Source organism: Amphiura filiformis, unplaced genomic scaffold (genome assembly GCF_039555335.1).
Source record: "Amphiura filiformis unplaced genomic scaffold, Afil_fr2py scaffold_32, whole genome shotgun sequence".
Taxonomy (NCBI): Eukaryota; Metazoa; Echinodermata; class Ophiuroidea; order Amphilepidida; family Amphiuridae; genus Amphiura; species Amphiura filiformis.
The window spans coordinates 1,007,655-1,079,743 of NW_027305496.1; the positions used below are offsets into that span (position 1 = coordinate 1,007,655).

At 37.0% G+C, this 72,089-nt stretch overlaps 3 protein-coding genes across 3 annotated transcripts; 2 read left to right on the forward strand and 1 right to left on the reverse strand.

The window, feature by feature from the left end:
* The first annotated feature begins 4,092 nt into the window (after window positions 1-4,092).
* LOC140143900 (bone morphogenetic protein 1-like) lies at window positions 4,093-20,150 on the forward strand. Its single transcript, XM_072165728.1, has 12 exons — window positions 4,093-4,213; window positions 5,365-5,534; window positions 5,949-6,123; window positions 7,798-7,926; window positions 8,888-9,078; window positions 9,345-9,507; window positions 10,688-10,810; window positions 15,303-15,668; window positions 16,121-16,243; window positions 17,100-17,459; window positions 18,608-18,745; window positions 19,673-20,150. Exons 1-12 carry the CDS (start codon window positions 4,150-4,152, stop codon window positions 19,981-19,983), a joined length of 2,313 nt encoding a protein of 770 aa, XP_072021829.1. The 5' UTR covers window positions 4,093-4,149; the 3' UTR covers window positions 19,984-20,150.
* A 2,983-nt stretch (window positions 20,151-23,133) lies between these two features.
* LOC140143897 (uncharacterized) lies at window positions 23,134-35,950 on the forward strand. The gene is made up of 11 exons (XM_072165726.1): window positions 23,134-24,211; window positions 25,085-25,299; window positions 25,738-25,851; window positions 26,227-26,337; window positions 26,753-26,879; window positions 28,761-28,829; window positions 29,668-29,748; window positions 31,722-31,793; window positions 32,440-32,511; window positions 33,198-33,284; window positions 34,328-35,950. The coding sequence occupies exons 3-11, from the start codon at window positions 25,830-25,832 to the stop codon at window positions 35,646-35,648; spliced, it is 1,962 nt and encodes a 653-aa protein (XP_072021827.1). The 5' UTR covers window positions 23,134-24,211; window positions 25,085-25,299; window positions 25,738-25,829; the 3' UTR covers window positions 35,649-35,950.
* A 2,366-nt stretch (window positions 35,951-38,316) lies between these two features.
* Window positions 38,317-46,928, reverse strand: LOC140143931 (uncharacterized). Its single transcript, XM_072165772.1, has 5 exons — window positions 46,776-46,928; window positions 46,070-46,187; window positions 44,353-44,553; window positions 40,444-40,611; window positions 38,317-39,914 (listed from the first exon to the last, which is right to left on the reverse strand). Exons 1-5 carry the CDS (start codon window positions 46,926-46,928, stop codon window positions 38,317-38,319), a joined length of 2,238 nt encoding a protein of 745 aa, XP_072021873.1.
* Between the last annotated feature and the right edge of the window lie 25,161 nt (window positions 46,929-72,089).

Sequence of the window (72,089 nt, forward strand, 5' to 3'; positions counted from 1 at the left end):
TCATCATCATGATCATCGTGATTCCCAGGCGATAAGGATTCAGAAAAATAGTATACTTTGACAATATATCTTTGACGTATGGGAATTATACGAAATCATGGACAAATGAGTAACATTGTTATACGTTATAGGTCTACTGTTGGCCTCGCACTCTGACTTTGATGATACTCAAATTATGCATTGTTGCAAGAAATCAGAAAAAGAATACATGTAGTTTTAACTACCTAGGGTGATTTGATATAACAACAACTATCAACGTCAAAAGGGCTTATAGTAGAACTCTATAGGTGTTGTCCTTCTTGACGTGTTTCCAAGCTAACCAATCATCATAATTATATATTCTATTACTATTCTTTTTCTGATCTATCATGGAAAGACAAATAAGTTGAGACGATTTTTAACAAAATCGGAGCAATTTTCATCCTCTGTATAGAGGCAAAGTGACGTTACAATATTACCTCTTTACGTGTAGCGCCATAACCGTTTATCGTATAGGTCAAACTATACCTTTTTATTAAGCCTTATGGAACACATAAGTATATTATGTTTAACCAAGTCAGAGAAGTTTTGAACTTCACCCATGTCTAAAAAGGTTCAACGACCTTATCACACCAAATAAGGACGCGGTTGAAAGTGCTATAACCTAAATGATCATAAGGTACACCTGCCAAACACAACACATTTAACATGCTTTGCACTATCACTATGTGAACGAATGTACCTACTCCCTATTCCAGAAAAATACAGCACTATTTTTTTGGGATAAAAAAAATATTATCCTCTTTTCCCAAATGAAAGATAAGTAAATCCTAATACTTTAGTTAGTCCTAACTGGCAATAAAAGTAAAATTTTAATATTTGGCCAACGTTTGGAAATAAGGGCCAAAACATGCGTTTTTAGGGTGTTTTTCGTATGCTATGACAATCAAGCTCAAAGACTTGTACTAAGGCTAATTTCAGTTTATGCATTCTAGTTTTTGGAAAAGACATGTTTCATTTTTATAACCCATTATTTAATTATAGTAACACAAAAAAGTGGAAATTAGAGCAAAATTGCGGCATCTACTCAAGATTTTGAATGCTTAGACTTGTTCCAAGTCTTTGATTTTTGTGATCCAAGTCTTTGATTTTTGCCAGTTAGGACTAACTAAAGGATTGGGATTTAGCTATGTTTTGTTTTGCAAAACTTAATCCTATTGTTTAATCCCCCAAAATAGTGCTGTATTCATCTGGAATGGGGAGAAGTGTTGTCTTATACACCACCAATCAAGTTCATTTTAGATAGTATTTGTGACCCAAATTAGTCAACATAAAGCATAAATCTCACTCAGAATCATGTCCAGAGTTATAAAAAAAATAACACGAAAAAAAAAACCCCAGTATCTGTAAATGAAGACCTGAGCGCAAGCAGACCGTAAGTCCACTTTGCCCCTCAACATGTATATACTCAAGTTGTGTATAGTTTCGTATATTTTGGTTATGTTTTATACATGTTCGGGGGCCAAAACAAATCTTTCGCAACCTTTCATGATTTTTTCACCCTGGAACATGTATTAAACATTATAACAGCATAAGAAACTATACGAAACTTTAGTGTATACATGTTGGGGGCCAAGTGGACTTACGGTCTTTTTGCACTCAGGTCTTCAAATGTAGCAGACGTATAGCCACATACCCGTATGAATTTTGTTTGCAGAATAAAGTAGAGTCAAATATGCCGCATTATGAACAGCTTATTTCACAATTACAAGGCGTTGCTTTTAAGCCAAGCCCAAGCTATGAATACCAATTAAAAATTAATAGTGCGTAGAGAATGTTTCCAATCCATGTGAAAATTATTGCGAAATTTCCAGCAGGAATTGAGTGATTTTGTTTTCATATTTAATATGAATTATGAATTAATTTGACGATATTTGATATTCCTTAACGCAGTGTTATTTAAAACTACTCACGATATCATAAAATACAATACTATTTTTTTATTGTCTACATGTAGTTGGAACTGACTGACATACTCAAACGTCAAATTTCAACACGAGCTCATACATTTTGATTTGTTTGTTAATCAATTAGTTACGATTCGTTAACTTTTCCTGGAAGTATGACATGGGAGTTATATCAATTAAATATGTTGACTCTAGGCGTGCATGGTTGTTTGAAATATGATGAAAAAGTGTGGAATGGTGTCAGCTGGTTTATATTCTATTATGTGCCAATTTTCATGCACTGTGCCTTTAGATATATTTCCGTTTAAACCGAAAGGGAATGTTTAAAAATAAGTTCTTATGATTATGAAAAGAAGTTTTAGGCTGAAATCTGTTTCTAATAGGATTTCAAATAATGATATTTATCTCGAAAAGTTGTCCAAACGGATTTATTATATATTTTATGTTATGTAGCACGTGTGATGTGCCCTTAGTTAATTATTTTCTTTGTTTACAAAAGTAGAGTTATTTCATGAGTGATGTCATTTTTGGGAAGTACCCTCTCATTCATCAAGTGATCGAAAACAAATTGAATCATTTCTACTTTTGGGAATCCTCTGTTCAGTGTGTTTCACAATAAAATGGATATGATGACATCATATGGAAATCCCCTCAAGAAGTGATGTCATGTGAAAGGTTAATGTTATAATTTAGACTTGGGAATTTCCAAGATTACACCATGTGTTGTAAAATAGCAATTAGCTATTAAAATAATGGGATTTTCCATTACTTGGTATAAAAGAATATGTAAACATAACTCTTCACAGTTTGTAGTGTTTTCCAGGGCTAGCTAATGTGCTACAGTCCATTTCCTTCAAAGAAAGGAAATTTGGAACCAGAAATATTTTATGTAGTCAATGTACTACTACCTGCCAGTAATGCAGGAGAAATTCTAGTCTACGTCAAAGTGCGTATCTATTCCAAGAAAGGAATATATATTCTTCTGTCGACTTGTTGAAGTCTGGTTTATGAAACAACACATCTGTCAATGTAAGTGGAAACAATGGGACTGTATGTGACACAGGCCTATTTCCCGAAGAATTTGTGTGCAAGGTGAAAGTAACACCTGTTTGGAGATAGAGAACGGCCCAAGGAGTTATAAACTGCGCAACGAGTTAAATGTGGAGAAACCAGCACCATTTCTGAGCGATGATTTTATACGCAAAGGATTTTACACATCGGATTATAAATGCAAGTGTACAATGGACTTCGCTGTGCAGTGTTTTTCGCAGGACACTGAATCGGGATATATAAACGAGCCTTCCAGAACATTGCAAAAATAATACTGCTGGTTAAGTACTGAGTAGTTAAAATTGTGATTGTGTGATTTTTTTTTGTATGCGCATTTGTTGTCATATATTTTACCAATCATATTTTACTTTCAACAAAAGACTTAGATATTGTTAACTTAATTAATCGGTGTGTTTTGTTGTGACGTGATTTAAGGGGGTACTACACCCGTGCCCAATTTTGTGCCTATTTTTGCATTTTTCTCAAAAATTATAGCACATCGGGGACAAGTAAGATATGTATATTATAGGGGCAAGGACTACAACTCCTGCACTGGAAATTTTGTTTCAGCGCAGACAATAGTTGTGGAGTTACAGTCAAAAATGAGGGAAAACCAATATTTGATCAATAAATCAATAACTACTTACTTTGAGTTGCTGAATTTTCAGTAAAGTAGTTGTAGTCCTTGCTCCTATAATATACATATCTTACTTTTCACCAATGTGCTATAATTTTTGAGAAAAATGCAAAAATAGGCACAAAATTGACCAGGGGTGTAGTACCCCCTTAAGAAACCAAAATAATAATAATAGAAAAAAACCAGAGAAAAAAGTGCTCTTATAAATGGATGGTGGGGGGGCGTCAAACTGAAGGAACAAAGAACATTTTAACGGTGTTGTTTTGTTAAGAAAGTCATTTCAGCTATCAGTGTTTAATAATCTCCGGCAATTTCGACTGCAAAAAAGCGGGCGTATTATGTAGGATAGGCCTATATTACATACTATATATTTGAAGTTACGTAGCACCTAGGCTCATAATAAAATATTCTTCTAGACTACATTGTGCTAGGTAATATTTTGCTTTGTTTTGTATTTCAGGAATTTAGCTTTATGCTGCGTTTGCAATCCGAAAGAGTTTAAAACAATACATCGTGATGGTGAATTTTGTTTTGTTTGGTCTTGCGATGATCGTAACCAGCGTAAACGGCCAGTGTCAAGGTACGTATAAGCATTTACCGTAAATCATTAGGAGTGTTCTTTAGGGGCCAGCTGAATCATCCATTGGGGGACTTCAACATGAACTGGATATAGGTTTAAGGCTGACACTTCAATGTATGGGCAAAATGTAAAAAATAAAATCAGGAATGTGCCCTTAAAGGTAAAAGCATGATTTTTGGCATTCGATGAGAGGAAAAGGAAAGTGTTAAAAATATGGGGGTCATTGGGTGAGAGATGGAGCTTTTGGGTATAATTTTGGGAGTAATATTTAAAGTTGCTGTTCAAATTGAAAAATAAGGGCCTTTGGATGACAGATCAGATGAACAAATAAGAGGCATTTGAGTCACATAGCAAGTGTTCGAAACAATACAGGGTCGTAGCATGACAGTGATGCTGAAAAGGGGCCCTCCAAAGTAGGAGTGCCACCGTGCCCCACCATGTCCACTATCGTTCCATGATACCATTGTAAAGGGTGAGTCTGTGATCAATAAATTGTTTTTCTTCTTCTGCATTCGTTGGCATCTGATCCTTAAAGCAATAATGTGCGATTTGCATAAAGAATAGATTCCTATTTAAATGTTTGTTTTCACTGATCCACACTATCCCCTTTTAATTTCGAACCAAACAAATAAGGTATAACGAAGAAAATTGTTATTCATTTCAACGCCTACAATGTGTGTACTACGCTCGCCGATACTAGTAGTACATGTGCACGGAGCATCGCACTCGACGTGTGTACATACAAGCTGACATCCACGGTGTATGTTACTAACATTGTTAGCAAGTACTCGATCATTGAACTCTGAATAAAACCTGGTCCACCCGGTTTTAATACAAAAAGTTAAATTTAACTGTTATTAAAGAACTTCAGGCTTAGTCTTTTACGTGGTATTTTAGTATACCACTGGGCATTGTAATTATGCAAAAAGTAGAAATCCGAGCCTAGAATTGAGGGCGTCGCTGTGAAAATAATCACACATTATGGCTTTAACTTGACATTGTGTTTGAATCTGCTTGCGCAACTTGTAGCTATCGGTCATTTTGTTTAGTTTTGTGTTAAAAATATGTGCAAGAAATTGCAACAGTTTGTTCATTAAGTATAATGCGTGTGAAGTCAGTACAAAGTGTACTATGTTTTCTTGTATTACTAGCTGTACTGGAAGTAGCACTGGATGAGATTCCGACTGTAAACATATCCAGTCCGAATTATCCTCGTCATTATGATCATAACCTGGATTGCTATTGGCATTTCACCTACCCACGAGGTCAAGGGGTCACGGTGAAGTTCATCGACTTTGGTACTGAACTAAACTACGACAAAGTGAGTCTATTTCGTTAATCATTAATGGAATCTCAATCATGGATTATAAATATGGGAACGTGTTAAATTTATGTAAAACTGTTTTAGAAAATAATACATCCAGGATTTAAATATTCTACAATTTAATAGAGCATCACGTGATTAAGAGACTCGTATTGACTTTAAAAAGTTGTCTGGTGCAATGACGTCATCATTATTTGCGCTCAACTGTTGTCAGGCTCCATTGTTTTACTAGGACGTCATCAGACAATCTCGGCGCCCGGGAATTTTGAATATAGCGTCTTGAGACACGTCTGTTTTTCATTCGTATTTAAAATCAGTTTAAAATAAACATGCTTGATAATAATTTCCCTTACGTATAAGACATAATGTTGTGATAGCCAGAGACTTCCTTCCACCCTACAATTTCTTTAGTTGTTTCTAGCGCCAACTCAAGGTAATGAGACAATTGAATACCACGGTGCTCGTGAAGATCTGCAACCAAGCATTCCCCGAACCATTTATCTTCGATGGAGGGAGTTGTGGGTTCGGTTTCAGAGCGATGGAGGTGGTAGCAAACCGGGATTTTTCATTCAGATAACTGCTGGGCGTGAGTACCACACTTCTGTGCATCCTACTGGATTCCATTTGCCCTCTGAACCCTATGTATTAGACTGAGTTCATTGTAAACATTACTCAAAATATAGCAATACATACACACACACAAAACTACGGGGTCAAAATTTGACCCCAAAAGGGTCATTTTTGATCCCGCTTTCAAAGTCAACTATGTATCGACTTAAATTTGACCCTGGTGATCTAGTGAAAAATGTGACCCAAATCGTGGTTAAAAATGACCCTTAATATAGTCAGTTGAAAAATAACCCTATTAGTGTCAAAAAATGACTATATTCAGGGGTCACAATTATAAAATAACCCTTACGTGGTTGAAATGATTTCATTCAGGAGTCCCGCTTAGAAAATGACCCCCGGGAACGTGGGTTGAAAAATGATTATATTTGGGGTCATTTAAATATGACCCTTTTAAGGGTCAATTTAAAATGATGCCAAACAACAGAAAATGACCCGACCGTAGTTGATTTTAACCACGAATAGGATTAAATAAAACTGACCACGTAAAAGGGTTGATATTTTGACCCCGTAGTTTTTTGTGTGTAATTTCTTTTTCAATTTTGAATTGGCTCGGTTCAAATCTCTTGTTTTTATTAATGAGCGAACTTGTATAAAACAAAGCACATGTATAAGATGGTGATGCGTCTTATCAATGCTCCTTAACTTCGGGGCTCATGCATTAGACGCATCTACATCTCAGTAAGTGTACACTTTCAATCCCGACACGTGATATTCGTATTAACCTATCAATGGTATGCACGCACTCATAGAAATGACTTGTTCGCCTTGTTGGCGCAATTCAAAAGGAGTAAGTTTGGACAACTCAAAAATAGTGTAAAAGTTACCAAAACAAAATTCATTTTAGTTATCCGAACTTAAAAATGCTGAAAAAGCTCAAAAAGTTCCGTCAACTAATCAACTTTGTTGGCATTACTTAAAAAGTTGATGTCAGTCCTTGCGTCAACTTTTTAAGTAATGCCAACTTCTGAATTCAAGTTCAGGGAACTTAGAAAAATAAACAAGGATCAAAGAACCAATTAGTTGAGTTATTGTAACTCAACATGTAAGTTGATGTAACTCGTTTATATTAAGTTACTGGTACTTATTGTTTTGAGCTATTCCAATTTGGTACTTTGTTACTTAATTCACGTAATTGAATCATTTTCTGCACAATTAGCAGTATTCAAATATTTATTTTTGTAATTAGTGCAAAATTTTGTATACTATAGCACACCTCTAGAAAATCATGCTAACCTAGTTTCATTTTCTGAGTTGCAACAACTCAATAAAGTAAGTGCAAATGAATGCGACCAACATAATGATATCGAGTCAGCGTTACTCAAAATTGTACGCGTTGGCATTACTCGGAAAGTTGACGCAACGGTTTACATCAACTTACTGAGTAATGTCAACGAACAATTTTTGTGAGTGAGTGCGCTCCGCAAACTACCCGCAGTAAATACTACCGAAAATAATCTAAAACGACTCCTTTAAGGAGCCTGATGGTGACAAAACGTATCAATCTTTTTGGGACTTTGTAGAAATAAGTTTCGATTTTTGTTACATTTCCGGTGCTTCGGGTAATTTATATACATTCATCATAGAAATTTCGTTATTTCATTCAGGCAAACCGTGTCTATTTATTCATTAGGAGGTCCAGCGTGTGCTGAAGGCATACCAAGCTGCATCCATCAAGAAACCTATATGATATGCGTGGATGACCATCGCAAATGTGATTCGTTTGTAGACTGTGATGATGGGTCTGATGAAACTGATTGTGGTAAGATAAGGTCGTCATGACGAATACCGTAAAACCTCGTTTACAAGCTCATAGAGTCAGGGATCGAAACAAAGGGATGGGCATCCTAGTATTACGTAACAAACCGGAAGATGTAGCCTAGGTCTAGACAATAGGCGGATTAGCGGCCATTTTGTCTTCTACATGATTTTATTCACGTGTCCTTATACTTTAGTACACAAGTATATAAGTTAACAGGTTTACAATTTTAAAATTATATTTTGTGTATACAATATATTCTGTAGTAAATCGATCAAATGACGGTGATTGTTCAGGTATTATATGCTTGATACAATTTAAAAATTGTATGACCAGCTAGTATTCTTCTCCGCCGTCAGTGTGATTCCAGTCACTCCACGTACCGTGTTGCGAAGGTGGAGGAGACTAAAGCTGTATTGACGAACACACATGCGTTAAAAATGATGTAGCCTTAGTCGAACAATAGCGTGACGTAGTTTCCGGCATTGTTCCTATGCACTTTCACCCTCCTGATAGAGTGTTCAAGCTAAATTAATGCGAAACAACCGTTAATATGCAAATACAATAGTTTCGTCTTACAATAGTACTTTTATCTCGGTAATTTATTTGCTCAAAACTCCATATTTTATCATTTTGTCAATGGATGGCTTTTGAATTAATTCGAAAATGTCTAGCGTAATGACGTCCCAATAATTCAACGATAATAATTCAACGAAGCCTGACGACAAATGAGCACACATAACCATGCCGTCATTGCTCTATAAAGTTTGGCGCGGGTTTGAATACCGCGTGTTGAGATATGGCTGTTTTTATTCGGGTTTTTTTATGGTTAATATGAGGTTGTTTTAAATAAAACCCTGTGATTCGTGCTTGATAATTACTTTTTCTAACATTATAAGACTGTTGTGCTTGCCGCACCTTCTTTAATGTTTATTTATTTTATTGTTTTTATTTTTTATACCAGGTTTGTGTTTTGATGAAGAAGCTAATGTAACCGTCAATGAAGTCCACGTCATTACCTCTCCTGGTTATCCTATTAGGTACCCAGTCGATTTAGACTGCAGTTATCATGTCAGAGCACCAACAGGATTCTACCTTGTGTTTACCATCATCGATTTCTTTACCGAAATGGTTTATGATTATTTGCAAATCCAGGTAGGATTATTTGCACTAAGCAAATAACCTTTAGTTTTAGTTGTTTTAACATTTGTTTTATGTATATGGTGTGCGTTTTAGCTTTATGTACTTGATTGTCCTTGATTGTCCTTAGCTTTATGTCCTTAGCTTTATGTCCTTGATTGTTGCTTTAATTACGATGAGTCTTTGACCACAATGGTCAAAGAAGTCCTGTAAGTGCACTGAGCATTTCGGGTTTATGCCTCTTCGTAGCAAACTATAAATCACTGCGTATTTTTCTATAGTCATCACCAGAAGCAACACACATGGATGCACTTACTTTATTTGGCGTAAGTTCCCCTGATGAAATTTACACCAATAGTGAAGAAATTTGGATGACCTTTGTTAGCGACGCTTGGACATCATACGATGGCTTCAAAATTGAGCTCTCTGTTACAGATGTTACTGGTAAGAAGGGACAGTATCCGAAACAATTTGCTCGTGTATGATGTCAGCCCTGTAACAAACACAGTGCGTAATAAACTGACTTGTACACGCTTAAGGGGGTACTACACCCCTGTCCAATTTTGGGCCTATTTTTGCATTTTTCTCACAATTTAAAGCGTATTGGTGACAAGTAAGATATGTATATTACAGGGCAAGGACTACAACTACTGCACTGGAAAAGTTATTTCAGCACAGACAACAGTTGTGGAGTTACAGCCAAAAATGAGGGAAAACCAATATTTGATTAATAAATCAATAACTACTTGCCTTGAGTTGCTGAATTTTCAGTGCAGTAGTTGTAGTCCTTGCCCCTATAATATACATTTCTTACTTGTCACCAATGCGCTGTAATTTTTGAGAAAAATGCAAAAATAGTCACAAAATTGGCCAGGGGTGTAGTACCCCCTTAAGGGCGCATTATACCAAATCAGTGCGCAAAAGGTGCAATGGTGATGAGTTCCGGTTAAAAGTATATGGCTACTGGAGACAATGTGATGTCCTTAAGTTCCCCAAAATTGAAGCTTAAATGAAATTTCAGTCCTTAAATAATACAGGGATGACGTAAAAAGTGAAAAATATTGTCACGCCTGGTCGAAAACGCCGCTTAAAAAGTTGATTTTTACGTACTTTTCAATGAAGAATTTATTTGATGGTCTACGCCCTGAAAGGCGCAAACCACCGAATAACTTCTCCATTAAAAAGCACACCAAATTAATATCTTTACGCGGCGTTTTCCTCCATCTGTGACAATGTTTTTCATTTTTGTACGTTTATCCCTCTATTAATTAATCACTGAATTTTCAATTAATTTAAGCTTCAGTTTTGGTTAACTTTATAGATTCATTTTTTTATTAAAGAATATTGAAAAGCGACACCGCTATTTCAAAACTAATACTAACATTCAAACTGGTTACTTTCTATTTTTATTTTTATTTTATTTTTATTTTATTTTGCACAATCCAACATAATGACAATGACTAATGACATTTGCTCTATTTTGTCCAGTATTAAGAATATATACCTATGGGTTTGCAAAAGTTAAAAGTATGCATTATAACGATCTGATTGCCGCTCGCATGCATTTATCAAATACGCAAATATTTGTTTGAAATAATCCAACAGAATTTGATTTGTTTTTCAGTCACTAAGTGCAAGGGTATCCACTGGGAATGCTTAAATACGTTTCTAACATGCTTCAATAGGAGATATCTGTGTGATATAGATGAACAATGCCTTAATGGAATCGACCAAGAAAACTGTGCTGGTAAGTACATTATTTGCAGGTTGTGATTTATTTTAGTCGCTGAAATTATGAGACAGTATTAAGCATTAAGGTAGGGGTACGGATATTCACAATGTAGTTAGGTGAAAAAGTTCAATGTGGTGACCACTCTCTGGCTAGTAAGGTTTGACGATTGATTCGACTTCTATGGACCATTTAGAAAATAAAATAGCCTCCATGTCCCTCGCGAAAATCCCGGCGTTTTTCGCTAGAGGCCAAAATCCAAAATGGCCGCCGCCACCATTTTGAAAATTTAAGTTTTGAACCAGAGCACCTATAATCATGCACAAAGACACTTTTTCGGATATGTCGAGTACAAGGATTCCGATTTTGACATTAGTTTGACATTACGGCATCATTTTCACTCAGAAATCCAAGATGGTGGCCAGCACCATCTTGAAAAATTTAGTTTTGAACCAGAGGACCTAAAATCGTGTACAACGACACTTTTTTGGATAAGTCGACCACAAGGATTTCAAATTTGACATTACTTTGACATTACGGCCTCATTTTTACCCAGAAATCCAAGATGGTGGCCGCCGGCGCCATCTTGAAAAAAATAAGTTTTGAACATGCGTACCTAAAATCGTGTACAAAGACACTTTTTCTGGTAAGTCGACCCCAAGAAATCCGAATCTGACATTAATTTGACGTTATAACATAATTTTTGCCCAGAAATCCAAGATGGCCCCCATTTGGTAGAACGTAAATGTGATTTTTGAACGAGAGCAGAAGCATAAGCGTGCCATTTCCGCCTTATCTGGGGTTCATGTCCCTTATATGGGGGTTAAACTGCCTTATCTTGGGTTTGCGTCCCTTATCTAGGGATAAGGCGCCTTATCTGTGGTTTAGACGGCCTTATCCTGGGTTTACCTGTGGCTAAGATGCATTAACCTTAGCATTTCGCAGTTTAAACCCAGATAAGGCATCTAAACCCCAGATAATGCGCCTTAACCCCAGATAAGGGACGTAGACCCCGATAAAGCAGTCCAAACCCCAAAGAAGGCACCTTAACCCTAACTGAGGAACATAAACCCCAGATAAAGCATCTAAACCCCACATAAGGTGCCTTATCTCTAGATAAGGGTCATTAACCCCAGATAAGGGTCGTAAACCTCAGATAAGGCATCTAAACCCAAGATAAGGCGCCTTAACCCCAGATAAGAGACGTAAACTCAGATATGGCAGTCTAAACCCCAGATAAGGCGCCGTGACCCAAGATAAGGGACGTACACCTCAGATAAAGCAGTCCCAACCCCAAATAAGGCGCCTTAACCCTAAATAAGGAACATAAACCTAAGATAAGAAAAGTAAACCCCAGACGGGGCCTTATCTGGGGTTTAGACTGCCATATCTGAGTTTACGTCTCTTATCTGGGGTTAAGGCGCCTTATCTTGGGTTTAGATGCCTTATCTGAGGTTTACGACCCTTATCTGGGGTTAACGACCCTTATCTAGAGTTAAGGCACCTTATGTGGGGTTTAGATGCCTTATCTGGGGTTTATGTTCCTTATTTAGGGTTAAGGCAGCTGTGTACTCTCAGATACGCATGTAGTAAAAGTGCCATAACTTTGTAATTATTCACGCAAGACATGTAAAAGTATACATTTTTATAAAGGCAAGACATCAATGAATCGCAATATAAGTACAGTTTTGGTGTAAAAACAACAATTGTGAAGAAAATCACAAAAAAGTGAATTTTTGGCAATTTTTGATCGGTACATCATAACAAAAATACACTCTTTCCAAAAAATTTTGTTTTCCTTTTTTCTTAATCTTGAGGCACCATTCCAAAAACGGTTTTTTAGTTTTTGATATTGGCCTTATTTTGGAGATATTGACCATATAAGGCATCAAAATGAACTTTTTAAAATTCACAACCGCCTATTTGCACAAAATGACGCCTAAAATTGGAAATAGACCAAAATATAAAAAAATGAGAAAACTGTTTCTTAAGTCAATCATGCTTTTTATGATAAGCATAATTGCTTGCCTATAGATGCTGTATTTATTGAGTTATCGTGTACCTAAATCGTCATTTTACCGAGAAAATGAACATTGAAATAAAGGCCGTTAAAGTTTAAAGTGGTCACATTTTGCACTTTGATCGAAGCTTACAGGAGAATACGGCAGTTCTCGTTTTTCTACCTTACATTACGTGAACATCGGGTAAATCCACAGCCCCTTGAGAAGTTTGAGCGAAATCTATTCATATCTTGATGTTTAAATCGGGGGAAAGAACTTGAAAAAATCACATTTTATCAGCTAAAACGGAGCCATTTGACCGCTAGGTTTTTGTGAAATCAGTGCTTCCGTGGTGTTTCCATAAGATGCGCCACGCATGCAGATAAGCGTTGCATATGCGTAGCGTATCTGTGCGTTACCAAATTGCGCGATACGCAACGCGATGCGTTATTGCGCGCGTGTACCATGCTGGTACAACAAAGATTTTCTTTCCTTTTAAATTTCAAACACGAGTGGAATAGTGAAATAAAATCCTTAAAATATTGCAGTTGGAGTTTATAAATCTGGATTTTCATTCCTTGTATTTATAAAAAACATAACAAAGTACAAACATATAAAAAAACTCAATTTCGCGAAAGAAACAATGTCTAGAGTACACAGCCGCGTTAAGGCGCCTTATTTGGGGTTTGGACTGCTTTATCGGCGGTCTACGTCCCTTATCTGGGGTTACGGCGCATTATCTGGGGTTTAGATGCCTTATCTGGGTTTAGACTGCGATATGCTAAGGTTAATGCATCTTAGCCACAGGTAAGGAACGTAAACCCAGGATAAGGCCGTCTAAACCACAGATAAGGCGCCTTATCCCTAGATAAGGGACGTAAACCCAAGATAAGGCAGTTTAACCCCCATATAAGGGACATGAACTCCAGATAAGGCGGAAATGACACACTTATGCTTCTGCTCTCATTCAAAAATCACATTTACGCTCTACCAAATGGGGCCATCTTGGATTTCTGGGCAAAAATTATGTTATAACGTCAAATTAATGTCAGATTCGGATTTCTTGGGGTCGATTTACCGGAAAAAGTGTCTTTGTACACGATTTTAGGTACTCTGGTTCAAAACTTATTTTTTTCAAGATGGCGCCGGCGGCCACCATCTTGGATTTCTGGGTAAAAATGAGGCCGTAATGTCAAAATAATGTCAAATTTGAAATCCTTGTAGTCTACTTATCCAAAAAAGTGTCGTTGTACACGATTTTAGGTCCTCTGGTTCAAAACTAAATTTTTCAAGATGGTGCTGGCCACCATCTTGGATTTCTGGGTGAAAATGATGCCGTAATGTCAAACTAATGTCAAAATCGGAATCCTTGTACTCGACATATCCGAAAAAGTGTCTTTGTGCATGATTATAGGTGCTCTGGTTCAAAATTTAAATTTTCAAAATGGTGGCGGCGGCTATTTTGGATTTTGGCCTCTAGCGAAAAACGCCGGGATTTTCGCGAGGGACATGGAGGCTATTTTTTTTCTAAATGGTCCATATCAATCGTCAAAGCTTACTAGCCAGAGAGTGGTCACCACATTGAACTTTTTCACCTAACTAATGTGTTTGAGGGTATGTGGTGTATAAATTATTGATCTACCAGCATCATATTACCGGGGGTCTTTTCTGTTTACGTATATATGAGGCATGGGCAGGGGTGATTTTGTATCTATTGTTTTTGTGCTAACGTCTTTTTTACAATTAATGACAAAAGGTCATAACTGTCGCCTTTGCCGACATTTAAATAAGGGGCAGTCTTCAGTGACCGGCCCTTTTCAAAGCCGCCAAAACTTTTACATTAGTAGATAGGCAAGGATCGCTTGCTCTCTGTTGACATGAGAGAGTCTTCACCGAACGACTCTTTTCAGTGCCATCAGTAGGCGAAAAGAAGTCAGAGCTACTCCTGACGAAAGCTTGACTAAACTTGTCCGACGGCGAATCCGCTAAAAACGTACTAACTATCCTAAATTCTATTATAATTAATGTCGCGATATCAAGGTCTGCCCGAAAACCATTTCATTTAACTGTAAGCAGCAAAATAATTAAGGATGTTAAAAAATATAACAAAATATGAAAATAAAATAAAATTATGACATAATGAAATCCTGTACCTTTTATAAGACCTGATTTATTGAAATTGTTTGAGAATGAAACAAACGAAGAGGGGAATGAAATCAAAAGTTGCACGTTACTCTTCTAATCAATGGAAAACACGACGCTTATTCTCTTTATCAAAAAACGCTCTGCAAATCAATACATCCAATGGAGCAATCTGCAACTCTTGAATTTGCATGGCGTTCTTTGGAATATGATTTGAACAAATGAGGTCTTAAATTGGAGCTTAAAGATATTGGCTGGTTCTAATTATGACAAATGTCTTTGGTTAGAGTATGCAGGGGTGGACGTAAATGGTAACATAACTATTTTGCTGCCTGAATAATATTAATCTGTGCATAATAATTATTCAGGATTACCAGGAAGAGGAAATCAAGTAGTACAACTGCCAGCAGGAAACGCAACTATTTTAACCTCCCCATCCTACCCACTCTTTTATCCTGCTGACATCGACATCCAATGGCAACTCTTGAGTCCTCCTGGCACCGTCATCCGACTTGCTTTTATCGATTTCTCGCTTGTCATCAACGAGGACTTTTTGTATATCGTCAGCAATGGGTCCAGGAATTCTGCGGTAACTCTTGGGAGCTTTACAGGTATAGATGGTGAGGGGAAGGTGGTGTTATCTGACGGTAATGAACTGTGGCTTCGGTTTGCTGCTGGAAATTCGATGTCCGTAACAGCTGGAATGGGTTTTGTGATGTCACTTACCGTAGAAGGTATTTCTGACTGAGTAATTATGTTGTGCATGAGTTCCATTTGGAGCTATATTTTTGTATCACTAGGTACTAGGTTAACATACGGTTAAGAAGTACAAAGTTGCAAACTAAATTTTTCAAGATGGTGCCGGCCACCATCTTGGATTTCTGGGTGAAAATGATGCCGTAATGTCAAACTAATGTCAGAATCGGAATCCTTGTTCTCGACATATCCGAAAAAGTGTCTTTGTGCATGATTATAGGTGCTCTGGTTCAAAACTTCAATTTTCAAAATGGTGGCGGTGGCCATTTTGGATTTTGGCCTCTAGCAAAAAATACCGGGATTTTCGCGAGGGACATGGTGGCTATTTTTTTTTCTAAATGGTCGAATCAATCGTACCTTACTAGCCAGAGAGTGGTCACCAAATTGAACTTTTTCACCTAACTAATATCTTGTTATTTATTTCAAACAGAAGGATGTTCGGCTTCCGAATTCGCCTGCAGAGATGGCGGATTGATCACTTGTAAAGATGCACAGGTTCAATGTAATTTCATGCAAGAATGCCCTGACGCTTCTGATGAAGGCCCACAGTGTGGTAGGTGAAACGGTTTTTTTTTCATCATTGCGACACGCATTGAACTTAGCACACGTTCATATACGACCACACATACTAACGTAGGTATCGCATGAGGCTGTACATTCCCAACCAACGATGTTACGCCCGCATATACGACGAACTAAATATTCTGCAGTCGACCTCTTGTGACCCCCATATGCTAAAACCGGACCCACATACCGCTTAACATCAATTGTTTTTAGTGTTTCCCGGATACTATAAACAAGCAAAACTCAAATATTTCGGAAGAAGGATCACTAAATGCATTATTATTCCTTTATTTTCAAAATGATACATTTTCATTGGGTAAATTAGTCGTATCGGATGAACAGCGTGATGCAGTACAAAACTGTGAATTTCAACGTCTTTTGTGCGTTACATGTGGATGTTTTTATCAAAGATGCAAATCGCAATCGCTTTTTATACGGCCGATATCACACACATTTCAATGGACAATCTGCACGTATGAACGAAGTCAATTTGTCACACTTCACTGTTACTCTATTATACTCGTAATAGTTTCTCACAAACAAATTGCATTAAGAATAGCTAATCGACTATATTTCGTAGGTTGTGCAATTTCTACGCGTTCATTTCATGCGTGTGGAATCTTCTATACAGGCCTACTGGCTAAATATGCGATCTTGCCCTAACATGTGGTGTTAACTAGACTGGCGTACAATTACGGTGTTTGGGAATCAGAACCTCTATAATCATGATAATCCATTGGGAACGGCCCGTTAGATTTTAAACTTCAAAAGAGGGTTTTTTTCTGACAAACAGTTTTTGTCTTTACTTGAGTTGTATATTCTACCTGTTGTTTTCCTTCTTCCAGGGTTTTGTTGGAATCCGATATTTAACCTAAACTCAAGGAGCTCCACACTTACCTCATTGTTCTATCCATACCAATACCCACCACACCTAAGATGCTTCGCTCAAATATCTACGCCGTCAACATACGGAATCAAACTTATCGTAACAAATTACATGATCACCAAGCAGGATCAACTATTGCTATCTAACAATTATATCGACGAGACATCTTTCGATGGGTTGAACGAGGATGGGACGTATATCTCGGGCCGTGTGATGTCCGTTTTGAGTTTCCGTAGTGATGTGTGGTTGGGATACGTAATTGGTGCTAATAATGTGACCACAGGTTTCTCGATGGAAATTTCAAGATATCGATTGGGAGGTAAGCATTTGAAAACTTGGGGGAAACGGCGTTGTGGAGCAAAATATAGCTTATATATTTCAGATGTAAAAACCTCAAAATTGATAAACTACCCAAAAGTGCCTGTTCTGAACATGACACGTCACAACTATTTTGACCCCAACAAAAAAAAAAAAAGTTTGCCAACTAATATTTTACATTTACATTCTAGCATCATTAATGAAATGTTGCATTGTTGATTTTTTTTTATATAAAACGTCTTAAAAATGTTTTCCCGAATTTTAAAATTCAACCCGACATTTAAAGGTTTTGATTAAAGCCAAAGCCCGATTATATCGTTTTTTGTGTGTCTCAGATAACATGTTACAAAATCGAAAGTGTTTTTTTTTTTTTTTACCTTTTACATGAAAAATAGTAATATTGCCAGCAGTATTAATTTATTTCTTGAACTGGGGATTTTAAAACCAGTAAAAGTCCAAATATGTAATGCGCACTATGTTAAATAGAACCTGTAAAACATACATATTTCCGCATCACGTTACCTCTGCCTCAAACCAAGTTCCCATTCTTATTTTTTTCTTCTTCTTTTTTTATTTTTTTTTTTTTACCTTTTACATGAAAAATAGTAATATTGCCAGCAGTATTAATTTATTTCTTGAACTAGGGATTTTAAAACCAGTAAAAGTCCAAATATGTAATGCGCACTATGTTTAATAGAACCTGTAAAACATACATATTTCCGCATCACGTTACCTCTGCCTCAAACCAAGTTCCCATTCTTATTTTACCATTTGAGTTACCCCTGACGTGATCAAATGCTTGATTTGATGTAGATAAAGTACATACACGTGGCAGTCAGTACAGATCACTTTATTGGTTCTCTCCATCCAGTCATGAACGAAAGGTTATGACTTCAGAGATGCGATGTCAATTGTTGACGATCTTCAGCGGGAGAATAACGTTCTTGTAGAGGGCGTTATAGAATTACCATAACATGAGCAATTCACCGAGTCCCTGATCTTCCTTACCTCTTTCCTTCTATAGACCTTGCGTGATCATCCTTTCGAAACTATCAGCTTTATGTCTATAGTGGTAATGGCCAAAGTATCTATTAAAAGTTGGTCAACAGTGATAATCTTACTCTTATCTATATTTCCTATTATCCGCAGATGAGTCAGCAATGTCTTGTACCAACGAAGAGTTCGAATGCACCAGTGCGATGCCATCAGCCATAGTCTGCTTCAATTCTAGTGTACGCTGTGATTCCTTTGCTGACTGCCCGGACCAAACCGACGAACAAGGATGCGGTAGGTGCAATTATTATAAGATGGGTTACGATGATTCAACCGTGATGCCTTGCGCAAAATGGTCAGACATATGAGGTTTTGAGTGTTTACTGTCAATCATGTGAAGTTCTAAGTGCTTACTGTTCATGGTCAATCATTAGACACAATGTCCCCGGGTTTTTTTTTTTTTTCATGGGATGCAGACCTGCAATCACGTGATTTGATGATGTGTTGAGCATGTTTGATGATGACGTAATTTATCGTATGTGACTGGTATGAGGTGGTACCCTTGTTACCCACTGAATACCTTTTTTAACCAGTCACTAGTCTTGTTTACTTGACTATGGTTGTTATGTGTAAAGCCAAAGGTAAAGGACGTCAGACTTTACTACTACAAGCTTTCCATAAGTAGCAACAATATATATTCTGATGATGACCAATTCCCTTTGCTTTATGTGTACACGTTGCAATCATCACGTTACTGTGTTAAATGACTTAAAATGGTATTTCGTGATGCATAGCCTCGTCCCGGAACTGAAGCTTGCTTTTAATACCATCAGAGATCTGTAACTACACAATGTGCGTTAACATTGCCTTCTTGCAAATCCAGTCGTTTGACAAAGACGACGTGTGTAATCTCCGACTGTACAATGCGCGAAACTACATCACAGTAACCTATGGGTCACCGTAGTAATATAACTCGGAAAATCAATGTCCGAATCACTGACATCTTAAAAATACCCTCTTTCTTTTTATGGATATCTATAGAATCCTACCCTAAAAGAGGATGTAAAACTCACGCACAATGCCCTTAAACTGTTCCAAGCTGTCGACTTGTGACCTTTTGGACCTCTCTTCGGTAGGCTACTAATCATATATATTCGATAATCTAATTTAAAAATATTCCATGAATACAAATAATAATATATGTCATCCATTTTCTATAAGGCTTCCCAACAGCAAAGATAAGCACAACTCAACAGGTACCGCCAACTTCAACTGAAACTGCTTCCACAACTTCCGAGAAACTCCCAACGACAGTCCAGATTTGGACATCAGAATTGTTCATAACATCGTCAACAGACCAGATGTCGACATCAGAATTATTGACCTCTTCATCAGATCAACCGACAACAGCAGCAGCGATGCCGACAAAGTCACCGACAGCACCATCAGCGCAGCCGACAAAGCCAATAGGTCATGCGACAACATCGTCTGTGCATATTGTAGTAGATATAGATGCAGATAGGATTCCGTGATTTCACTGTACTCTTTCTCAGAGGATGATTTAAGGAAGCCCCGTCATGCATTGTGAAAGTGTTATCACTAGAGTTTCAACTGTCACTTTACTTTTCAAATCCCATTCAACTCTGTGCAAAAGATGTTGTTTTAGAATTGTGCGTGTGTCATTATTACTTGGTCGATTTCGGAACAAAAGTGATGTGTGTTTAAAGGATAATTCACACTTTCTGTAGATACTGTAAAATGTGAAATCGACCGGCTTCTTCACAGCGGTTTTTATGTAAATATAACTGTACAAATTCAATTTAACCATGCTTTTCTATGTAGCATAGCAAAGCAGTGGTATCATGTTAATCACACTGCTCGCCTGCTGCACACTTAACCCATTGGGGTGGTGGGTAGTACTTAAATCATCCTCTGACTCTTTCTGAACACTTTATTCAATTAATAATGTCCTCCCATCTTGCTGTTCACGAAAATGAGTGAAATTACCCATGTATCATGCGATTCTTTGCTTTAAAAGGTGTACTTTATTCATGTAATATCTATAAAATCAACTATGCATAAAGCGCATCAACTATAACAGCTATTCTAAAATCTCAGTCATAACAGTAGACCATTTAGGAAAAAACTCGGAAAGCAATATTTTTCAGTAAGCTAGAGGGTCATTGATTGAGAGAGGTTATAACTTATTCAGCCAATGTCAACATTTTGTCAACAGTTTTCCTGACATAATGAAGTAACACTTGTTTGGCACTTCACAATATAACAATGATGGAAAAAAACTCAAATGTTCATAATTTGTGGCACTTCTAGATTTAGACAAATTGACCCTTGGCAACGTAAGCATCGAACTCTTGTACACAAGACATAACTGTATGACATGGAATAATAAACTGGGTTATTTATAACTAGATTGAATACATGAATATGTATAAGCAACGATTTCCCATGTTTAACTCAATTTGGCCAAAGTATGGACTTGGGTGGGTTTTGTATTCAGGTATTCGTGGCAGTTGTCTTCAGAAAACGTCGATTTGAAAAGGCTTATTACCTTGGTTTGTCAACTGTTTTAAGCGTATAGCATTAAAATGCTATACGCTTGGTTTTGGAATGATGGATGATGGGAAGACATAATTATCTATTGGATCCAAAGAAGATAATCACAGTATCCCATAATACATTGCGGCGAGGATTTTGAACTGGTTGAGCCAACGTGAGAAAATAACACATTGGAAATGTATTGTTGGATGCTGTGAATATATTTTTTGGTTATGGACCATTCAAGTACTTTATTCTTGTTTTTGCTGGGTTAACCAAAATGGTTACACATTGGTGATTTAGAGGAAACAAACAGTAATGATTTACAGTATCATTTAAATTTGATTTTATTGATTTGAAAGTATGCCACGCGAAACAACTATAGGTCTTTGTGCCTACATAATCGTTAATGTTAATTATTGCTCTTTCTGTTAACAGTAATATTTTTATTTTCTAACTCGAGTATAATCCAATCCTCGATTATAAAATATCTGAATAAGTTGCCACTTGACATTATACTAAACATGCACGACATTTATTCAATTACTTAATTAACCAATATTTTATCATTTGTAACATTTTCGTGGTCCCTGTGTCTTTACATGTATTACTTTACTTTACTTTACTTTACTTTACTTTACTTTACTTTACTTTACTTTACTTTACTTTACTTTACTTTACTTTAATTTACTTTACGTTATTTTACTTTACTTTGCCTCTTTACTTAACATTCCTCCTCTATTACATCAGTTACTACACTTATTAAATCTATTGCAATTTCACATTTATTCATCGATTATTAATTGCATTTGATATTTGCTTCTAATTAGTTGCCTTTCTTTCAGCAAGATCTCTTGAATTTATAACACTTAATACCAGCATTTTCTTTCCCCCTATATATCAGCATGAATGAGATCTTCAATAGTTTATCATGCTTGTAGTGCTGTTTATAAATTACTGTATATTTTTATCTTCGTCTTTAAGTCAATGTCAGCTTGTTTATGAACATACTTAACTAGCTACCTTTCTTTATAACACTGTGTATACTTTCAGTCATCTGGGATTTGATCAATTAGTGGATAATTAAATCTGGTCAACCAGAAAAACTCACATTTTGGTCAGATGGAATCACCGACGTTTCGGCCAAAACCTTTGGCCTTCAGCTGGGTGGATGATTTAGGGTCATCCGAGGTCAATCGATGAGGAAGTTGCTTGATGACCCGATCCCAACCATGTGACAGATTCACTCTAACGCCCCCGCTCCTGTTGAGTGACGGTTGTTCGGCTCGTACCCACACTGCTTCTTTGACTCCCCGTTCGTACCAACGGGGTTCACGATCCAAAATGACAACGTCGTCAGTGTCAAAACTGTGACCACTGCCCTTAAGGTGTTTGTAGACAGCTGAATCGTTGCCACTTGAACTGGCGCGTCTATGTTGGGACATGCGACTCTGCAGTGGTTGGCCGGTTTCACCAATGTAATGTTCTTGGCACCCCTGATCTTCAGCGCACTGGACACCATACACAACACCACTTAAACGGCCCTTGGGCTGTTTGTCCTTTGGGTGTACTAGCGACTGCCGCAGGGTATTGGTTGGCTTGAAGTGTGTAGTGATGCCGTGATCGCGGTAGATCCTCTTTAATTTCTCTGAAACATCCCCATGGTAGGGGATGGTGACAAAAGTCTTGGTACCAGAAGACGCGGTGGGTTCGCTGGCTGGTTTAGCGTCTTTCTCACCACGATTTAGGGCCTTGTCAATTGCCCAGTCTTTGTAACCACACGTTTTCAAGGCGTGGCGCAAGTGTTGGTGCTCATTGATCTTATCAGAGTCCTTTGTGATGATGGTATCGGCCCTGTGATAAAGAGTAGTCAAAGAAGCAGTGTGGGTACGAGCCGAACAACCGTCACTCAACAGGAGCGGGGGCGTTAGAGTGAATCTGTCACATGGTTGGGATCGGGTCATCAAGCAACTTCCTCATCGATTGACCTCGGATGACCCTAAATCATCCACCCAGCTGAAGGCCAAAGGTTTTGGCCGAAACGTCGGTGATTCCATCTGACCAAAATGTGAGTTTTTCTGGTTGACCAGATTTAATTATCCACTAATACCTTTCTTTATAATATTTTTCATTAGAAGTCTTTTGGTTTCTCTGCATGTAATTGCAATGCATGCCATATGTAACTGTACTTTGATATCAATACATGGTTTGTAATAAACATAATGAGCAAAATTATAATTTATAATATTCGAAATGTATATTGCATGTGAGATTGTGCCTCTTTGTGATGGGTGTGGTGGTAGATAGAGGTTGGGCTGAGTGTGATGATCTTGTTTTAGTTTAAATGTACGTGTCTTAGCTTAATGTTTATTATACTTCTGCATATTATAGTAAAGTGTGATGTACTTTAATTTTAATACAGCATTTGCAATATGTAATGAGCAAAAGATTCTTTGCTTTAAAAGGTGTACTTTATTCATGTAATATCTATAAAATCAACTATGCATAAAGCGCATCAACTATAACAGCTATTCTAAAATCTCAGTCATAACAGTAGACCATTTAGGAAAAAACTCGGAAAGCAGTGCCCGTGTGCAATATTTTTCAGTAAGCTAGAGGGTCATTGATTGAGAGAGGTTATAACTTATTCAGCATTTGCAATATGTAATGAGCAAAATTAGAAGTGCCCAAATTACTAGTATATGTAGACCAAAATGTGTTTGGTGTGGGTTAATGTCAATAAGGGGTGTGGGTGAGTACGGGTCGAAAGTACTATAATCGGTTGAAGATGTCCAAGCTTTTAAAAGACATGTAAACTTAGTATGAAGTCATAAAGGATTTGAATAATTTTCTATTGGGTGATTGTCAGGGCGATAACCAGTTCTTACCCTACACTTTAATAATCTTACCTTTTTTGTTGTTATTTATTTAATATTCTGACCGTATGACCGGGGTATAGTGGACCCAATATTAGGGGTGAAATGTCTACAATGTCTGTCCCTGGCATTGTCACTGATAATAACCGTGAGAGTTGTATGTCAGTAATGTTTATTCTTTTACAGATACGTGTAGCGTAAACCCTGTGTCGATTAATATTTCGGCGAACCAAGAAATCATATGGTTGCGGTCCCCCGGATACCCAAATATAAAATATGACAATGATAGATTATGTCGATGGAATGTACAAGCCAAGAATACATATAGGTAACAATAAACTTGATAAATGTTATGTCAAAGTACGTGCTGGTGTCTATGTCTCTGTTTGTGAGTCTGTCTGTATATCATGTCGCTTGTCTGTCTCTATACCACGTGGACAATATCACTGTGGATCTTTTATAATAAATCCCATATCCTGTTTTTTGTTTTTGTTTTTTTTTTAATCAAAGGATATTAGTTTGTCTCCTTTACCAAGCGATATCAAATAAGTACCAACATGCTCCACATTTTAGATCAGTATGACGTCATAATGTTGTGAATACCCCCCCACGAATATGGAAAATTTCGGTTATATAACGTCATAATATTATTGATTTTTGGATAAAACAATAACAATGTGATTTGTGTGTTGCTAAATATGACTGCAAATCACAAGCTTGAACTCTAAATCAACTAAAATAATTTTGTAAGAGCTAAAATAATAATTTATGCTGGGCTTCAAACCCCTATCTTCTGGAAGTTTTAACCGACACCTTACTCCCGGGAAAGGTGGTACGTCTTCATTTTCTGGAATTAAGAGCTTCTCAGCACTTCAAACCTTACATCTTCTGCAACACCATGGAGATCAATGGAATTTTACATGAACTCTTCTATATCGATCACCTATACATACCTTACATCTCACGGCAGTGTTTTATAAGAGTTTCTGATATAATTTCTTTGAGTAACCTGTTAATGTTCTTTTAAGTGAAACACTCTTTTTGTACCCGGAGAGTATCGGGATTCCTATTTACAGACGTGCACTCGTAAAACGTTAATACGCATTTCAGATAGATGGCAACTCTTACTCATTAAGTATTTTTTCCCAATCTAGGCCGCATTTAAGTCGTTACTCACAATTTACATAACTTTCACTTATAGCATAATCATTGGTATTCAAGATATAACTCTAGACAGAGGCTTTGATTTTCTAACAATTTACGATTCGACAAACGCGGTGACCGCTGCTCTAACAGGTGGGACGAAGCTGAAGCAGATCATATCAAAAGAAGAGCGCGTCTTGATAGAATTCGTATCAGATAGAACTGTTGTCGATAAAGGATTTAGTATTGAGCTGTCGCAGTTTGATTCTGAAGGTACGTATAAAGCAAAGATAGCAATCAAAACATGTTTTATTACTTTCTTGAATTCATTCTGTAACAGCTGTATCAGGGAACTCATATCCTTTGTACGCCACACGTATAGTGATTTAACGGGCGATTCAACATGAGCACATTTATCTTGGTTACAAAATACTATTCCACCGATTCCTGACGATTGTAGATATTCGCTGGTGAGCCCGTTTAGAACTTGATACATGATGGCGACTAAATTGCTTTATCGTGGCGGTCCATGTTAGAATATTATACTTGTATGCCTGGTTGACTGTAAAATGACATAAATTATGAATCATCTTGTGAGTTAAACAGACAATGTATTTACAAATTCTTCCTCATACTTGCCATCTTCTCCTTCGTTTCATCCATCCATCAATTCGTTCAGTAATTAAGTATAATAACTCTTTCTCTTTCTAGCGCCACTTTGTACCGATAGTACATTCCAATGTGAGAATGGATATTGCGTCGACCAATCAGCACGATGCAATGGTATTGATGATTGTTTAGACATGTCTGACGAGCAGCAATGTGGTAAGGAAAATCCAAAATATGGTATATATAGACTATGGTAGATAGAGACATCGTACATATCGTACCGATAGCACCATGATGGCACATATCGCTGTAGAAGTGACGTAAGCCTACCATAGCAATAGATGAATACAATTACGCGTTACATATGCATTGAACCATATCATGCTGTTCACTCGCACCTGTAAGATTAGTATCTTTGACCAGACATACACAGGTGATAAGAGCAACCTGCTTGTAGTACAGGGCGATATAGTCAAAAATTGTATTAATAATTATATTATTGCTATAGTAGTTAATCCGATTATGACATCACTACTACAGCGAATAGGGCCAAACTATATTATGTGGTTTGTTGCTGTGTATTATTTTTAGAGCAATTTGAATGTACCGAGATGCTTCAATGTGATGATGTTTGCGTTAGGACAGATCAAATATGTGATGGCTTGGATTCATGTACGGATGGAAAAGACGAGGTCACGTGTGGTGGGTACACGTTTTATTATACTTCTTTATTCAACTAATGCATTAATTTATTTTGTTGGGTGGGTGTTCGGTTTTATCATTTTTATTAATATTAATTTATTTGTATTTGTTAATGCTACGCGCAACGGTGTAAGTGTTGCATCCAATTGCGTGAACAACATTCTATCAATTCACGATGTTCCGAATTTTTTGGCCAATTATAAACCGAACAAACTATAGGAATGGTTTATAATAATCTAGTATTCATTAGTATGCTGAAATTCTACATTGTACACTACCGGTACCTTCACTCTATTCTATGAATATCATCACAATTTGTTTTTAAATGAGAAATCACTTAGGTATGTTTAACCAAATAATTGTCTTGTTTGTTTGTTTTGCTTTTCTTTTCTTCCTTTTTCCGCTGTTGATAAAGATGTAAGTAAATGTCCCGTAGATTGCAGTTGCATGTACGATGAGGATGGACTTGATATCGAGTGTAAACGAGGATGGCTACGGTCAATGGAAGGTGTAGCAGACCTGCCAGCAACAACTCATGAGTTGTAAGTGCAGAGGACATACTGCTATCCTGTCTTTGTACTTATACGATGTATTGTTGGTCGAAGCAGTAGAAAAAAGTAGTTCACAGCATCTTGCGAATGGTAGTGAGCTTTAGCAAAAATGCCATTGCTCAATTCATAGCGAGCGTGTAGAAGAATTAAAATATCACAGATATACTTTTGTAGGTCCTGTGGTTCTTGAGTTATGTTGTAAAGAGTGCTGAAACAACAACACTTTTGTAAAACGTACATATAACTCATTAACAACAGTAAATTAAGCAAGGTTACAAAGTATATGATTTGTAGAATGAAGTATTATTTTTCAGATTCAGATCATGAAAATCTTTTTTTTTTTTGCTGCTTCGACCGACAATACCTCGTATACCCTTAAAATAAAAACGATTTCTTAACGACATCTTTTCCCTTTAATTATGAGCACAGCGCATTGAGCGTTAATCTGTCGGCGGATATTGCCCTGAACAGTATACTTTGGTTATATCTATAAATGCGCTTTTATAAATACACACGTGACTCATGGGCACGACATACCAAGGCCACCAAGCGTGACAAAATACCCATGCATTGACCACTATACAGAAAAGGATAGGAACTCGGTAGATAAATATCATCAGATATAAGTATCTATTGAATTGCAAAATCATTACACAAATTGCAACTCCGAATTTGTAATATGTTATCAAAAACAAGTACCGTATTTGACGACGGAAAAAAACTATTCAACTACGGAAACGTTTACTATATAATCACAAAGTTGAACAAAATAGACAATTTTGCTGCACAGTAGTTTCATGTTGTTCCGCCTTTGCATCTAAATGTATAGAAAGACCAACTGCTATGTAGAAGGTCACTTCGATACTTACTGTCTACTAGCTGTTATGACAGCGTGGAGGTGGTCACGTGCGTATTTATAAAAGCGCATTTATAAATATGACCGAAGTACACTGCTGAATTGATATGACTGTGGGAAAAAAAAGTCGCATCGTGCTGATTGAAGTAATCAAGAATATCCATATATCGACTATTTTATTTTTCAATTTTGTTTTGTGTTGTTTGTGTTTTAAGTGTAAATTTACATAATGTGTGGAGTATATTGATCTTACAATTAACATCATTACACAAGCTTGCACAGATATTACACTCGTACACATGTGCCCCATAAATTCCGTGATATGGAAAAAAGCCTAGCTGCACTTTTGATTTTCACTGATGTATGTTAAGTGAGACCTTTAAGGTTAGCAACTATTTTAAGCTGTTGCGATTTGGTAGCATCTTGCGAATAGTAGTGAGCTTTGGCAAAAATTGCATTGGTCATTTCATGGCGAGTTTGCAGTTATACTTTTGTAGATTATGTGGTTCTTGAGTTATGCTGTAAAGAGGGCTGAAACAACAAAACTTTTGTAAAAAAGTATCAACAACAATAAATCAAACAAGTTTTCAAAGTAAATGATTTTTAGAATGAATTAGTGCAAAACTTCAAAGTGTTATTTTTGAATAATATATTGATTTAGATAATGAATATCGATTTTTTTGTGGCTGTTTCGACCTACAATACCTAGTTTACCCTTTACACAAAAAATTGGGAAGGTTGTTTAGGTAAACTCCCGATAAATGCACACGTACAGTGGGACTGGGAAATAGGTTTAATATTTGCATTGTAAATATATTATTAAATTATTTTCCATGATGTTTAAACGGGTGTGTTTCTTTTTGTTATTCACAAAATGGGCATTTCGTTTACGGACATAGGAAATATTGCCCAAATGTATTAAAAGTGTATTTTTTAAGTTTATCAAAGAAAATATCCGTACTTCTTGTTTACCAATTTTATATTTAAACCTCATTACTGTTGTGCTTTATTTGCAGGACAGTTAAAGTTGAAAATGAGTTTCTGAAACCAGGCGTGTTTAAAACCCTGCAAAGACTTAAAAAACTGTAAGACTCACTCTATCTATTTTCCACAAGTTAAAACATGATCATATTCACATAATGTCATATTTTCTATAAGCTGTAAGATGAACGTGTAAGCTTTTAAGTGATACCAGCCAAGTTTGATATAAAAATGGATGGATTGAACATGATACACAAAGATATTGGTCAAGCTGCGAGTTTTAAAAGATATCGTGCGATAAATAGGTGATAGCCGAGCACATCTTTAAAACTCACAGCGAGACTAATATCTTTGTATATCTTGTGAAAGGATATATTCGATTTTATCATTATTATGCTTTGAGAATCTGATTTGTGGTCAAAAATGTGATTTTGGGTCAAAAACGTGATTTTGGGTCAAAAACGTGAAAAACATGGTTTGTGGTCAAAAACGATATTTTGGTCAAAATCTGATTTTGGTCAAAAATTTGATTTTTGGTCAAAATGTGATTTTTGGTTAAAATTTTCTCGATTACATTCTGTAACCGCTTAAAAGTGGGGTCGCTAAACGGTGTTACGATATCTATACGCTTCATGCATGGTGATCGTGGACTGCAAGCTGATGCAGAGATTTCAGTTTGAGGGCAGATATCCAGAATAATTGGTTTTTGAAAATGTGTATTGAGTATAGGATGGAAGGTTCTCAGAGCATAATAATGTTTGAACAGTGGACAATTGGGAAGCGTTGCTTAGATATACAGCAATTAATAACAAAACACTGCTCTGGGATTACCCCGTGGACCATCAGAATTCAGGAAAATCACTTTTTTGTAATAAGTTAATGCTGTTAAGTAATTATCAGGCCAACATGTTTCTTCATAATTTATTTAATGCTTTTGTACAGGAACTTGCTAATTGGTGACCATACGGGTATCACTGAAATACCGTCGATGACGTTTGACAGGCTGGAACAGTTGACATTTTTGTGAGTTTAATAGAATAATTATCAGCAGGCAAATTCGTGATAACATCGCACAGTGTCGACACACAGTATTATAAATATAAACTTAATACTCCGTTGGTGAGCGACGGGCGATTGGTATTTCACCAAACGCAAGAAACGGAGTCCTATCTGATTGGCTAGAAATCGATCGCTAGATCGCTCAGTGGTGGAGTATAAACTCAAAATGGAGAGATAATATATTCAATTCGATTGAAATCAATATTCTATTATTGACGCAGATAAAGAAAGTTGCATAGTGCGTCGATAATGTACATTGTATTATAGACAAAGCACCTGGATCTTACACGTGTTCCTTTATATAATTGTAATTCTCAAACAGTTGAATATATCACAATTTTGATTTAAAAATCGTTACGGATAAAATGCAATAAAATATATCCACAGCAAACAGCAATCCTCGCTAATTATATAGTGTATTGCATTTCGAGTTAGTGTATTGGAAACACAACCTGGGGTTTACCTGACAACAAATCGAATTTTCTTGTAATGGCAACACCATATGGGCTACTGATCATGCGCAAATCGTAGAATAGAAACTCTGCGGCAGGCTATGTCGTAGCTCATATCGTGTAAATGGTATGCTTAGCCTGAGTCGCTCGGCCTATCTCGAACAAAATCGCCATGCGTAACTGTTGAAAAACGAGAGGTTTCGCCGTCTATCACGGCAATATTTGACACGAAGATATAGGGATGATAACGCTGTGCATCGTCATCTTTTGTTATCAAGCAGCAGTGGCAGCATCTCATATACTCTGACAAAAAATGAAAGAGAAAATCAGGAGGGCAAACCAAAAGAAAAGGGGCAAGGAGCACTTTACTCCAAAAATTCAGCCCGGTCATGGGCTAAAATACAAATACGCACGCACATTAAAAAGATAAAAACCCTTTCCATCCTGATAATGGTTGAAAATAGTGTCAAATACCAATTTTTGCGCGTTATACACACGCACATCATCTCAATAACGCCTTTTTTGGAAGCTCGAAGACATACAGTTTGTATGTATTGTATGATGTATCTGTGTTTTTTTTCCGTCTATACCCCAACAATTTTATTTTGCCCCTCCCCCGACCAAAAAAGCTGGCTACGCCCCTGATACTAGTTGTTTAAACGTGACATAAATATGTCATCCTGGGAAGTTGTATTGCCTTCATAATTTTTTTTTTTTAATTATGATCCTAACATAAACTTACCTTAATATACCTCAAATTTTCGGGCAGAACTTGGACCTTCATCAGGACACTGGCAACACAAGACTTTTTTTTGTCATAAGTATGTACTTTTTTATTTTAAAATTACAATCATCAACGATATTGCCGGTGTTGTAAATCTACATCTAGGTACGCCCGTAGTTATAACAAATGAGTATACGATAATATCTAAATTTGAAAAGAAAGAAAGAGCAGTTTATAAACCCCAAGTGACACAATTAAACAAGATAACAAATAAACACAAATCCCAACCGGCACACAACCCAACTTGAAAAAAGCAAGAGAATATGCCGGCATGGGATTCGAACCCACGACATGGCGATTACCAGACGGACGCTCTATCCATCAAGCCACCACCTCCCACTGATAAACGATTGATAAAACTGGAACTAATGTGAGCAGTCGAGGTATACAATACACACAAACAAACATTACACAAGTACACAAGTAAATTTGGGTCAACATGTTTGTACACATAACTACCGTAAAACCCCGTCTACAAGCATATATAGTGTTTTTTTATAAAAACTTAATTAATTCGAAGCAAGCGTTAATATACCAATACAATAGATCGGTCTTAAAATAATACTTGTTTGTATATGCTTGGATCCGTAATTTATTTGCTCAAACTCCATAATGGCGACTGGATTAATATAGCTTTCATCAGAAGCACACTATATGCTTGTAGACGGGATTTTACGGTATTTTACAATTCTTTGTTTCAGGAATGTGACAAATGTCAAGTTTGACATATTACCCGATAATATCTTCGAGGAATTAACTTCATTGAAAGTACTGTAAGTGGTTTAAAATATATCATTAATATTCATGTTTTTCCTAGATTTAGGCCTGCTTAATGTGAATACTATAGTAGTGGACAATATAGGCCTATGAGCAGTGGCGGCGCCAGGATTTTTTTTTCGGGGGCATTAGGGGGCAAAGTGAATTTCGGGGGGGCAAAATCAACAAAGTTTGCGCAAAATTGCCGTAAAAAGTGGAAATTTTCGTAATTTTGGGTTTTTTCTGGGGGCCAACAGGGGTGGGGGTGGGGGAAAGAGTTCTGATTGCCATGCCCCCCCCCCCACCCCCCCGTGGCGCCGCCACTGCCTATGAGTATAGCATATTGCAGTTCTGGAACAGTCCTTCAAGGGACACTGGAGGTTCCGATACGTTACTAAACGATACAAATGAAAAGTCATTTAGGAATGTGTCAGAAAACTCTTTCATACACTACTGTTTATTATCTATTTATAGTTTTTATTTTGATATTGACGGGTTCGGTTCAGCCTTACGTGTAACCCCTGTACTAAGAAACAAACAAACAAATAATACATTGGGGTATTTTATAATGTTCTTTCTGCGCATGTTGTTCAGTACCTGAAAAAGGCTTACATCAATAGGAATTGTATGTCATTTTAAGTCTCTTCTCTTTAATTAATTCAGAATGTTATGGGACAGTAAAAACATTGAATTTGAAGATGGCGTTTTCAATGGTTTACAAAACCTCGACACATTGTAAGTAATAAAACGACAGTCATTTTAACTACTGCACGTTTTGTCCCTGTTGTTGCATTTGACCCTCTTCACTTTCATCCTACATCAGTTTTTATATCTTGTTCAAACCCTCTAAATTAATTGTGTCTTTCTCATTTTTTTGTGGTTTTGTGTGCGTTAATGAGTCGATGTAGCAACGTTTGAACATTGTTTTTGTGGGACATGAGAGCACATCAGACGTACCAAATTGCATTCTGAATACGAGGAATGTCCTGATATCAAATAATTTTTATTTTGGTAAATTCTCGATATAATACAAATGTTATTGTTTATGGCAACTTATTAAAGATTGATAGTTTTGATATTAATGATATGTACAAACTTGAACGGTTTGTAGCTGGGAGGAAAAGTCGTCTATTATTTGAAATATTTGTCCTTTCGTATTAAAGATATAACCCCCCCCCCACACACACAAAGGAATTTTTTGGGGAAATGTATAATCTTCAATTCGAAAGATCAACATCAAAAGTATTTGATATCAGAAGGAAATTCTACGTATTAAGAATGGGATAGTGTTATTATTATTATTATTATTATTATTATTATTATTATTATTATTATTATTATTATTATTATTATTATTATTATTATTATTATTATTATTATTATTTTATTTATGTTTACAACTGTATTTGTTTAAACCACAGGGTTATTGTAAAAGGTGATCCACTAATTGAGCGTAACTCATATCTAAGAAAGAGCCATCTGGATTCACTTCCCAATCTGAATACAATGTGAGTAAGTGGGTTATCCACCTAGGTTTCATTATCATTGAGGTATAGGACTTTTTATTTTTTCGGAGAAGAGCAGGTAGGGCAACTACTTGATTATATTTCTACATGTTCATACTACATACTCTGAAATTTTTTGAAAATTCGCACGTGTCCGTTTTTTAAAATCACATTTGTGTTCCTAAAATGGGAGTTATAGCGCCCTCAACGGGCACTCTCTCCATAGGGCTACATGTAAAGACCAGTTATAGACAAATGGCCCTTAAATAAAACGGACTCTTTCTTTTTTCCTCAAATTTTGCATATGATGTAGATTTAACATCTTGAATGTAATGCAAGTGGTGTCGTTGCTGGTCTTCTAAATTCATTTATAAAATGTCCGTCCTAGACCAAGGTGTATCCCATTTTAATCTCATACACCCCTATGACCTAAGTCTCCAAACACGGAGTGTGAGTTTTAAAAGGGGTATCTTGAATGGGTGACTCCAGTTGCAATCTACACCCCCGGTAGATTCTTCCATATGAGGTTTATGGATTTCAACTGGAATACCCCAATAGCACTGTGCTTCATATTCCAAGTGTTAAGTACTGAAGTACCTTGAGTATTTAGAAAACAGTTTTATTTACAAGTGATTTTTGACAAATAAGAAAAGAACAGAAACAAAGTATCATCATTAAATGCGACTAAATTATAAGATTATCAAATCAGATTATGTGTCTACGAACTAGACCACTCCCACGGACTAGGAAAGCAACTTGTTGGTTGCTCCGTTTTGTAGGAACAACATGTGTGTGACGCAAAAGTCTGCAATAATCAAGTTGAGACAAAATAACAAGCACACACAAAAAAAAAAAAAAAAAAAAAGTAACAATTATAAAGTGACATAAAAAAGCTCACTTATAAAAGTGACATAAAAACAGCTCATAAGTTTTCGACCATGTATGAGATCGATTTTGGGATTTCAACATAAGTTAATAAGTAGTTTGTAATAACGTAATTCTCAAAATTATCATAATATGCTTCTTTCATTACATTTTTTCATCAGCTACGTGGATGATCCAATGATGTGCTGCGACGTCGAAAAGCCTGTCGCATGTATAAACCTAAAAGCCACGTACTCCATCTCAGAATGCGGACATTTACTGGGAACCACAACTTTTAAATCAATCACATTCTTGCTTGGATTATCTGCTATAATCGAAAACATCATGGTCATCGCCCTCTACGTCTTCTTCAGGTACTTTAGCAGTGCTAATATACCGCAAGTGCAAAGCTTTCTCCTTACAAACCTGGCGACTGCGAACTTTTTGACGGGTCTGTACTTAATCATTATCGCTGGGAAAGATGCTGCCGTTGGTGATGCCTACCAAACGATCTCCAGAACTTGGCAATCTAGTTCTACTTGTCGAGCTGCCGGTTTTCTCGCTTTTCTTTCTTCTCAAGCATCCTTGATTTTGTTACTGCTATTAGGCATCGATCGCATCATGAGCCTTTTCGCGCCACTTCAGAAAAGACGTCTAAATACGAGATCAGCACACGGAAGTTCGGTCTTTGTTTGGTGTTTCTGTACAATATTAAGTATTATATTCATAAGTTTAGCAGGTCCAGAAGACAATAATGATTTTGGCTTGTCTGATGTCTGTTTTAGCCTTCCATACTTTGTCGAACCATTTGGATACTCTGTATCCATAGCCAATCAAACGGAAACTTCGATGGAGTTTTATCTTCCGGTTTTTAACCCTTACCATACTCCCAGTTGGAACTTCATTGCCACTTTCTTCTTCGGTTTAAATTTTATCTGCACCATCATTGTAGTCGTTATTTGGATTGGGATTACATACGGTGCCATCAAAAAGTATCGTGACAATTTAGTCAAGTATTCGGATGAAATGAAATTGTGCATCAGATTGGCGCCAATGACAATCATTAATGTCGTCTGCTGGCTAGTCGTGATACTCATCGGAATGTGGTCGCATAATACGGGGAACTTAGTCTCCAATAACATGCATTCGTGGTCGGTACTTTTTATAATGCCACTCAGCGCTAGCCTTAATCCAATCCTTTACGCTGTAACAATCTATTTTACTGGACTGGAGACTAAGGATGCCGCCAATCCGCATGTAGACGAACAGTTCACAAGCGAGCATGGTTTGGTGAACACACCGCAAACGAATCTTGTCCCGGACGACGTAAATATAGAGCTAAACATGCAAAATGAGAGAGAGGCTTCGTATGTCCAAGATGGCGCCTGCAGCCAGCCGGAAGCCATTTACGCGGTAGTGGTTAGGAAATCACAACATGAAAACGGCTTTGATAATTTAAAAGAAGGATCTGCGTGTGGAGGCAAAGAAAACATTTACACCTAAATTTCAGATAAAAATCAAGGATGACATTTCTTTATGCTTTATTATGACCAAGTAGTTGATGATCGCGCGGTATCCAACAGCTAACCTCCATAGCAAATGTTACCTTATGCGTTCGCAGAAATCATGTCCTTGCTGTTCCCAAAATATGAATGCATCAGTATGGGACTGGAACTCCTAGCATTGATTCACATGCACTCTTGGCAGGACAAATTACATTGTTCGTATGCCTAAATTCCAAATGCCCAGTGGGAACAATGCATTATTATTCACTTTTGTGAGCATTTATACTTTTCGACGTCGAATACTAGATGCATGAAGTAGTCGTTATTCAATATATAACTACCAGTAATGTTTACCTAACGGATGTTTGTTGACATATGTGACCGTACAGCACGAATGAGCCGTAAATGTCCTCAATTGTATTCTGAGTTACAGTGTAAAATGGGCATGTAGCACCAAATTGAAATACCTCAATTTGGTATGCTACCTGTATGCCCATTTTAACTGTAATACTCAGAATAAATTGAGGATATTTTACGGCTCATTCGTGCTGTACGGTCACATATACTCTGCGTTAAATATATTTTTTTATCAACACGTATTCGTTATAAGTTTAAAACATAATAATTGAAATGGATTGAATAATGGAATAGAACAGTGGGAATGGATGCTTAAGGTGGTACTACACCTCTTGATAAATTTTGTGACTAATTTTGCATTTTTCTCAAAAATAATAACTACACTCTGGTAACAAAAGTTATGTATATTATAGGGACAAGGAATCCAATTACTTCACTGAAATTTCAGTGATTCAAGATGGTTCATTATAATTAAGACATTCTAGCGGTACCTCTTTTCTTATCATAAATAACGTACCGCTTGTCTTGAGTCACTGAAATTCCAGTGAAGCAACTGGATTCCTTGCCCCTATAATATACATACCTTTTGTTACCAGTGTGTTATTGTTTTGTGAGAAAAATGCTACAATAGCCACAAATTTATCAAGGGGTGTAGTACCACCTTAAATACCTATTACAATATAATGACAGTAAAGGTGTATTAAAGTTGTTTGGACGCAGTTAATGGTGTATTAATTATCATTCATAAATCGACTGTTCATTGGTAGAAGTGGGTAAGTGCAATAGCTGCCGTGTGTAGTTGCCATGTGAAGATGAGTACAATACAGTGTGCAAACTGCCAGATGTTTACAGGGCAGCTATTGCACTTACCCACTTCCGACACTGAGCAGTCGAAATACTTGCTGAGTTAACAGGTGCACGTCTCAGCTATGTTAGGTAGTGATGTATACCGGGAATGTATAGCGATGTTGAAATTCATTTTCAATGTTTGTAAAATTAACATCGAAGTGCATGCCTGCATTATTGTATTCAATTATATGTAGTATTTATTCAACATAAATTTCATGTATATTACATACGACGTACTTAATATTTACGTTTGAGTGTTCAGATATAAGTACAATTATGACCGCGTTTCTTTACAAGTCATGTGTAGATATAAATTATGACAAACCTGAAAAGGTTATGCTACCCAGTGTTTAGACAAATATGGCTCTATCAGAAATAGAATTAAATCTCTGTTGGTACATAATAATGCAATAATCATTAAGACGATGTATCTTTTTCTTAAGTAGTATAAAATGACAGAGTAGTTAGTTTACTTTATATGTGACCGTACACCACGAATGAGCCGTAAATGTCCTCAATTGTATACTGAGTTACAGTGTAAAATGGGCATGAAGGTCGTATTCATAGGTACCTCAATTTGGTGCTACGTGTACCTCATTTAATGAGATACACGTAGCACCAAATTGAAATACCTATGTATGAATATGACCTTTATGCCCATTTTACACTGTAACTCAGAATTCTTTTTTGTATAACACTGGTGTTTTTTAAAGTGTTTCATAAATTCCTCCATTTCCCTGTCTCATTATAGAACATTAATTCGCATAGTAGGATAAGTCCTAAACAGGAGATGACGTGCATATTTCGCTCGCACGCGAGCTTTTATTTTTGCTGTATTTGAAGGGATTTCAAAATATATTTGTGACCGTCCACGGCGAATGAGCCGTAAATTCCTCCCCGGTCAATTTTGTTTTATTTCGTGTTAAAAAATAAACATCATAAACTTAAAAATGGTATATCATTTGACTTCAAACGATATCCAGAAGCGGGGTTATGGTTTGTTAAACTTTGCTCCTTCAACAAAATTATAGCTTTTTACGTTTTTACATGTGTCTCTTTTTCCACATTGCTGGCAATAAATATCAAACAGTCATAATTGGCGGTCATTTCAAATCATCCCCAAGTCAACGAGGTTTAAGAAAGTTCTCTCATTGTTGCTTGTTGGTTATGCATACCTGTACAAAATACAATGCCTGGTAACCCACCACTTGAACAGGATTTAGCAAAAGCAAACAAAGACCAGAGCTATTAAAAGTTCTATAGCCATCTAAGGTAGAAGATTATTATCCACTTCAACAATAGGATTATTGATTAGTTTTTGACTATCAAAATGGGTCTGATGTCGGGCCAGCTTAAGTTACCGATGAATACGACCTTCATACACATTTTACACCATAACTCAGAATACAATTTAGGGAATTTACGGCTCATTTGTGCTGCCGGGTCACATATTGCTTCATTCAAAAGTATGATATGTTTTGGTCTGGATCACCAGGCGTCCATGATCGTCCAATGACGACAACATCCTGATCATTATCAATATCATTCACCTTATCTACACCTGTTTCATCTAGACTTAAAACATCACTCGATTCTTCTTCAGCTGTATAGTTTTGATCGTCGCCCTCGCTACTGTGATTGGTCAAGTTCGGGTTTTCTTGCAATTCTGTACTCTTCACATGTGGATCATTTGATGTTGACGTATCGTTATTTTGAACGTAATTGTCATCTTGATCTGGCTGTTTTGGAGATGATAAGAGGTCATGACTGTTCAGATTGGGATATATACTAATACTTTGCCGAGTTCCATCATCAGTTGGGTTTCCGTTTGTTGCCTTGGTTTCTTTGTCGGCATATTTATCATTTACTGTATGCATATCTTTTCCTTCGTGGCCTTGAGCTGCTTCCTTTGATTCTGAATCACTTGACTTCAACGTTGTATCACTGTTAACGAAACTTGCCGTTTGGCCTTTCTGTTTGAGAGGTGGCGAGTGGTCATTGTTCAGAGTAGAAGATACACATTGCCTATTGCTATTATCAGTGGGGTGTCCGTTTGTTGCCTGGATACTTTCGTCAGGTTGGTTATCATTCACTGAATACAGAACTTCTTCTTCACAGTCTTGAGCTGTTTTCGTCGAGTCTGGAGCATTCGATGTGAACTTGTTATTACTGTGAACGAAACTTGCCCTTTGATCTTGCTGTTTAGGAGACGATAAGAGGAGAGTATGTCGACTTGAGGATACGCCTTCATGCTTGTTATCTTGAATAGCTTGTCCGTTTGTAAGCTTGATCTCTTCTTTAGCGTGACCATCATTTACTGCATATAAAACTCGTTCATCTTGCTCTTGAACTCTCCTCAATTCCTTTACGCTATTAGTATTGAGATCATTACTTCGGCCTTTCTTCTTTACTGCAGCATACACAGGTTCTTTACTTGATTTGTTATCTTGGTGATTTTGAAAAATTTTATCAGGTTTACCAATTTGAGACGGTTGGAGATCGCTACTCTTCGGACCTTTGTCTAACTCACAATTGTCCTTCGCATTATTAACTGGAACAGGTGGAACAATGACATCGCAGTTTCCAATATCGCTATTGTTTTCTATATCAAGTCTGTCATTAACCTTGACTCTCCTCTCTACAACATCGTAAATCGGATCTTCAAAGGACCTTTGATCATTGTCTGAATGACCTAGGTTGATATCGGCATCATCAACTACATTAGATATCACAGCTTCTCTTTCGGATTGTTCGTGTTGAAATTCAGCACCTGTTTTTGTTGCATCAGATAACTCTACTAATTCACTTTTTGACCTTCCCTCGGTTACCGTACATGCCCCTTCCCTGATTGACGTCTCACCGGTTTCGGCATTACGATGACGGCGTTTTTGTAACTGATCAAGATCAGACTTGGATTCAATGGGCGTGTCTCTTTCTTGGCGTCGTTGGTTGAGTAACGTCTTAATGGAGACAGTCCGTGGAATTATTTCTTCATACAAGTCAACCTTTGACTTCCTTCTTGTCTTCCGAATTGTTGCAGAAGGATAAACCTTGATATCTGGAATGTAAAATTAGAACAGATGATGTAAGTCACGGTAGACGCCTAATGCGGTTTCGTGTTTCGTATGCCACTGCCGCTTACAGCTGACCGGTGTATATACCGCACGCGCGTTGCAAGGGCACAATCAAGGCTTGTCAGTGTGGCTGAATGCATACGTTACACCGTTGAGGCTGTGGGTTGAGGCTTTATGGCCTGAATATAAAAGTAATCTGATATTACTAATTGCTCCCTTCAAGCTATATTTATTTGTGATATTTCAAGCTACCTTAATCGTTTTTACATTTGATTATTTTTTGCGGTTAAAATGTGAAAACATGTGGGTTTGAATGACATGAGTTATAAGGTTACGGCCGCAGTAGAAACTGAATAATACTCAAGTTCTTATTTTCTATCGCTCCAAGTTTTATACCAAAAAGTCAATTTCCAGATTTTTTGGAGTCTTATTTTCTGCATAGCATCTAAAAGACACAACACATACTGAAATAATATCAAAAAGTGCATTTAGGTCTATATATTGTTGGCTTACCCATGCTGCCTCGGTACATGTCAAAGTTCACTCTACTTTCAAGATCTCGACTCATGCTCTGTTTATGACTCTGCCAATCGTCATCAGATTTATGTTCGAAACCTAATGCGGTTTGGACCATGATGTGTAAGTAGGCTGGTAAAATATGCACCCCGGGGTTGACAATACCTGAAAAGAGAATTCGCCGGCTGTATTCAATAGTGGCGTATAGTGAGGCATCGCGAATAAACAACTTTTCGAGAAAATCGGACTTGAAGAAATAGCAATTTAAAATCGAGTTGTGTAAATCAGACATTCATCATATTTTGAAAATGATGTGAAATTTCGGTAGTTAATAGAGTTTATTTCTATATATTTTTCAAAGTAAATAAATACATCATATTGTTGTCAAACTGACAACAATAAGTATAAAACTATACGTCACTATGGAAAACACGCACAACGCAATACCCTAACCTAATGTTAACCGTACCTTTCGTCGTCTTCATTCCATAGTGGCGTATAGGTCACGATACGTCACTATGACATGTAGCGAGGTATACGCCACTATGACATACAAAGTTTTTCATTTTTGCCGATATTTCTTAATTATAAAATGTGTATAAAAAGTGGCGTATGGTCGATACGCCACTATGGAATACAAAAAATGTCACTTTGTAACTATACGCCACATTTAATTAATTAATTACTAATTAATTAGCTAATTATGACTGATGAGACTCAGAAAAAATGAAAGAAAACATCATTAAAAACATATGTGCCAATTTTCAAAAAAATTACCAAAAATCACTATACGCCACTATGGAATACAGCCGACGAATTATAGAAATTTAGCGTAAGAAAAGTTTTGGCTTTTCGAAACTTACTTTGTAAACCGAAAAACGTGTTTAACAAATTGGGCTGATTCATTTGAAATGGAATTTCTACATAGGGAGTGTGAATTTCAAATCAGGTTACATAATGGGTGATTCCTTTCGAAATCTATACGGTCTTGCGCCGTTAGTTGGGACCCCTTTCGGTAACACATGGAAATTTTGAAAATTACAATGGCTTTCATCTTGCAGCTAAGTAACATCTTACTTGATGAGCCTTGATTGCCTTTCCTGAGCAATTTGACACCTTTTTAATGAAAATCGGCCAAGAAATGAGCTGGTGCTGGCCAAAAGTTAGGGGGGGGGGGTCTCAAAAATTTTGTTTTTTTTAATAAAATGATGTTAATTTCTTATTTTAAAGCTTTTTATTTCATTTTGTTGTCTATTTATGTGTATTTGAGGTCTGTTGATCCAGAAATTGTGTTTTCATGACACATGGACTATCCCATTTCTTTAAAATTAACTTTTAAAAGTGTGAAAATGGCTCCCTAGCCACCGGCTCCCTAGCCACCACCGCAATCACCAATTCATTAATTACTTAATCCTAATTAAAACTGAAACAATATGAACCAATTTTATTTATTGCTATGAAAAGAGTATAGATTACTCTTTAAAATGACACCAAATTTATTATTGTAAGACAAGTATTATGGAAATTATGACATCATAAACATCACTTAAGGTGGAAAAGTGTTACTCCACCGCCATATTAGGTATCCCAACTCATGGCGCACGACCATACACCTTGTGTGGGAGAATAAGGTAATGATTTCCATAGGGGTATGTGAATTTCAACTGGAATAGCACATATAGCTTCAAACGACCCAACATTAAAATGTTCTTAACTTGTTCTTGCAATTTCTAAGTGCCCATTTGTTTTGTTTTAGCAAAACGTTTGGCAGTTGCAGGGTAATCACGATGTCCAAAAATAGAGGTTTATTTTCCCATAAAGAGTCATGTCTTATGTTAAATATGTTGAAAGAAAACAGGATAATTGAGTACGTCCACGCATCACACCGGAGATCTCTGGTTTACGTTTATTTCGTTTGAATGCAATTTTATAGTTCTGTCGCTAGCGGCGGGCAACTGTCTTTGAACCAATGAACATCGGTAGTATTACGGTCAGTGTGTAAGAGGTCGCTGAAAAGAATAAAAATGAGCTATTTTCCCAAACGGTGGGGGAACGCATTCACCACCACCCCACGGGATTGACGCTCGTGCCTCATTGTTGAACAAATACTTGTCGCGGTTTATTACCATAATTATACCTATAGGGGAAAGTGGGGTAATGTCGGACTGTGGGGAATCCCGGACACATCGATTGCAGCTAAACGGAGAAGGGTGGTACTATTATACTACCTTAGGGTATTAGCTACCTCAAGGTGTACCTGACGTGTACTACTACCAGCGCTTTGGGTCTCGTATTTCTTTGTGAAAATTACGGAAAAACAGAAATTGTCATTTTTGACTTTTTATCTGAAAAGTGATTTATTAGCTGGGTGACAGTTAATGCGACAAGGGACACAGATAAAGTATGGATGAAAATTATGTTTGATACTTGATTGTTAGCTGAATGTATGAATTTTGGTATCTTAAAATGGATTAGTAGAACAAGCACTGAAAAAATAAATCGGGACCGTGAGGGGTAATCCCGGACACACATACGTCTCTATACAGATGGGGTAATGCCGGACGCTTAATTTCTTTCTGCAACCATAATGGGCCGCAATATATCACTAACCGCATAGTCCGAGGCAAGGTTCATTATTGTCAGGGTTAGGGTCTTAGGGTTAGGGTCTTATGGTTAGGGTTAGGGTTAGGGTTAGGGTTAGGGGTTAGGGGTTAGGGTTAGGGTTAGGGTTAGGGTTAGGGTTAGGGTTAGGGTTTAGGGTTTAGGGTTAGGGTTAGGGTTAGGGTTTAGGGTTAGGGTTAGGGTTAGGGTAAGGGTTAGGGTTAGGGTTAGGGATTAGGGTTAGGATTATATTCGTATTTATTCGTACTAATATACTAGTAATAGTATATTGTGTGTATGCAGTTTATTCCGTAATCAATAAGTATCATAAACAAACACCTTTCTGGCACAACGAATCATAGCACAGTCGTGTAGGCATTAGACTATGGATATATAGATTGTGGGTTCGAACCCCAGGTAAACCGTTATAGAATTTTAATTCTATCTATTTCTTTTTATTTTATTAAGTAAGAGGAAATAATAATGGTAATAAACTCGTGTTATATCTAGCCTCATAGGCCTATAATTACATGTATGTACTATGTGTTATCGCATTGCGGCCCATTATGGTTGCAGAAAGAAATAACGCATGCCGGACACTTGTCATTTCGAAAATATAGACAACAACAACAGCCCCCATAGTTGTATGCTTGAGGTAACAGAAGTACCTAATACATTCTAGGGGATTATCATCCTACTCCACTTTCCCTCTTAGCAACAATCATGTGTCCGGGTTACCCCGTGTCCGGCATTACCCCATCATTTTTTTACCATTTTGTTTTTTAATTATAACTTATTAACTATAGATGTTGAGTTATTAAAAACTGGTTACTAGTTAGAACATTACTCCTACTTTGCTTCGATATGATTTTCACTGATGAACTTTTTTTAATCTTGTACCTGTGTAGCCTTAACGAAAGGTGCCCGGGATTACCCTACTTTCCCCTACGGAATGGTCCAAAAAGAACTTTTTGAAAGCTTACTTTCTCGGAGTTTAGAGCAGCTATTTCCAATGTTAATAAATATGTTAAATATATATTTTTCAAATAATATGTTGAAGAAAAGAGAGTCAAAGAAGCTTAATTAACAAAATGGCAGTAGTTTTACGTCAGTGGGTCGAAAATCACTTGTCCACGCGTAATTCTTTTTCTCTCATTGTTTCACCGCATATTCTTAGAAAGATATATATTTAGAACATATAACACTTTTGAACATAGCTTCAAGTTCCAAGAAATTAGCCTTCCAAATTGGGTAAAGTTCTTTTTGGACCACACTGAATTGCTATTGTCTTAAAGAGTCATTTACCTTGTTCAACTTTATTCGCTTTGAAAAACCGAGCTCGGGTAACCTCCAACGGCTTGAAGATGCCATTGATCAGTGGCTCCCAATTATCGTTATAATCTCCTTCGATTTTCATTAACACGTCATCCCGAGGAGCAAATTGAATCTTGGATGGTAGCTTCTTGGATTGAGACAGAAGAGTTTCAAGATACATTGGTCCATTACCTTTTGAAATAAACATGACGTCATCTTAGTAACGATAGACACTACACTCATAGAAATTGTTCGTTGGCATTACTCAGTAAGTTGATGTAAGTCGTTGCGTCAACTTTCCGAGTAATGCCAACGCGTACAGTTTTGAGTAACGCTGACTCGATATCATTATGTTGGTCGCACTCATTTGCACTTACTTTATTGAGTTGTTACAACTCAGAAAACTAGCTTAGGTTAGCAACATTTTCTAGAGGTGTGCTATAGTATACAAAATTGTGCACTGATTACAAAAATAAATATTTGAATAGAATACTGCTAATTGTGCAGAAAATGATCCAATTAGGCCTACGTGAATTAAGTAACAACGTACCAAATTGGAATAACTCAAAACAATAAGTACCAGTAACTTAATATGAACGAGTTACATCAACTTACATGTTGAGTTACAATAATTCAACTGATTGGTTCTTTGAACCTTGTTTATTTTTCTAAGTTCCCTGAACTTGAATTCAGAAGTTGGCATTACTTAAAAAGTTGACGCAACGACTTACATCAACTTTTTAAGTAATGCCAACAAAGTTGATTAGTTGACAGAACTTTTGCAGCTTTTTCAGCATTTTTAAGTTTGGATAACTAAAATGAATTTTGTTTTCGCAACTTTTACACTATTTTTGAGTTGTCCAAACTTAATCCCTTTGAATTGCGCCAACAAGGCGAACAAGTCATTTCTATGAGTGTACAAACACATCACAATATCCCTCTCCTTACGAGATAATAACACAAAATTTAACTGCGCATTTTGATGCCTCATTTGTCTTTATAGGTTACGTGTTGCCATAGTAACCCTTTGAATGAAAAATATTCAGAATTTGCAACTAAGCTTACTCATGGTACTTATAGCATGCTAACTTGAAGCGCACGCACACGCGCATATATCTCTAATAATGTACATACAGGTGCAAATCTCCAAAGTGTACATGCAGGTGCAAATCGACACTGTGGTGTAAGTCAGTCTGGGGTCCCGCCTCCACGTACGCTATTTTGCATGTAGAGCGAAATTCACTTCCCGATTAGGATTACCACAATGTTGCACCAAAATGGGTCGAATGGTCGATCCTTCATGTAATTATTTCGTGTAAGCTAATCCTAACCCTAACCCTAATTTTGTATATAATTACATGAAGGAGTAGTAACCCAAAAATGGCATGGTAAAAGTTGTTGACAAACTTTTACATAGATTGTGTATAATTTATATTACATCGTTTTTTTTTTTTTTTTTGTTTTTTTTTTTTTTTACAAAACGTGAGAGTATGTCTCTGTGTAAATAACGGATATCAGTGTTACATGCCTATACATGCAGTTGCACGGTGAAAGATGCGTCACGAGGGGCGAGTTTTCATCTTAGTCCTCAAACCAAGATCTGATATGTTTTTGCAATTCAATACTGCATGCTCTTATCTGATTTTCCTTTATAAACACGCGAAAGGTACCGCTAAAAAAAAAAAAAAAATGTCTACATCTGATATACCTTGTTTTTCTGGAGTCAAAAATTTAGTTGACATGTGAAGAGGAAAGCTCCAATGATTAGCAGACTCATCTACAGCTATGACTCGTCGCTGTAAATCTTCACAGTGGAGTCGGTAAACCTAGATAAAAATGAGCGAAGAATTACAATTAAAATTACATTTATCTCTAACCGACAGTACTTGAAGGAAAGTGAAGAGACAGTAAAAACAACGGATAACACTTATAAACACTAAAACGCGTATATATCCTACACGTAAAAGTATAGGAGCCGTTGATACGTTTAACACTATAGAAGGATTTATTGATAGATTAGTAACACTTAAATATGTTTACATCGGCAATATAAAAGGTGTTAGAGTGTTTATATTTTAATACAAATACCTCATAAACGTGTTACAGTGTTAGTCATAGGCCTGTGCAAGGGCTCCTATACTTTTACGTGTAAAATACAAAAATAAACGTATTTTAGTGTTTATTAAGTGTTATCCGAAAAAAACGATGACTTGTTTTTCACATAGATCCCTACTGACGAAGACTACATGACCCATACTTTTATAGTATACTTCCATAGAAGTGTGTGTTTTTTTTTTTGGGGGGAGGGGGCAAAGTTTTTTGTTTGTTTGTTAATGGGCGAAGTTTAAAAAACAAATCCCATGCCACGCCTCTCCTCTCCCCCATGAAAATAAAATAGTTCGCCCCTAACGTACCTCTTCTACTCCAAACACTTCTGTATCAGAGTCTCCTCTCCAGCCGCTTTTGATTTTAATCAACAGCGGAAAATCCAACTTTCCAGGAAGATCCCGCAGAAAGACACACTCACTAGACCATTGAATCTCCGATCCATCTGATGTGCACGACATTATCGGTATATATCGCCTACAAAATAAGGGCATGTAAAAGTAAGAAGAAACAATTTTGCCGCCCCTTCCTTAACAGCCCGAAAAGGTTAACCCAATTTTTTTCACGGTCGTTTGAAAAAGTGAAGAGCGCAAAAGCAACCTTTTTTCAAAATTTTTTATGCTTTTTCAATTTTTGGCGCCCTTTTTTCTTTGCTAATTCGTTTTGCCGCCCACTTCGTTTTTGCCGCCCCTGTTTTTGCCGCCCCTCCTTCTTCCGCCGCCCCTTCGTTTTTGCCGCCCCCTACTTTGACCCCGGGGGGCTGGCGCCCCCAAAACCCCCCCAAAAAAAAAAAATACGCGCATGTATATATTTGCATGTTATTTTGCATCAATCGGAATCATGCTATAGTATATATCTGTATTAACCAATCCTGGCATTTCAGTCGTTGTAAGCCCGGGGGAGGCACTCCCTATCTGAAATGGCAGGGATTTGCCTCGGCCATGTTAAAAGTAGGGTATGAAATTTGATCTTAGGAATGAAATCCCTGTTTAGGGTGTCGTTTTAGCCAAGGGTAAATCCTTGTTTAGGGTGCTTTTCAAAAGATGATTATCGCGGATGGTGTACAGGCCACAATGGGAGTGCCCCCCCTGGGTGTTTAGTACGTCCATGCTTTAATCATGTTAATGTCCTTAAATAGTCTTTGACGTAAAACCGGATGCATCTGACAGACGTCTGTATAAATGAACTGTCAGTCATATCAGTGCAGATAAGATGATAAAAATTATACCACAACCAGTAAAAATAGGCCTACTGTAGCTCATGATCCCGGGATCTGAAAATACAGGTATTTACAATTTGACAATTTCTTACCGGCCTACCAAAAGAAACAAACCTTTTTTTTTAGTTCAGTTTCACAGCATGATTCACATCAGCATTTTCGTCAATTGCAGTAAATCTCCAATGGAAAACACTCGATGAAATCATAGACCCTGGATGATGAAATACACGATGTTGGTACACACAGACACAGAGGCCAAATAAATCGAAGACAACTGAACTATATCATAGCGTTGAAACTGTAAAATATAATGGAGAAAACTACTCAAAACTGTGCTTTCTTTAGTTGATCCAAGGACGTGTTTTATGTTCGTTCGCAGGTAATCATGCATGCACTTATGCGCAATGCGAGATATTTTCTGACGTAGTACAATAACAACTTTTATCAATGGAGAGTGAGACTAAACAGGTATTGAATGGGTGTCCTCTTTAAGCAGTGACTCGATAAATATTGACACACATTGCATAATTCATTTAAATGACCAAAGGTCATAACAATTGGAAATGTTTTGTGCCAGCCAGTGTCTCAGATGATTGCCAGGTTTCATTTGATGACTTTATCATTATTTTGTTATTTTGTTAAAAAGAAAGAAAAAAATGAAAGAATGAATAAAAGAAGAAAGAAAAAAAAAGAAAGAAAGAAAGAAAGAAAAAAGAAAGAAAGAAAATTATAATTTCTGCTATGCACGCAAATGAGCTGTGCTTTTAATATCCGCGGCTAATCAATAATGGGTCTGTGACTCCCTTGTCAAACTAATGTGCTCCCTGTAGGATTATGCAGTGACCATGTCCTAAACCATTCGGTATTAATATGGGTGCTTTATAGTATACGACAGTGCCCAATCAAGGTCTGTCATTAAGTTGTTTTACGAAATAATCTGGTTCCGTAATTCTCTTACCGGATAACGCTATTTTGGTATGCCTTCGAGTGTCGTATACTTTGTGTGGTGATCGTTTCGATCGTGGATCATTACTCAAGCGAATGATCCTGTTTACATAGAAAAAGTATGTAACTTCGCTGGCAAAGTCGTTGTTTACATTTGTTGCAATCAAAGTTCGTGAAAAGTCATAAAGAAAGAAAGAAAGAAAGAAAGAAAGAAAAAGAAAGAAAGAAAGAAAGAAAGAAAGAAAGAAAGAAAGAAAGAAAGAAAGAAAGAAAGAAAGAAAGAAAGAAAGAAAGAAAGAAAGAAAGAAAGAAAGAAAGAAAGAAAGAAAGAAAGAAAGAAAGAAAGAAAAGAAAGAATGAAAGAAAGAAACAACACAAAAAAAAAAAAAAAAAAAACCAATAAGGTTAACTCCAGAAAAAAAAAAAAAGAAAGAAAGAAAGAAACAACACACAAAAAAAACACGAAAAAAGCAATACGGTTTGACTCCAGAAGCTATGTGCTATCAGCTTAAGAAGTAGGGAAACTTTTAATAAACGTTTTTTTTAGCCTTAATAAAACCCTTCACCCTATCCGCGTGAATATTATTAATTCTCTGAACTGAAAACTCACTGGGAATGTAGCTATAATATTTATACATACGACGTAATTATATCAAAATTGAAGTTAAACATTAAACATTTCTTGCATTACTGTAAGCATGGTAAGCTGCTAATATTCACAGAGAACTAGCGCCGTGCTTCCACTGGTTAACACTTTAATATCAGAATCGTGCTTTCATTGATTAGAACACAAAAGGGTCACTTTTGATTTCCTTTCTTCCGTAACCGTTTCTTTAATTATCAACCAATTTCAACAAATAAAAATCAGAGCTATATACGTATTGGCTGCTTTTAATTTTGACATACTTGTCTTTATTTAGGGTATACAGGGGTGAACACAACTGGTACCATAACTATTTGGCTTACTGTACATTTCGTATGAATCATGCATCATTTCAGATCGACTACACTACCGGGCTATACTATTTTTAGAGTGCGCTTATTTTGTTTGTTATATACATCCAGACAAGGTATCAAAAATATACCGAATGCAATATACTTTAATCATTTCCAATACCACGATGTTATGTCCCATGTGATATAAATATACACCGAGTGAATATTCACACATGCTATAAGTAATTAAATTTGTATTATTCGCGGCTTCTGAATACTTGCAGAAAGTAACTACTGCAAACACAACAGTATGCCAACACATAATTTTGTACGTCGAGAGAGATGTGTCAAATGATAAGTATATAGGGGAGAGCGGGGAGTATTCGCCCTATTTTTTTTTTCTGACCAGCCTAGCGATGTCAATTTTAAGGTTAGGGATGACCTGATTAGCCTATGTGAAAGCTCTATGACTTAATTACCTATATACGACCACAATTTCAGAACTATAGGCCTTACAATAGCAACAGGATAGAGCAAACACACAAAAAATTGCAAAGTGGCGAACTTGCCCCATATTGGGGCAGGTTCGCCCATATGGTGGGGTAGGTTCACCCTAATCACAAAAAAGGTTTATTTTTTTGCATAGCAATAACATATTAAATGCAAACATTTAGCAAGAGAATATAGGGCATTCATTCTCATGAGAAGTCACTAAATTTGTTGCATTGTTCGGGTCGGGGTAAAATATAGGGGTCCAAAGTGAGCTTTAAGTACCAAGTTTACAATTTCGGGGGGATAATGGATTAGGACGCAAACGGTGGTATGAGTAATACTGATACCTCATAACTTTAAAAAAACATGTTTTTCAGTAGTTTTACCTTAATTAGGCCTATTAATATTTTGCATGATACGCTGATGGGGCATGTCCGCCCTCCTGTTTGGGGTAAGTAAGCCCGGGGAAGATATAGGGCGAACATGCCCCACCTCAAAAGGGCGAACGTGCCCCTGTGCATATTTTTGTATTTTCTTCAGGGTATGCAAAATACAAATCGAATAAGGAGTGTATAACTGCATTAAATCTTTGACAAATGCCACATGTTCCCATCTGTATTTATGTATCAATGATAATACAACATTATTAATGCAAGAAAAATTACCTTTTGGTGTAATTTATTTGTTTCTTGCAGTTCGATGAACACGTCCCTATATGTCGCGTAGCTAATATGAAACGTTTATCCCCTTCGTACATAATACTGTATACAATTGAATATATGAATACAAAAGCCACCTAAGTCCATACTTTGGCCAAATTGAGTTAAGCATGGGAAATTGTTGCTATACATAGGCCTGTCATATGTATGAAAAGAACAACTCAAATTCATTCTCTGTGTCTATTAAGCATGTGAAAAATAGCATGTATGAAAGAATCACCCAATTCCATGATTTGAGTCTTGTAACACATTGATTGAAATCCATTATGTATAAAAGTCCACTTGTAACACATTCATTGCTAGATAGTGACTTTTGAACAAAAATGGGTTTAATAAAGGAAAGTGTGTGGTTTATATTACATGGCAGAATGCTTATCAACATTATACATACCTGTGTGCTTTATTTTGTATTATCTTACTAGTGGTAATCTCATTCTAACATTGTTGTCTTTGTATATGATTCAAAAAACCACCTAAGTCCAAAATTTAAAATGAACCCCACGAAGTCCCTGAAATGCTAATCGTCATACCTAATACAGGTTAATCCACTTATTTGCACGTAAAACTTACCATATTGACCAGGTAAATCTAACTGAAGGAATTAAAATGATACACAGGTTTTTCTCTCAAAATCACTTCCTATGGACTTAGGTGGCTTTTGTATTCATGTATTCAATTGTACACATGGACTTCTATTGCTCCCTGTATACCAGGGGAAGCTTATTACTGCAAACAAACACCATGTGCACAATTGTGCATTCATATGCTATCCGACAGTGCAGAGCGCCCTCGCCTACACTCTTATTTCGCCAATTAAAAAAGTCTTAAACAATCTTAATCAATCTTAAACTCGTGTTAGTTACGTGGTCCTCTCGTCGAAATATTGGTTAAGGGCCCTTAATTTTCTTGTTGTTTAAGGCTCAAATCAATAGTTGGTTAAAACTTTTAACCAATAAATGCATATAGCACTTTAACCAGCTTCAAGTTTAAGTGCTTAACCAACTAGGTTGTTTAAGGTCTTTTAATCAATATTTGCTTAATAACTCTAAACAGATAATGATTTATATGTTCTATTTTATCTAAGGATTGTTTAAGAAATACAACTGCTTAATCAATGGTTGTATTGGATTTAATTATGATTGGGTCTTTCTTTCTTTCTTTCTTTCTTTCTTTTAAAATTTTATACTGAAACATAATTCATGATAGATTTGAAGTCATCAGACGTGGTCCTCTCGTCGAAATATTGGTTAAGGGCCCTTAATTTTCTTGTTGTTTAAGGCTCAAATCAATAGTTGGTTAAAACTTTTAACCAATAAATGCATATAGCACTTTAACCAGCTTCAAGTTTAAGTGCTTAACCAACTAGGTTGTTTAAGGTCTTTTAATCAATATTTGCTTAATAACTCTAAACAGATAATGATTTATATGTTCTATTTTATCTAAGGATTGTTTAAGAAATACAACTGCTTAATCAATGGTTGTATTGGATTTAATTATGATTGGGTCTTTCTTTCTTTCTTTCTTTCTTTCTTTTAAAATTTTATACTGAAACATAATTCATGATAGATTTGAAGTCATCAGATCTTGGTCAACTGTGAGATTCGTTCAAAAATACAATTTCATGCATAAAGTATTTTGATTTTTTTTATCAGTTCAACCCGCTATGTATCCGGGCAATGTATCCGAGTAAAAAATTAAAATCTAGTAAGCCTTTCTCTCTCGCATGCATTACGATACAATGCTAATTCACACACTCGATACGATATAGATCTAGCATACCGATACTTCAATGCATCTCGTCTACATTGTAAGCTACCGGTATTGTGCGTATGCCCAAAACTGAACATCGCGGTACACACATTGGTGATATACATGTACCGTGCACATAGAACAGTACAGTACAGTATCGCTAGAATGTCAATCCCAATGACGTTGTTAAATCTAGCAAATGAACGCATCAATATCCATCCCTTATGTCTCAACGATGTCTATGCATAATTTATCAAACGAATCTCGAGTTTGGTGCAACCTGATTGACTCAAACCTACCTATTTGAACGAAGTTTCAGGAGACCATAAGCAGCACGACCAGCATTCACTCGTGGCCGCCATTTGCTTTTGTCATTTTAAACAATAATTGGTTAAAATTCCGTGGCGCGAGATATATCGTTAAACAGGTAAAGTACAATTCCACTAAACATTACACAGTTTAACGCCTTTTAACGTAACAAAAAATAACCACCTTTATACGCTCGAGTTTAACAGTCTTTTAACATACGTTAAACTTTGCAGATTAAGCGCAAAATCACGCCTTTGAACAGAAATCTTAAACTTTTCTTCTTATACTTGGCGACTGTTAACTGCCGGAACAAGAGTGTAACTGAATGGCACTTTTCATAATCTAAGAGGGCATCACCCACTACAGCACGTTGCCAGAAGACATGTACTTTCCCTTTTTAATTTTATATGAAATATCATTGTGGACAAGCTAAATTCTAGTCAGGGGTTAGTGTAAGACCTGTAGAAACCATGGAACACTATTTTTGATCAAATGCTTCAAACATATGTGGTGTAGATTTTTTTAAATGGTGTGTACAATTGTAGACAGTGTGTCTCACCTTGTAAATATAAGACTAATATATTGTGTTCAGTTGTACACAGTGTGACTAATCTTATCAATATATAGGAGTTATTTAGTATACTTTGTACATCATTATAAGTTATTTTTAACTCTTTTGTCAATACTTCCATTCAGTTTATAATTTGCTCTGGATACATTTTTTGGAAAAAACACTATGTATGCCTATTATTACAGAGATAGTTAGGAGTAACTGGTCGTTAATGGGCCCGAAAATGTTCCGTGTAGAGTGGAGTAACAAAATTAGTCTCAGAAATCAAGTTTATTAAGTGTGATGTCTTTTTCGGTCTCTCCAAAGACAAGAACTGTTTATTAGCATTTTATACCAAATTAATGAGAGTTAAGAGCCTACAGATATGGACGTATGAAGGCAACAGAAAAAAGAAACAAAGGGTTCAAGTTTATTCACATGTTACCAAGTTTTACTGCCATTACTTAGTCATAATGTGTACAATTGTATTCAAAAAATCATTGTAAACGTCGTCACTTAGTCACAATGTGTACAATTCTCGCGATTCCAAATACAGCGCGCCACCAACGACGGCAGTGAAAATTGGCATTTCCCGTGTCTGGGGTCGACATCCTTTTTCATCAACCATAGCTGACCATGCTTATGATTATTTATTACTCTAAAAACACAATGTTTTATAGTACTTTTTTGAATTTTTTTGAGATTTTCTGTGTTGAAGTGAAATATTGCAGTTTGATATTCACTGATGTCCTTTTCTAAAACCCGCAAACTTGATGCTGATACTAACTAGGCCTATGTGTTTCCTTTTTGTTATTCATTTTCTAAAACCGCCCTTTTTTGTTTTTAAACTTTGCGATGCTTTTCAGCCTGATACGCGCGAGCCTAGTCAATGCGAAGTAGGCCTAGGCCTGTCTTTTTTTTTTTAATGGAAAACGCATAGGTTTTATTTTGGTTATAAGAATAAATTGTTTTAATTCTTTCTAAATTTATTGTAATACGATAATAATATAACACCAGCATACTTAAGAACATCCATACTATTATAGGTGTTGCGTTTTTGTAATCGGCCTACATTTTCTAAAAATGGGGTTTTTTTGCACGAAGGCGCTTATAGCGGCCCGCCGCGCGGGATAGGCCCAGCAAAGAAATTCAAGTAAATTTTAAAAAGATTCTTAATGTCTCATTACTTATAAACATGCATCACATTGGTTTGCCGTTTTTGTTATTATTGTTTGATTTGTCCTTGTTTTATTTTTAGACTAAATTTGTATTTTTAATTAGGCCTATATTACTATCAAACATTAAAAAAATTACGATCGCAATAAAACACTTTGTAGGCATAGCCTACCGCATAAAAATAACATTTATTTTTTGTTAATATTTCAATTTGAGACTTTAATGCATAAGTTCAATAATACCTCATAGAGTTCTAACATTATAATAAAGATGAAGAAAATTTCTAACTGCAAAAGAGTACATGAATTTTAAAAGATCATTATTTTAAGGCATATCAAGAAAATATGCATAAAAAACTTCATAACTATTCCTATTCGAGCCCCCGCACCAAATTTATTGAGGGTCTGAGCGGGGGTCTGAGCCGCCAGCCCCCGGTTCATAAGCCTATGTAATTTGGTTGACAGAATTGCACCACGAGAGTTTATTTTAAAATTAACAGGTTTATTTGTTTAGTGCAAGTATATATTTTCTCCCGACATTATACATTGGGGACCGTGAAAGTGTTTTGTTTATAGGGCTATAAGAAGGAAATGGCTTCTAAATTTACGACCTTTCGTGATCATACAGTAGGCCTACATCATGCTACAAAGAGCGTTTCAAAACGTCATCCCGGAACGTCACACGAAAAATGCTTTAAAACAATTAATTCATATCTATTCAAGTTTGTAAAAAGGTTATAAATGTAAAACATCTAGGCCTATAAAAAATAAGACAAGCGTTCAAAACATTTATGAATGAAAACCAAAAGCTTTTATCTTAATCATGTATCACGCATGGTAATAATTATGGGAAAAGATATCCAAACAAGAAATAAAAAAGGCACGAATTTGCGTTTTAGATTTAATTTCCTGTTTGAAATTGTCTTGCATCAAAAGCATTTGCTTTTATAGGCCTACCCAAAATCGAAAATTGACATTTTGACATCGGGTTTATAGGCCTAGATGGTCGATCAGAGACATCAACATTTTTGACATCGAGTTTTAACCGTAGATGGTTGACTAGGAATAGAGTAGGCCCTACATTTGAAATAAAATTCGAAAACGTTTTAATCGTAGGCCTATTAAACAAAAATAAATGCTTTACGCTGTCCATGCTGTTAAAATATGTATTGAATATTTCGTTATTCTAAATATTGAGGATTAGGCCTACTTTACTTTAAACAAACAAGGTTTAAAATTGGGGTTTTTTTTAAAGAATATATTCATGGGTTTAAGTAGGCCTATCCCCAATCATGTTTTTCAGTGTTTTCTTTTCTTGTAAACGAGAGCCTAAAGTATTGTCCCAAGCGCCTCGGATCGGGTTCGGAAAAGTTTGAAAATAAGGGTTTAATGCCCATTATTTTGTGTGGGAATAGGCCTAACACTCTGAACATTCACATTTCGTTATTCTAAATATTGAGAATTAGGCCTACTTAAAACAAACAAGGTTTAAAAATTGGGTTTTTTTTAAAGGATATGCATATGAGGGTCTAAGTAGGCCTATCCTCAATCATATTTTTTTAATCAAGTCTATTATAGGCCTACTTAAAACAAAGCTTAAAGACCTGAAAGTGTTTTCTTTTTTTTGTAAACGAGAGCCTAAAGTATTTTCCCAAGCGCCTCGGAAAGCCGGTCGATGGTTAACATCGTCGACGCGTCATGGATGTCGACTTTTACCCATGATGCTCTGCGCGAAATAGATCAGCCAGGCGTGATCGTAGGTGGCGCGCTGTATTTGGAATCGCGTCAATTGTACACATGCCCTAATTTGCATAATTGATGAGGTATTTTTTTTTTCAGTTTTTCACAAATTACTATCCAAAGTAGTTATAATAAGCATTTTTTTGATCGAGCCATCTTCCTTCGTGTCCGAAGGGGTTTTAAAATAACCTATGTCACCTAAAGTTCCCATCGCCAACTCCCCCGATGGCCGTAGTGCTGAGAATTGCACGGTGGGCGAACCTGCCCCTAGGGCGAACACTCCCCGCTCTCCCCTATACTTTAATATATATACTTTAGACCAACAATTTAGCATTTAAGAGGCCCGAAAGTTTCTACAATTCTAGGGTTAAGACCACCCTTAATTAATATCTATGAACATAATTATCACTTCATTTGATTTTGGGGTGAAAATGTTGTATGCAAATGATCTATGCGACATGAAAAGCATATTAATTTGCGATAATCAAAGAGTCAATCATAATAGTTTTCCTATGACCCATGACTTTTGGCCTATGACCTCTTAAAATTTAGAAGTAGGCGTTAGTGATTTTGGCAATTTGGGCCAAACATGAATCCTTTTACATACTTTTGAGGATTTTCTTGCATTAAAAAGTTTGTATTGCAATTTATATTATTTTAAGCTATTAAAAGAAGCCAAAGCAGAAAACATGATGTCAGTGTATAAGAGAAAAATGAAGGTACGAACACCATAAAAACACAATGTGGTTTATTTCCAAGTTGATGAACGTACTAGAATATAAGTGATTACCCACTCGTAATTTATTTTTATCACAAGTCAGAAAATATGGCATTATTTGAAATATTATATTAAAACATGCTGCACTCAGCATGATTGTTCAGTTTCATTACATCAATTCTAGGTGTGTGTGGCATTGCTACAACATCATTCAAAAAGCAGCCTAGTGTTGAGACTTGTTCAATAATCAAGGTTTATTAGTCTAAGATTCGTCTTCGCAGATCTGAGTTTCAAGACAACGCACATACATCTTTGCCATGAAGGAGTAAAACCCAGGCAAACGACCTTCCTTAGTGTTGATATGTTCAGAATAATTATTGCAGGTAGGCATTTACTATGTTTTATCATTACCTAGCCGTGACTTGCGTCACGGCTAGGTCTTGAAATGCTATCGGATCTTTACAAGACGGCATTCTCAAATGCCGTCTTGTCCTGTTTCATTGGCGTTCTTTGCACAGCCGCCATCGGCGCTGTGCATTGTTTTTACCGCGTTCTTCTTCTTCTTCTTCTTCTTCTTTCTGTCAACATCAAAATCAGCCATCGTAGCCACATGCTTTCAGGCATGATGACCATACTTGGTCAGTAGAACCATTTGGTGGTGCCACAGATGTCACATGATCAACTTCCGGTCAAATGTCATCCACTTCCGGTTAATGGCCAAAACTTGGATTTTCACTAAAAATGCTACTCCTCCCACATTTTACATAGCATCGTGACGTCACTTACACACATGCATCACCTATAGCCAGTGTCTAAAAGTCCTTCACAGAATTGGGATTAAAGGTCATTAAGGGTCACTTCCGGTCAAAAACCTAAATAACTTCAAGAATTTTTATCTCAACAACTAAACATAGTAAATTTTTTTAATTAAAATGGGAACAATGCATTTTGTCGGTGTATATAAGGGTTTTTTTTCATTGAGGTCAAAAGTCATTAAGGGGGTCAAAAGGTCAATCATAAATTTCAAAAAATCAAAATCCATGTATAAGTTCCGATTAAGCTGAAATTCACCAAACATATTCCTTATGACATCCTAAGCACTATGTAATATTTTTGCGGGGTCAAAGGTAATTAAGGGATCACTTCCGGTTCTCACAGATTCGGGGTCATAACTCATTTGTCACTGCTGGCTGTGCATGCTCGCGGTCGCAGGCGAACGCAATCAGATCTCGTTCTTCTTTCTTTCTTTCTTTACAAGCCGACGACGAACGTCGGCTTGTACTGTCTTCTTGGCGTTCTTACAAGCCGACGACGAACGTCGGCTTGTACTGTCTTCTTGCGTTCGCCGACGACGAACGTCGGCTTGTACTGTCTTCTTGGCGTTCTTACACAGCCGTGACGTTGGTCACGGCTGTGTCTTTTTTCTTACAGGTTCTTTCTTTCTTTCTTCTGCCGACCATTACATTTGCTCTAGCACTCACATGCTTACACCGATTTGGACCTAACTTGGTCACAACCATCATTGACCATGCCCCTACATGTCACATGAAACTCGTGGGGTCAAAGGTCACGCTGGGGTCATAGGGGTCAAAAACGCAATTTCAACTTAAAATGCTTCTTCTCCTACAGATTACGTATGACGGTGACCCCACTTGCACACATGCATTGCTATTACCCAGTGTCTATGGGGTCCTCACAGATTTGGGGTCAAAGGTCATTAAGGGGTCACTTCCGGTATAAAACGAAAAACCTTCAAAATGTTTATTTGCTAAGAAAAACATAGGACAGTAACGGTATGTTCACACATAAATTGTAGTTACCCTGTGTATATGTGGTATTTTTTTTTTTATTTAGGGTCAAATGTCATTAAGGGGCCACTTCCGGTACAAAACGAAATACCTTTAAAATGCTTCTTCTCCCACAAATTACGTAGGACAGTAACACCACTTGCATACATGCATTGTTATTACCCAGTGTCTATGGGGTCCTCACAGATTTGGGGTCAAAGGTCATTAAGGGGTCACTTCCGGTATAAAACGAAAAACCTTCATTTTTTTTATTTGCTAAGAAAAACATAGGACAGTAACGGTATGTTCACACATGAATTGTGGGTACCCAATTCATATGTGGTATTTTTATATTTGGGGTCAAATGTCATTAAGGGGTCACTTCCGGTATAAAACGAAAAACCGTCAATTTTTTTTTATTTGCTAAGAAAAACATAGGACAGTAACGGTATGTTCACACATGAATTGTGGGTACCCAATTCATATGTGGTATTATTTTATTTGGGGTCAAATGTCATTAAGGGGTCACTTCCGGTCTGAGACGAAAAACCTTCAAAATGCCCCTTCTGCCACAAGTAACATAGCAAAGTGGTGCCACATGCACCCATGCATTGACATTAGCCAATGTCTATGGCCGTTTTCATATATTTTGGGGTCAAAGGTCATTAGGGGTAACAACACGGCTGTGTTCGTGGGTTAGACCACAGCTTAGTCTAGTTCTTCTTCTTCTTCTTCTTCTTTCTGTCGACCACATTCGTACGTATAACTCAGTCACGGGTTGACGCATTTTAACTAAACGTTGTCAGAAGGACCGTTGGCATTGCCCGCACATGTCATATGACTTTGAATTGCATCTGACCTTTGACCTAGCTACAATGGTCAAAAACGTGATTTTTTTTAATTTTTCTTAGCAAAACGTGACATTTTGCGTGATTTGCCACGTTTTGCCCTAGCTCTGCTATGCTTTGACCGATTTTGATCATACTTGGTCACAAACACCACTGACTATGTCCTCACATGTTACATGACATTGAACTCCATTTGACCTTTGACCTGCTCACAATGGCTAAAATGCGATTTTTACTATAAAATGTATCTTCTTCCACAAATAACATGTCATGGTGACATGCTTAGGTCATGTGACTCGACTTTGGTCGGTGTCTATAGGGTGTTCACAAATAAGGGGTCAAAGGTCATTAAGGGGGTCATTTCTGGTCTAAAAGCTAAAAATATTCAAAAAATCACTGTCTTTACAAATTACCTAGCAGAGAGTCGCCATTAGCACACATGCATTGCTACTAGCTAGGGTCTTTAGGATGCCTACAGTTTTGGGGTCAAAGGTCATTAAGGGGTCACTTCCGGTCAAAAACCAAAATTATCAAAAATGTTCAAAAAAATTTTATCTCAAAAGATAAACAGACCAGAATAATATAACCATCATACATGAATCAGTGTTCCCTGATGTATGCATGGTATTTTTATTTTGGGGTCAAAGGTCATTAAGGGGTGACTTCCTGTTTTTAGCTGAATAACTTCAAGAATTTTTATCTCAAGAACTTAACATGCTAGAATTTTTTAATTAAAATTGGAACAATGCATTTTGTCGGTGTACGTACAGTTTTTTTTCTATTGAAGTCAAAGGTCATTAAGGGGGTCAAAAGGTCAATCAAAAAGTTTAAAAATCAAATCCATATATAAGTTCCGATTAAGCTGAAATTCACCAGGAATCTTTCTTATGACATCCTAAGCACAATGCAAGAGCAGTTGACCCCATTCGTGACCCAAGGGTCAAGTTATAGGGTCAACGGTCAAATTTCGAAATTGGTCCAATCGAGCTCAAATTCAACAGGAATTATTCTTACGACATTCTAAACATGTTAAAAATATTTATGACCCCAAAGGTCAAAGTTTAGGGTCAAAGGTCAAATTTCTAAATTGCTCAAACTTGACCCATCAACAGGTCGGCTTGTGTGTCATGTTTCGCATGACAATTTCTATATAGCTCTTGTTACCTAGCCGGGACTGCGGCTAGGTCTTGAAATGCTATCGGTCGGTTTTTCTGGCAACAAATATACACATTTTTTGCTCCAGCTCGGACATGCTTTGACCGATTTTGACCTAACTTGGTCACAATCATCATTGACTACGACTATACATGTCACATTACTTTTAATGGGTTAAAGGTCACAGAGGGGTCAAATGAGCCAAAAATGTGATTTGAGCTAAAAATGCTTTTCTTCCTACATAAAACATCCTACAATAACGTCACTTGCACATAAGGATCGGCTATATCTTGTGTCTATAGGGTTAACACAGAATTGGGGTCAAAGGTCATTAAGGGGTATTTCCGGTATAAAACCAAATATCTTCAAAATGCTTCTTCTGCCACAAATTACATAGTACGATGACGTCACTTCCACATATGCATCGGCTATATCTAGTGCCTATAGGGTGTTCACAGAATTGGGGTCAAAGGTCATTAAGGGGTCATTTCTGGTCCGAGTCTAAAAAAGCTTTTAAAAATTATATCTGCTACATGTAACATAGTACGTTGATGCCATCTGCACTGACAGCATGGTCATTACCCATTGATTGGAGTCAAGGGTTAAATTTTGAAATAGCCACAATATTTGAAGTAATTTATCCGTTTTTGCCTACAAATTTTTAAAAAAAGCACACCTTGTAGATATGTTCCTCCGATTTTATGAAACTAAAAATAAGTGGGACACACTGTAATAATTGGGTAATCCATCATTTTGCCTGTCAATTAGTGCCTGTCAATCATGAGATAAAATACTTGAGTAGCAGGGTACTCGAGAATCGTGACGCGTGAGAGATTAAGGTGGCGATTGGTACACAGAAATTATTTGGAATGTAAAAGAGGGAGGGAGAGAGTATGTGAAACGGGTGGGTGGGGAGGGGGCAGTAAGAGAGGAACTTGGGAGGTAAGGGGGAGAGACAAATGGCGGGAGGGTGAGAGAAAGAAGGAATAAGGTAGAGCCTATTATGGTTATGATGATGATGATGATGATGATGATGATGATGAATCATCATCAACATCATCATCATCATTATAAGGTAGAACCGATCTCATCATCATCATCATCATCATATCATCACCATCATCATCATCATCATCATCATCATCATATCATCACCATCATCATCATCATCATCATCATCATCATCATCATCATCATACCATCACCATCATCATCATCATCATGATAGGGAATGATGACGACCATGATGATCATGCATGATGATACATGTGCTACATGTATACGTATTAATGTTTAGCGTTCAATTTCCAATTTTTATCAACTTTTCCTAGACCATGACATAAACCAGAATCGAGACATACAATAATTGGAAAGCGATACCGTTTGGGTGACGTGCCATATCATGTGAGTAGTCATGTAAACATACAAGCACTGCACTTCGAGATTCGCCGCCTACTACCCACTCAACGTGTGCTGATCATGCTCATGATACTTTGAACATAAAGTGAAGTCATTTAATTATTTGGAATTCAAGAGAGGGGAAAGAAGAGATTGAGAGCCAGAAATTATTTGGAATTTAAGAGAGGGGGAAGGGGAGATTGAGAGAAATGATGGAAAGGGGGGTGGTGGAGGGATGTAATAGATAAACTTGGAAGGTAAGGGGGAGAAACAAATGGGGGGGAGGGTAAGAAAAAGGAGTAAGGTAGAGAGGGGGTTTTAAAGTTACCCAGCAAAAGTCGCAATTTTATTTTAATATAAAACCTGAATACAATAAAGAGCAATTATTTCGAATATAAGAGGGAGAGGGGAAGGAGAGATTAAGAAGGCGATTAGTACAAAACAGTAATTATTTGGAATTTAAGAGGAGGAGGAGAGATCATGAGAAACGGAGGGGTGGGGTGGGGAAGTAATAGAGGAACTTGGGAGAGGGAGACAAATGGCGGGAGGGTGAGAGAAAGAAGGAGTAAGGGAGAAAGAGGGGATCTTTAAATTACCCAGTTAAAAGTCGCATTTTTATTTTAATAAACCTTATAAATACAATAAAGACTTATAGAGAGGGAGAGAGGGGGAAGGAGAGATTAAGGTGGCGATTAGTACAAAACACAGTATTTATTTGGAATTTAAGAGGGGGAGGGAGGGATCATGAGAAATGAAGGGGTGGGGTAGGGGAAGTAATAGAGGAACATGGGAGGGGGAGACAAATGGAGGGAGGGTGAGAGAAAGACGGACTAAGGGAGTGAGAGGGGATCTTTAAATTACCCAGGAAAAGTCGCATTTTATGTTAACAAACCTTATCAATACAATAAAGAGTAATTATTTGGAATTTAAGAGAGAGAGGGGAAGCAGAGATTAAGGTGGCGATTGTTACAAAAAAAGTAATTATTTGGAATTGAAGAGAGGGAGGGAGAAACGGAGGGGTGGGTGGGGAAGTAATAAAGGAACTTGGGAGGGGGAGATAAATGGCGGGATGGTGAGAGAAAGAAGGAGTAAGGTAGATGGGGTCTTTAAAGTTACTCAGCAAAAGTCGCATTTTTATTTTAATAATACAATAAAGATTATTTGGGGAAGAAGAGATTAAGATGGCGATTGGTACTAAACAGAGTAGGCTAATAATAGTATTTGGAGTATTGAGAGGGGGAGATTATGAAAAACGGAGGGGTGGGGTAGGGGAAATAATAGAGGAACTTGGGAGGTAAGGGGAGGGACAGCTGGCGGGAGGGTGAGAGAAAGGAGTAAGGTAGAGGGGTGGGGTTGGGGTCTTTAAAGTTACCCAGCAAAAGTCGCATTATTTTAATAAACCTTAATACAATAAAGAGTAATGATTTGAAATTTAAGAGAGAGGGGGGGAGAGGAGAGATTAAGGTGCCGATTGGTACAAAACAGTAATTATTTGAAATTTAAGAGAGGAGGGGAGATCATGAGAAACGGAGGGTTGAGTTGGGGGAAGGAGGGGGGGGGGGGAGAAAGAAGGAGGGATTAAGGTAGTGATACAGGAATGATTATTACGACATTCTAAACATGAAAAAAATTATGACCCCAAAGGTCTAGGGGTCAAATGTTAAGTTTAAGATTAAAGGTCAAAGTTTAGCGGTTAAAGGTCAAACTTTAAGACTGGCATTTCCGGCCCCGGCTAGGTCCAGATCTGTAGCCAGATCTAGTTACCTAGCCGGGACACCGGCTAGGTCTTGTAATGCTATCGGATCTTTCTTTCTGCTTCTTTCTTCTGGCAACAAATTTCAAAATGCTTCTTCTCCTACATGTTACATCCTACAATGACGTCACTTGCACATATGCATCGGCTATATCCAGTGTCTATAGGATATTCACAAATTTGGGGTCAAAGGTCATTAAGGGGTCATTTCCGGTATAAAACCAAATATCTTCAAAATGCTTCTTCTCCTACATGTTACATCCTACAATGACGTCACTTGCACATATCCATCGGCTATATCCAGTGCCTATAAATTATTCACAGAATTTGGGTCAAAGGTCATTAAGGGGGTCATTTCTAGTCTGAAAGCTAAAAATATTCAAAAAATCACTGTTTTTACAAATTACATAGCAGAGTGTTGTCATTAGCACACATGCATTGCTACCAACCAGGATCGTTGGGGTGTCTACAGTTTTGGGGTCAAAGGTCATTAAGGGGTCGCTTCCGGTCAAAAACCAAAAATCATCAAATATGTTCATTTTTTTAAATCTCAAAACGTAACCAGACCAGAGTTGCATAAACTTCATATATGCATTAGTGCTACCCGATGTGTGCACGGTATTTTTATTTTTTTGGTCCAATGTCATTTAGACGTCATTTCCGGTTTTAAGCTAAATAAGTTCAAGAATTTTTATCTCCATAACTAAGCATAGTAGATTTTTTTTATTTAAACTGTAACAATGCATTTTCGTGGTGTATATGAGGTTTTTTTTGTATTGGGGTCAAAGGTCATTAAGGAGGTCAAAACATCAAATTTGCAAAAAAATGTTTAAAATTACGGAAAAGTAGCTGTATCTCAGCCTATGGAAGACGGATAAAGCCCCTACATGCTACAGTGATGCACCATTAATGTTATGAGATGTCCATAAACTTTAAGACTGGCATTTCCGGCTCCGGCTAGGTCCAGATCTGTAACCAGATCTAGTTCTTTCTTTCTTCTTTCTGTCGACCACATTCGTACGTATAACTCAGTCACGGGTTGACGTATTTTAACTAAACGTTGTCAGAAGGACCGTTGGCATTGCCCGCACATGTCATATGACTTTGAACTACGTGTGACCTTTGACCTAGATAAAGAGGTCAACAATGTGATTTTTCTTCAAAATGTATCTTCTCCTACAAACAACATGCGATGATGACACGGTTTGGTCACATGACTCGTCTATGGTCGGTGTATATAGGGTGTTCATTGATAAGGGGTCAAAGGTCATTAAAGGGTCATTTCCGGTTACAGTCTGAAAAACTTGTAAATAATATTCAAAAAATCACTGTCTTTACAAATTACATAGCAGAGTGTCGCCATTATCACACATGCATTGCTACTAGACGGGGTCTTTAGGATGCCTACAGTTTAGGGGTCAAAGGTCATTAAGGGGTTACTTCCGGTCAAAAACAAAATTATCAAAATGTTCAAAAAATTTTATCTCAAAAGATAAACAGACCAGAATAATATAACCATCATACATGAATCAGTGTTCCCTGATGTATGCATGGTATTTTTATTTTGGGGTCAAAGGTCATTAAGGGGTCACTTCCTGTTTTTAGCTGAATAATTTCAAGAATTTTTATCTCAAGAATTAAACATGTTAGAATTTTTTTAATTAAATTAGAACAATGCATTTTGTCGGTGTACATAGGGTTTTTTTTTTTTTGAGGTCAAATGTCAATAAGGGGGTCAAAAGGTCAATCAAAAATTTAAAAAATCAAAATCCATGTATAAGTTCCGATTAAGCTGAAATTCACCAGGAATCTTTCTTATGACATCCTAAGCACAATGTAAGAGCAGTTGACCCCATCCGTGACCCAAGGGTCAAGTTATAGGGGTCAAAGTTCAAATTTCGAAATTGGTCCAATCGAGCTCAAATTCAACAGGAATTATTCTTACGACATTCTAAACATGTTAAAAATATTTATGACCCCAAAGGTCAAAGTTGAGGGGTCAAAGGTCAAATTTCTAAATTGCTCAAACTTGACCCATCAACAGGTCGGCTTGTGTGTCATGTCTCGCATGACAATTTCTATATAGCTCTTGTTTCTTTCTTTGTTTCTGTCGACCACATTCGTACGTATAACTCAGTCACGGGTTGACGTATTTTAACTAAACGTTGTCAGAAGGACCGTTGGCATTGCCCGCACATGTCATATGACTTTGAACTACGTGTGACCTTTGACCTAGATAAAGAGGTCAACAATGTGATTTTTCTTCAAAATGTATCTTCTCCTACAAACAACATGCGATGATAACACGGTTTGGTCACATGACTCGTCTATGGTCGGTGTATATAGGGTGTTCATTGATAAGGGGTCAAAGGTCATTAAGGGGTCATTTCCGGTTACAGTCTGAAAAACTTGTAAATAATATTCAAAAAATCACTGTCTTTACAAATTACGTAGCAGAGTGTCGCCATTAGCACACATGCATTGCTACTAGACGGGGTCTTTAGGATACTTACAGTTTTGGGGTCAAAGGTCATTAAGGGGTCACTTCCGGTCAAAAACCAAAATTATCAAAAATGTTCAAAAAAATTTTATCTCAAAAGATAAACAGACCAGAATAATATAACCATCATACATGAATCAGTGTTCCCTGATGTATGAATAGTATTTTTATTTTGGGGGTCAAATGTCATTAAGGGGTCACTCCCTGTTTTTAGCTGACGAACTTTAAGAATTTTTATCTCGAGAACTAAACATGTTAGAATTTTTTAATTATAATTGGAACAATGCATTTTGTCGGTGTACGTAAGGTTTTTTTTTCATGAGGTCAAAGGTCATTAAAGGGGTCAAAAGGTCAATCAAAAATTTAAAAAAATCAAAATCCATGTTTAAGTTCCGATTAAGCTGAAATTCACCAGGAATATTTCTTATGACATCCTAAGCGCAATGCAAGAGCAGTTGACCCCATCCGTGACCCAAGGGTCAAGTTATAGGGGTCAAAGGTCAAATTTCGAAATTGGTCCAATCGAGCTCAAATTCGACAGGAATTATTCTTACGACATTCTAAACATGTTAAAAATATTTATGACCCCAAAGGTCAAAGTTTAGGGGTCAAAGGTCAAATTTCTAAATTGCTCAAACTTGACCCATCAACAGGTCGGCTTGTGTGTCATGTCTCGCATGACTTTCTATATAGCTCTTGTTCTTCTTTCTTCTGTCGACCACATTCGTACGTATAACTCAGTCATGGGTTGACGTATTTTAACTAAACGTTGTCAGAAGGACCGTTGGCATTGCCCGCACATGTCATATGACTTTGAACTACGTGTGACCTTTGACCTAGATAAAGAGGTCAACAATGTGATTTTTCTTCAAAATGTATCTTCTCCTACAAACAACATGCGATGATGACACGGTTTGGTCACATGACTCGTCTATGGTCGGTGTATATAGGGTGTTCATTGATAAGGGGTCAAAGGTCATTAAGGGGTCATTTCCGGTTACAGTCTGAAAAACTTGTAAATAATATTCAAAAAATCACTGTCTTTACAAATTACATAGCAGAGTGTTGCCATTAGCACACATGCATTGCTACCAACCAGGGTCTTTAAGGTGTCTACAGTTTTGGGGTCAAAAGGTCATTAAGGGGTCGCTTCCGGTCAAAACCAAAAATCATCAAATATTTTTATTTTTTTTATCTCAAAACGTAGAGTAACATAAACTTCATATATGCATTAGTGTTACCAGATGTATGCACGGTATTTTTATTTTTTTGGTCAAAGGTCATTTAGACGTCATTTCCGGTTTTAAGCTAAATAACTTCAAGCATTTTTATCTCCATAACTAAGCATAGTAGATTTTTTAAATTTAAACTGTAACAATGCATTTTCTCGGTGTAGATGAGTTTTTTTTTTATATCGGGGTCAAAGGTCATTAAGGGGTCAAAACGTCAAATTTGCCAAACAAATTTTAAAATTACGGAAAAGTGGCTATATCTCAGCCTATGGAAGACGGATTAAGCCCCTATATGCTACAGTGATGGAAGTCTATAATAGCCTCGGCCCACATGGTCAAAGTTTAAGGTCAAAGTTCAAAGCCGTCTTGTGTGTCATGTCTCGCATGACTATTTGCTCTTGTTCTTTACACAGCCGTGACGTTAGTCACGGCTGTGTCTTTTTTCTTACAGGTTCTTTCTTCTTTCTTTCTTTCTGCCGACCACTACATTTGCTCTAGCACTTACATGCTTGTACCGATTTTGACCTAACTTGGTCACAACCATCATTGACCATGCTCCTACATGTCATATGAAACACGTGGGGTCAAAGGTCAAGCAGGGGTCATAGGGGTCAAAAACGTGATTTCAACTCAAAATGCTTCTTCTCTCACAGATTACGTAGGAGAGTGACACCACTTGCACACATGCATTGTTATTATCCAGTGTCTATGGGGTCCTCACAGATTTGGGGTCAAAGGTCATTAAGGGGTCACTTCCGGTATAAAACGAAAAACCTTCAACAATTTTTATTTGCTAAGAAAAACATAGGACAGTAACGGTATGTTCACAAATAAATTGTAGTTAATCTGTGCATATGTGGTATTTTTTTATTTAGGGTCAAATGTCATTAAGGGCTACTTCCGGTATAAAACGAAATTCCTTTAAAATGCTTCTTCTCCCACAAATTACGTATGACAGTGACGCCACTTGTACACATGCATTGTTATTACCCAGTGTCTATGGGGTCCTCACAAATTTGGAATCAAAGGTCATTAAGGGGTCACTTCCGGTATAAAACGAAAAACCTTCAAAATGTTTTATTTGCTAAGAAAAACATTGGAGGGTGATGGTATATTCACACGTGAATTGTGTTTACCTATTGTACATGTGGTATTTTTTCATTTGGGTTCAAAGGTCATTAAGGGGTCACTTCCGGTCTGAGACGAAAAACCTTCAAAATGCCCCTTTCTGCCACAAATAACATAGCAAAGTGGTGCCACTTGGACCCATACATTGACATTAGCCAATGTCTATGGGCGTTTTATATATTTTGAGGTCAAAGGTCACTAAGGCGTCAAAACACGGCTGTGTTCGTGGTCTTAGACCACAGCTAAGTCTAGTTCTTCTTCTTCTTTCTGCCGACCACTACATTTGCTCTAGCACTTACATGCTTACACCGATTTTGACCTAACTTGGTCACAACCATCATTGACCAAGCCCCTACATGTCATATGAAACTTGTGGGGTCAAAGGTCACGCAGGGGTCATAGGGGTCAAAAACGTGATTTCAACTCAAAATGCTTCTTCTCTCACAGATTACGTAGGACAGTGACACCACTTGCACACATGTATTGTTATTATCCAGTGTCTATGGGGTCCTCACAGATTTGGGGTCAAATGTCATTAAGGGGTCACTTCCGGTATAAAACGAAAAACCTTCAAAATTTTTTATTTGCTAAGAAAAACATAGGACAGTAACGGTATGTTCACACATAAATTGTAGTTACCCTGTGTATATGTGGTATTTTTTATTTAGGGTCAAAGGTCATTAAGGGCCACTTCCGGTATAAAACGAAATACCTTTAAAATGCTTCTTCTCCCACAAATTACGTAGGACAGTGACACCACTTGCACACATGCATTGTTAATACCCAGTGTCTATGGGGTCCTCACAAATTTAGGGTCAAAGGTCATTAAGGGGTCACTTCCGGTATAAAACGAACAACCTTCAAAAAATTTTATTTGCTAAGAAAAACATAGGACAGTAACGGTATGTTCACACAAGAATTGTGGTTACCCAATTCATATGTGGTATTTCTTTATTTGGGGTCAAAGGTCATTAAGGGGTCACTTCAGGTCTGAGACGAAAAACCTTCAAAATGCCCCTTCTGCCACAAATAACATAGCAAAGTGGTGCCACCTGCACCCATGCATTGACATTAGCCAATGTCTATGGGCGTTTTCATATATTTTGGGGTCAAAGGTCATTAGGGGTCACACCACGGCTGTGTTCGTGGGTTAGACCACAGCTAAGTCTAGTTCTTCTTTCTGCCGACCACTACATTTGCTCTAGCACTTACATGCTTACACCGATTTTGACCTAACTTGGTCACAACCATCATTGACCATGCCCCTACATGTCATATGAAACTCGTGGTTTCAAAGGTCACGTAGGGGTCATAGGGGTCAAAAATGTGATTTCAACTCAAAATGCTTCTTCTCTCACAGATTACGTAGGACAGTGACACCACTTGTACACATGCATTGTTATTACCCAGAGTCTATGGGGTCCTCACAGATTTGGGGTCAAAGGTCATTAAGGGGTCACTTCCGGTATAAAACGAAAAACCATCAAATTTTTTTATTTGCTAAGAAAAACATAGGACAGTAACGATATGATCACACATAAATTGTAGTTACCCTGTGTATATGTGGTATTTTTTATTTAGGGTCAAAGGTCATTAAGGGCCACTTCCGGTATAAAACGAAATACCTTTAAAATGCTTCTTCTCCCACAAATTACGTAGGACAGTGACACCACTTGCACACATGCATTGTTATTACCCAGTGTCTATGGGGTCCTCACAGATTTGGGGTCAAAGGTCATTAAGGGGTCACTTCCGGTATAAAACGAAAAACCTTCAAAATTTCTTATTTGCTAAGAAAAACATAGGACAGTAACGGTATGTTCACACATAAATTGTAGTTACCCTGTGTATATGTGGTATTTTTTATTTAGGGTCAAAGGTCATTAAGGGCCACTTCCGGTATAAAACGAAATACCTTTAAAATGCTTCTTCTCCCACAAATTACGTAGGACAGTGACACCACTTGCACACATGCATTGTTATTACCCAGTGTCTATGGGGTCCTCACAGATTTGGGGTCAAAGGTCATTAAGGGTCACTTCCGGTATAAAACGAAAAACCTTCAAAAATTTTTACTTGCTAAGAAAAACATAGGACAGTAACGGTATATTCACACATGAATTGTGGTTACCCAATTCATATGTGGTATTTTTTGATTTGGGGTCAAATGTCATTAAGGGGTCACTTCCGGTCTGAGACGAAAAACCTTCAAAATGCCCCTTCTGCCACAAGTAACATAGCAAAAGGGTGCCACGTGCACCCATGCATTGACAAAAGCCAATGTCTATGGACGTTTTCATATATTTTGGGGTCAAAGGTCATTAGGGGTCACAGCACGGCTGTGTTCGTGGACTTAGACCACAGCTAAGTCTAGTTCTTTCTTCTTCTGGCAACACGTGCGTGACTTGCCACGTTTCGCCCTAGCTATGTTATGCTTTGACCGATTTTGACCATACTTAGTCACAAACACCACTGACCATGTCCCCACATATGACATGACATTGAACTCCATTTGACCTTTGACCTGCTCACAATGGCAAAAATGTGATTTTTACTCTAAAATGCTTCTTCTTCCACAAATAACATGTGATGGTGACATGCTTAGGTCATGTGACTTGACTTTGGTCTGTGTCTATAGGGTGTTCACAGATAAGGGGTCAAAGGTCATTAAGGGGTCATTTCCGGTCTGAAAGCTAAAAATATTCAAAAATCACTGTTTTTACAAATTACATAGCAGAGTGCTGTCATTAGCACACATGCCTTGCTACTAACCAGGGTCTTTGTGGTGTCTACTGTTTTGGGGTCAAAAGTCATAAGGGGTCGCTTCCGGTCAAAAACCAAAAATCATCAAATATGTTCATTTTTTTTAATCTCAAAACGTAACCAGACCAGAGTGACATAAACTTCATATATGCATTAGTATTACCCGACGTATGCATGGTATTTGTATTATTTTGGTCAAAGGTTATTTAGACGTCATTTAGACGTCATTTCCGGTTTTAAGCTAAGTAACTTCAAGAATTTTTATCTCCATAACTAAGCATAACAGATTTTTTAAATTTAAACTGTAACAATGCATTTTCACGGTGTATATGAGGTTTTTTTTATATTGGGGTCAAAGGTCATTAAAGAGGTCAAAACGTCAAACTTGCCAAAAAATGTTTAAAAATACGGAAATGTAGCTGCATCTCAGCCTATGGAAGACGGATAAAGCCCCTACATGCTACAGTGATGCACCATTAATGGTGTAGCCAGTCAAAGGTCAAACT

What these genes read in the sequence shown, in the direction of transcription:
- LOC140143931 (XM_072165772.1), bottom strand. Translation starts at nt 46,928, where the DNA reads ATGTCGTGCACATCAGATGGATCGGAGATTCAATGGTCTAGTGAGTGT. An exon ending in TTTGACTCCAGAAAAACAAG is followed by an intron (nt 44,554 to 46,069) that starts GTATATCAGATG and finishes TTATTTCAAAAG; the next exon opens with GTAATGGACCAATGTATCTT. An exon ending in AGCGAATAAAGTTGAACAAG is followed by an intron (nt 40,612 to 44,352) that starts GTAAATGACTCT and finishes TTCTCTTTTCAG; the next exon opens with GTATTGTCAACCCCGGGGTG.
- LOC140143897 (XM_072165726.1), top strand. Translation starts at nt 25,830, where the DNA reads ATGTCTGACGAGCAGCAATGTG. An exon ending in AAAAGACGAGGTCACGTGTG is followed by an intron (nt 26,338 to 26,752) that starts GTGGGTACACGT and finishes CTGTTGATAAAG; the next exon opens with ATGTAAGTAAATGTCCCGTA. An exon ending in CCAGCAACAACTCATGAGTT is followed by an intron (nt 26,880 to 28,760) that starts GTAAGTGCAGAG and finishes CTTTATTTGCAG; the next exon opens with GACAGTTAAAGTTGAAAATG.
- LOC140143900 (XM_072165728.1), top strand. Translation starts at nt 4,150, where the DNA reads ATGGTGAATTTTGTTTTGTTTGGTCTTGCGATGATCGTAACCAGCGTA. An exon ending in ATGATTATTTGCAAATCCAG is followed by an intron (nt 9,079 to 9,344) that starts GTAGGATTATTT and finishes ATTTTTCTATAG; the next exon opens with TCATCACCAGAAGCAACACA. An exon ending in CTCTGTTACAGATGTTACTG is followed by an intron (nt 9,508 to 10,687) that starts GTAAGAAGGGAC and finishes TTTGTTTTTCAG; the next exon opens with TCACTAAGTGCAAGGGTATC.